The 60948-nt window shown below is 41.8% G+C and overlaps 1 protein-coding gene across 1 annotated transcript; it reads right to left on the bottom strand.

Moving 5' to 3' along the window:
• Window positions 1-1114: 1114 nt before the first annotated feature.
• Window positions 1115-26152, bottom strand: BEND4 (BEN domain containing 4). The gene is made up of 4 exons (XM_067531133.1): window positions 25614-26152; window positions 16826-17389; window positions 6755-6846; window positions 1115-2606 (listed from the first exon to the last, which is right to left on the bottom strand). Exons 1-4 carry the CDS (start codon window positions 26023-26025, stop codon window positions 2181-2183), a joined length of 1494 nt encoding a protein of 497 aa, XP_067387234.1. The 5' UTR covers window positions 26026-26152; the 3' UTR covers window positions 1115-2180.
• Between the last annotated feature and the right edge of the window lie 34796 nt (window positions 26153-60948).

Genomic DNA, 60948 nt, shown 5'->3' with positions numbered 1-60948 from the left:
TCAACCCAGACCTGCATAACGATGCGATCCCACCACTCAGTGCTTTTTTCATGTGCCCAAAACCGTGGTTCACCATGTGCAGATGCTCTGTGAATCCAAACAGTAATCTGGCATTGTTTGTTTGCATGGCACACAGCAGGTCAGGCGCCTCAGATTCCTGTTCCAATTGGGAGTGCATGATATACTGCATGAGCAGCTGCATGTGTTCAGAACACTGATAACAGTGGAGAGCAGTGCAGAATCCATCCTATGAGACAGAAATGGTAGGCACGCAGGAACCTGGGGCTGTTGAAAAATGCTACAAAAGGCAGTTGGAAACCCATGAAATGATGGGACAGTAATCACTGCATCATGGGACGCTGAGCCTGCACCCATGATGCACTGCGATCCTCTCCACCCTTCCACAACTCCTAGTGGCACAAGGTGGCAAGTTGCACAGTGGGATAGCTGCCCACAGTGCGTTGCTCTCACTGTCGACGCTAGAGCACTAACTATGGACGCGCTTCAGCAATACGAGTGCCGTGTGAACGGGCACAAGCACTGTAATTATAGCGCTTTTTGATCATCGCTCTAACTTGCGTCGACAACACTCTCTAGTGTAGACAAGGCCTTAGACACTCATACTACCTTGCTTTTAAATGGGTTGGAGCTAGAGAGGCTTATTTGGATCCCTGGCATTGCAGAATGTTGCACTACCCCCACACTGCCAGGCCAACCCAAGGTGTACTAAGTTATAAATCTCTAAGGAGCAGTTTAACAGGCACAATGGACCCCAGACATTTTGGCCTCCTGTGAAAGATTCTAAATTGCTTAAGGAAATGCCAGTTTTTCTACAGAGCACTACAGGGTACACACATCTAGTGGCTCAAAAATGATAAAGTGGCAGTGGGTGAAGTCTTGCCCATTGGCCGCCTTGGAATTGGAGGGAGTGCAGTGGCAGAAGGGGTGACCTTTGGGTGTACGTCAGATGCCTTTTAAAGCCAATAGGTATAACTGAAGGTGGCACCACCAATGCCTTGTCATCTCCCTGGATCTGGCCCTGCTGAAAATCTGAGCAGCTGAGGGAGCGTATAGTGGTGGTAGGGTTGGTATTACATCTCTGCTCATGTATAAATTACCAATGGAAATTTAAGGCATCTTAGTAAAGCCCGATGCAATTCTGTTCAACTTTTAAGTCCTTTGCTTCCAGGGAACTTGACACCCTGAGTCTAGCTCCAGAGCTCTCTGCAGCAGGCTGCATACACTGAAATGCATTGTCCCCACTTCTTTTAAGCTCTGACAATTCATTTTATGTTGTTCTAACATCTGGTGAGTCTTTGTTTAGCAGAAAACACCATGCCTTATTCTGAATTTATGTAAAAATAATACTTTAAATGTATTACGGGATTACATCAGTATATCACAATTAAAAGTCTGCTCTGTCAGGCCTTATTAATTACTTCTTATCTAAATAGATAGCAGCTCAGTCTCACATGTATCCATTTCCGCTGCTGGTGTTTTCCCTGTATTTTCCTTTTCATTGCTTAGTAAGAACGTCATAGGTTTTGTGTTGTCAATCGCTTCTGTATTTGGCTTTTTGCACATGCGGTGCTATGGAAGCTAGGCTAATTTAAACGAACGAATATACATTATATCTGTGATGTGGAGACACTAAGACTAATGCCAAGGGCTTATTTTTAACCGAGCTGATTAAAATGTTTCATGTGGACCATTATAAAGGCTGACAACCAGCCGTAATAAAATCTGAGAAAATCAAAATAGGAATTGCCACAGCAGATCAGACCAGTGGTCTAGCTTGTTCAGTATGTTCGCAAGAAACCCCTTAGTGAACAATTATGGACTAGCCTGCCACAGGGGAAGTTTCTTCCTAACCCTATCAGTTAATATTGGTTTACATCCTGAAAAATGAGGTTTATATCTCTTATGAAATTTATGCATATATATACTGTGTAAAAATTCAGTCTAATTTACATGTGGATGTTCTCATTATCGATATAAAATGTCCAGTCCTGTTTTGAATGCTACTAAGGTCTTGGCTTAAATGATATATTGAGGCATTGAGTTCCATGGTTAATTATGTATTGTGAATGTGTCCTGTTCTTATAAGAGGATAAATAGGAATATTTGATTTAACTTCGCTATACCTTTTCATGTGGCTTCTTATTTGACTCCTCTCTAAATTAAATAACCCGTCTCCTCAATTTCCCCTCACGTGGAAGTTTTTCCAGGTCTCTAATCACTTTTGTCATCTGTCTTGGTAACCCCCTCCATTTCTGCTGCTTATATTGAATGCTTATATTGAGCCAGAGCCAATGTGGTGAAATGAGATCACATACGGTGGACACTGAGCGAAAGGATGCAGTACCTCTGAGACATGTTACTTTTACTGGATCCAGAGGACGTCTTTCAGGACCTGTCTCTCCTGACTGCACTGACCTTTTCCTTTTTCCAAGGCCGCATGAGTACTTAAGCTCATCAGTTGTGAAAACAAATCTGATGAGATATCGAAGTAGCCGCCTTCCATCTTTCTTTGAAGAATTTACAGCCTCATCCCACTGTTTACTAGTGATGTAGACAGGATAGTTGTTCAGCAACTGCTTGCTTCCCTGGAAAAGTTAAATATTTCTATTATTTATTTTACAAGGCAAATAAGTAAGGATGATGTCAGCTGCAAAGAAAAAACGTTTTTAACTAGCTGAGATGCTGACAATGAAACACCTAGGAAGTGAACAATTGTTCATACTGAGAATGGGGACTTTTAAAATTGCATTTTCATTTTCTGTAAAAAGACCCAGTGAGGTACGATGAATGCCTTTTGAGAGAGTAGCTATTTATATCTTGAACTTTTAACAGGTAGGTTAAAGTGTGATTGGGGATACATTTAAATATAATCTTTCCTTCTTAATCTATTAAAATGTGCAAAAATGTTTTTTGAAGTGTGTGATCAAACAGGTCTCTTTATGGCAGCCGACAACTACTTCAGAAATGACTTTTTACAGTCTATTTTTATAATAAATGTAACACTTTTTGTTGAACACACCTAAGACCTCACAGCACTTTTTTTACTGTGCAAAATATAAAGAAAATAAATAAACTTGAACTGTAAAAAAACTAAAAGATTCATTACTATTAATGAATGCCACATTAACTCAAATTATAGCTTTACACAAATGCCACTATGTCAACTGGAAACAAATCTTACTTTGAGCCTTCATAATTTGTGTGCTTTAAAATTCCAACACTAAATAGGTGCAGTGGGACTCATTATGGGCATTTCTGTAATCCATACAAGATTTATAAGCCAACTTTAGTAAATTGCACCTAAATAAATTTACTTTAGTTCTTGTTGCCTGTAAAATTTACAGTATAGGACAAATTAATTAACCCAAGATCTCGGTTTTAATGCACTTGTTCAAAAGTAATTAAGATATTTTAAAAAATACCAATTTCCTAGAGACTCATTCACTTTTACTACAAACATTTATTGCAACTTATAAATCTAGCACTGTTTTACTGAATTAGGCCAGGTTCATAAAAGCATTGTTACAGTATAAACACTTTCAATGGGAGTTCATTAAGAAAATGTGTTCATGAAATACTATTCTCTTTTGAATTAGTGGAAGCTGGGGCACTCTACTGAAGGAGTCAGTTGTGACCCTTCTTTCCTAATGTAACAGTACTTGTTCACAAATATTTAGCGCACAATGTGTTTTTTTAAATAATAGCATAAAATTCCCTCCCTTCTTCCCAGCATCACCCACATATTTATAAAGCCTATTGGGAAGAGGTTTGGGGTTTGTGTCTCAGATACCCATTACTTTTTATGTTTTGTAAATTTGATAAATCTGTGAAAACTGAGCAAAAGCTCAGGGGTTCTGGTGTATGGCTTATCTGCACAAATTATAGATCAGGGTGAGTGTGCAAGATAGTTGAAAACTAACCTTGGAACTTCATTCATCCTATTTCTACCTGTGATGGTCCTACCACACCTCCTCCCAGAAAGAAGCAGTAAAGACGTCCTCCAGGCTGCCTAGAGTGGCTATGGGGGAAGCAGCCAATCAGGGACCAGCAGGCTAGTATTAAAAAAAGCTGCAGGGCCAGAGTAAGTTCAGTTGTTGCCTGGAGCTCAAGGAGTGCGGATGGTAGTCCTCACTACCTAAAGGAGCTACAGGACCTCAGACAGAGCAGTTGGTACCAGGGACCAGGAGAGCAAGTAGGAGCTTCTGGCTCGCTGCTGGGACTGAGTACAAGACTTCAGCCCTATGAGGTTTATGTTTGATTTCACAGACTGTGTGTGACTCAGTCAGAGGACTGAGTCAATGAAGACCCTACCGCAATCAGAGAAAAGGAGCGCAGGCGCACACATTCGGCACGAGGGTGCTCTTGAGAGGTGGGTGCCACCCTTTGCATTATCTCGTGCTCTGTCCTCTGCAACACGTTGCAGCAGCCTGCATTAACTTATGCCATCTGCAAACTGCTCCGAGGGGCTGATGCCAAGGAGTGCTGTGGTCCAAGGACATCCTGGTCAGACCCTCTGTCCCCAAGCCTGACTCCCCCTTTGCTCTGCTACCAGTAGGGATGGGGAATGGTCTAAGAGCCCCTGTGCTGGCTCTGTGTAACCAGAGAATGATCATTACGCTGAGATGATCCTCCCTGGGCCAGTTCCATCACTATCTCGTCACACTGCACAGAAGTCTCTGATCCAGAGTTTTTAGCAGCAACTTGCTCATAACCCTTCATTTGTAAAGCTAGTTATCCTCCCTTCTAGGCTAGTGGAATTTACTTGCTAAACTATTATGTATATTAAAAAAATCCTAACAAACTGGGAAGAAAATGAACATTGGGTGTTTGTACTAGCACAATATACAAACACCAAGTAAGTATGATCTTTGACCCTGAGCAGTGTCAATTAGGACTGTGGTCTTACCATCTCTCTCAAGCTAAGCAAGATCAGACCTGGTCAGTAATTGGATGGTGTGGGACTCTTGGTCCCACTACCTTCGGTGTGGATTAAGCACTTTGCTGAATCAGGGCCTCACTGGGCAGCAAGTTACCGTAAAAAGTTAGCATGGAATGGAAAGCATTGTGCTGACAGAGGCGCAATCTTTTAAATGTAATGTAAAAAGGCCCTGATTGCATGTGGTCGTCTAAGAGCTCATGACACTACTTGAAACACTGAATTGAACTTGACCTAACTCCAGCTATCCCTACCTATATGAGGTGAAATTTCACTGTGTTGGGGTATTTTTCAAAACCTGTCTAAAGGAGCTGTAGCATTGAGGTACTCTGTTAAACAGTTGCTATATTCTAATCGAGACATAGCTATATTAATTCTTGTGTATTTAAAATACATTGGGGCAAAAGACTCTTGATAAATGTAACATGCATTTTGGTGCACCTGACAGTAGTTAAAACAAAAACCAAACACAAAAAAACAACACTTCAAGAAATATAACAAGCATATGCTGGAGGACAGAGTCAGTGTACAAATGAGTTCAAGCTTATATACGTACATGATTAAACTTCTAAATAAAAGATTAACCTCTTTCTATGTGGGTTTTTTTTTTTTAAATTCAAATCAAAATTCCTCTCCCATCATAAGTTATCTCTAATGGACAGTTACAAAACAGGCAGTTTTTACAATGGCTTCAAAACTTTGGTTAAGCCAAAAAAAAAGGGGGGGGGATATAGAAAGGAAAATGAAAGCTTGGAATTCTTACTGTGAATGATCTCAGATAAACATAGCTTTCAATAAAACCAACCCCTTGGAATAAAATGAGTGAGAAACAAAGTGAGAGAGACTCTCCGGGGCAGTTCCTCAGATGGAGTACACTGACTTCAGTGGAACTACGGCAGTTTGGACCAGCTGAGCATCCATTCCTTGCACTGTATCTTCCATGTGTATGGGAGAAAGCAAAAGTCTGAAATGCAGAAGCTCAGAATAACTACACATCTTCCTTCTGACTCAGTTGCATGAGTGATGTCAGTATACAGAGATGATTGAAAATATTTACAGGAAGAGAGAGCTGTCATCTTCGGATTGGGACATTCTAAACAGGTTTACACACCAAATGCTATCTTCCCCAGATGTGTTTTCTAGATCTGGGTTAAAGCAATGTTGGTGGGGCAATATCCGGATAAACTGCTCTAGAGCTGATACGCAAGTTATACCTATTCTTTGGATAAATGGAGGACAATCTCCAGGGCTTTCCATATAGCACCTTTCACTTCCAAAAACTTACTTTAAAAAAAAAGCCCAAACCCAGTGACAAGTATTTTCTGACAATGTCCGTCCTTTTTTTTTTTTTTTTGAATCTATCAGAAATGCTAGAGAGATTCTGGAGAATGAAGTCTGTAACATGGAATTGTTTGAGATATGAAAAGTCTTATAACCACCTTTCAATTTCAACCCTCTAAAGTCTGACCTTAACGGAGATATCTCTGCCTAAGGAAAGATCAGAGAAAAATGATTCATTACGTTACAGTATAGTGTGTATGTGGGGTAGGCAGGGAGAGAACATCGCTTGATACAGCAATTTTGGATTAAATTAATAGTGGCAATGTCCCATCATTCTCAGTATTATTTAAATCCAATAACTTGTTGCATATGGAATATGAAAGTTTAATGTTAGATTTTATATATTTTACTAGTAAATATATTCTTCCAATACCTACTGATTTATTGACCTATACATTTCTTTTTAATAAAATTTCAAACGTTAAGTATATGTAGCTTATGTTCATCATATACTACCTCTGTTGGATGGTCTGCTGGCTGTGGTATCATAAGTTGGTTGTGATGCTGAAGTACAGTCTTCAAATAATCTAAAACAGTCTGGCAGGGCACTGCATGAAACAAATTGCAATTACTGTGTATTAACTATCTAGCACAAAATAAAACAGCAAGCTTAAGTCCAGCAAGGTTTTTTGAGATCTGTTATGAATGACTAAGATTTATTTACAATGGGAAATGTCCCTCCTTTTGGTTTGTGCAGTCATTTCATTCAACAAATATATAACAGATGATGTATTTTTTATTGAGGTATCTGAGGATTCTTCTTTTTTCTGCCTACTACTTTTCAAAGGTTTTTCCATTTAAAGAATATAATGCTGCAGAGTCTGAATTAGGTCAGCAGCAATGACAATGAAAAAAATCTCTGCACCCCGTAAACAGCCCAAGCCACATAAGGGAGAAAACATTTTTTGGACTTAAATCAGACATTCAGTATTAACAGTAAACATGCTGGAATGTTTCTGAATCTGGAAACTGGTTATAGTGTACACATTTAATAATACATACACATTGTATTTTCTTTCCTACATTTTTCACAAAACCAGGCATTATGGAAATAGTCTGATCTCTCTTTCCTCCCTTCCCTCCCCCACCAAACATTCTCATTCGTTTCAACATTGGTACCACCATCCTATTCTCTTCTCCTGAGGTGATAGGTTAATTAGGTCTGATTCAATTATGGGTCTCTGTTAAACAGATTCTGCCACATCCCTGATTAACTCTGGAGTATTTTTGAGATACAATGCTTTATTCCTGAGCCTGAATCATTGTAGGAAAATTAAACTGATATTAACCCTTGTATTATTCTTGACTTTTGTAACACTAAATAAATAACATTTTGTATACACCAGTTTTGTGTTTTGGAGGGATTGTTCTTATAACAGCAGTAAAATAGCGAAAGCTACTAAGATCTTTAAGTAACAGTCCAGGGCAAGATTTTCAGAAGTTACTAATAATTTTGTATGGCTCTATTTTTGGTTGTCCAACCTGAGACACCTAAAAGAGGCCTGATTTTCAGGCTGTGTGCTCAGCACTTTCTGAAAATCAGGCCCCTTCAAGGTGTCACAAGCCAGACACACCAGAATTGAGGCACTTAGGTCACTGTTTATTCCTGAAAATCTTGGCCTCAGTTTATGATGTCTATATGGGCTCTGACCTTCTGAAGAAAGACAATCTTACTTTGTGTTGAGTTTCTTAGAGCCCCTGGAGCACTTACTCAAACTTCAATTTGTCATACTTTCCCCATATTTTCTTATAAAGTTATGTGAGATAAAAGCTAGCTTCTAGGTGGCCGCTACCATCTCAATTTCTCTAGTGACTACTATTCGCTGTTAGCACACCAGCATAGTACTTTAGAAGGAAGTATGGTGACTACAGAGCAATATTGTTGAAGTAACTGAACAAGAGAGGGTGGATGATTATTTATGAGGAAATTTCTACTTGTCCATTCTTGTTAATTACCAAGATGTTTGTAAGAAAATAGAAAAACTACAGGACACTTAGTTGACGTGCAAACAATTTTACAAAACTCCATCAACTTTTGTAACATCCTGAATGCCTCTACCGTAGTTAGGCTCCAAAGGACCGTTGAGAATATTAATTTAACAAGGGTGCTGAATGTCCTTTTCAGTCTGGCTATTGGAGTGTAGCATATTGATGAAGCTGAGAAAAAATTTTATCATCTTTAAATGCACTTTGTTCAGTTTGAGGTGATTGAGTGGAATATTCGGAAGTCTGATGGTAACTTGGGAGAATTGAGGCATTGGATATCTGGAGGGAAAATTATAATTTATTTTTTATGTTTGGGAAGGTTAATTGGGGGGAAGGGAAAATGATATAGGTTGACATTTTTAAAAAATGTGGTTGGTATGTTTTGAGGGATGAGGTTGTTTATTTCCTTACATAATTTGTTAATTCCTAACACAACCTAGTCTTCGTGGCAAGGGGAAAGGGAGGTTCAGCAACATCACTTTCTGACTGGGTTGAGGCACTGACTCTTTGGGATTGAAGATATATGTGAGCTGGGGACATTGGTGTGGGTTTGATGGGCACTGTAAGGGAAGCCGTCTCTATGGGTGATTTATGGAGCATTTGCACTCTGTCCATGGGGTTCCTACACACCTTTATTGACTGCTGTGAGGTGGGTTGTGTATTGCTGCCATAGATTGTGGATACGAAGGTTGGGTAAAGAAGAAGACTTGTTCTTTAATCCCTGTGGGATGGCTGAAACAGAAGGAAGCCTTTTTAAACAATGGCAAGGTGGATTACATTTATCTATCCTGCTGGCCTTGTTTGGGCCTCATCTTAGAAGGATAGGCTTCAGTTGATGGGGATTTACTCCTTCAGCTCATGCTGTTCCATGCAAGCTTAGTGGCTAATAAAGCCAGCATAATCCATGATGTAATACTGTATGAGACCCAACTTAATTTGAAATCCTGGCTGGACAATGTAGCAAGGCCTGGATGGTTTTTAAAAAAGTGTTCTCCAGATGGACATTTGGTTTAGCATGAGTTGAGAGGATCAGGGAGATGCTGTGTTTTGCTACTTCCATCCAACTGCCAGCAGAAGATGTGCCCCACTCCAAAAATATTTATTTTGTACCTGTTTGTCTCATAAAATTCCCAGGACAGGGTTAAATTGGGAACGGCTGTGCAGAGGCTGCCCTGCTGAGTTCCCAAACAAGATGAACAAATTATCTAGACAGATGCTGAAATCACCAAGCATCACTGTCCTGGGCAACTTTTAATATCCATGAAGATGACCACTCTCTGGCGCTCAGATACTATGGTATTGGGGTCAGTGTAAATATCTAGATAGAACTCTTCACCATTGACTGGAGATCTCATGCGACTTGTCAGTTGAGCCCATGACTCTCCCAGAAGGTGAAAGCAAGCAAGAAGAGGTCAATTATTGCTGATTGCTAGTATTTTCTAAAGGAAAAGGCAGATGCCAGATGAACTCAGATAAATAGTTGTTTGGGCCGCTACTCAAATGACTATCTCTTGCTACTGAAGGTCTTAGTAAATATTGCCCAATATTATTGAGGAGGTGGTGTTGACAAAGCCATTGTGGCATTTGGAAGTCATGGAATTCCTTAATCCTTATCTGTTAAGATTCAGGATTGGGTAGAGAACAGAGACTGCATTTATTTCTCTGTCTTATTCTCTCCTGCTAGCAAAGGACAAGGATCAGGTAGTCCTGTTGAATCTCTTAGAAGCTGTTAGGAGCATTTGATACCATTGGGTGAGTTTATGGAGAACCAGCTCAGTAGATGGACTCTCACTTGAGTTTCCATTTCTATTTATTGGAGGGCAGGAGGGGGGAAGAGAGACAGAGCGTGCATGCAGTACTGGATAATTGCACATCTGCTCTGAGGGATCTCTTCTGAGCTTATTTAGGGTTGTATTAATCCTTCTTGTTTAATATATATCTAAGGCTATGGAGGCAGCCAATGAACCTGTTTGGACTATGGTGTCATGAGTAGGCTGATAACATTCAGCTCTACATTTTTTTAAATCAAACTCAACTGATGCTGTGTTGGTAGTTTCCCATTACCTGCCAGAAATATGAAGGCAAGCTGGCTGAAGCTCATTTTTATAAATAAACATAAATCCTTCATTTTTCATAAAGGTGGAAATACTTTCGGTCCCAAATTGGATGTTAATATTGTTAAAATGGTTGGGGCATATTATCACTACTAAAACAACCATATCTCTTGCTGCTATTGTGGGATGAACAGCGTTTCGCCTTCCCGACTTCTCAGCTACCAAATGGTATTCCCAACGCCCAGGTTCCTTGATTAGTTATGCTGTTTCATAAAACAACACCCTACATGTTAACAAAGTTCTAAAAAGCACAAATAGGGCAACAGAAACACCAAAATTCAAAACTTTAGTTTTGCATCCATGGTTCAATTTTAAGTTATCTGGGTATTCTTTTATGGTATGAATTTAAGAATAAACACTCCCTTTGATGAAAGTGGAACCATTTTCTCTAAACTCTCCACAGCAAGAATTACTTTACTAGTGGCTTGGGGTTTCCAACTGTGGGTGTGAAGAATCACTTAAATCGGTCTAATTAAAAAAAAATTTCTGATCTCTGGACGTTAACGAGGTCTTAACCTAGAGATCTGACCTTCTGCAGGCTTAAGAAACTATCCACTATGAATGATGGATTAGTAGCAGGGATCCCTGCTTATTATAACCAATGGGAGATTGGCTACTATAGAAGCAACAGTTGGTTGCCATGATTTAGCATCTGCAGTAAACTTGTGGGTTGGGATGAATTCCTGTTAAAGGAGCCACTGAGAGTCTGCTAACATCTGCAATGTTGTAATTTGTAATTTTCTTGCCCATTAAGAAGATGGAAGATCAAACATCTTTATTCACTAGCTTGATTTAATGTACAAAGTCAATGATCCGGACAAAGTCCTAAAGGTGGCAAGGCAACTCTGAGAAATAAACTGTCGGGTAAATATCATACTTCTTCCTGACTATGGGCCAGAGCTAGTAAGAAAGGAGAAGAATTTTTGAAGAAACTAAATGTAAATTGAGAGAACTGGGTGATAAATATATTTTAGTATATTCAGCAAAACTCACAGCATGGAGAAGTAGACAAGCTCTGTGGAAACCGGACATGCATAAGGTGATGTTAGAACTTTGTTGTTTATTGATGAAAGTAATAAGACTTTGCAGCTACTCTAAGGAAATAGCTGAATTAATGTTTGCTTTCTTGTGTTGCACAAAATATGTTTGCTTGCTTTGCTTGCTTCGATGGTTTGATTGTGTTGTTTTCACATTTTATGAAGAGTAGTTGGCTGGTGCATTGACCACAGGATGAGGATGACTGGAATAAATCTGATCTAAAAGGACTTTGTGCATATGCACATATAAACCCATCATTGATGCCTATTGATATAGACTTGTTCAGCACTGTAATACTCATTGTAGCTAAAACATTTAATTGGCATTCCTCTTCTCATTCTCCTCTGTCATTCAGCTTCAAATGATATATGGCATATTGTCATTTTATGCCTCACATCAGATGGTACCACCTATCTTTAAATACTGCAGATAAAATATCTACAGTACCTTCATTAGGTCTTATTCCCAAAAGAGATCAAGAGATTTCTCCATTCCATCTTTGGATTTGAATGTATTTTGCAAGTGTCTGGTGTCCTTGTTTGCTGCACCTTGAGAGATTCTTCATGTTAAGACATTTTAAGTTCATTTTAGGGTATGACTGAATTGGTACGTGACTGTCAAAAAGATGTAATGAACAATGTTTATAAAACCCCTGTTTAGAAATATATGGTAGTACAGATTTTTTATCATATAAACTGAGTTGTTTCTCACCTTGATATATTTGGACAAAGACTCTGAGTAACATGGATTGTATTCTTTTTGTCCATAAACTATTTCAGAAACATCTTGCACTCACAAAATAATGTAGATCTTGAAGCTGAGATTCAGAGGGGTCTGGGGTCATCAGGGAAGGACCCGGGAAGCGGAAAGATGGCTGGGGCGGCATGTGTCAGTTTGTGAAGCAAAGTGATGGGGAGCAGCGAGGTGAGGAAGAGGTGATGAGAGGAGCCGGAGGTTAGAGTAGTATAAAGATACAGCTGTATGTCTGCCAGGAATTTGTGGTTTTCATGTTTGTTTTAAAAATCTCCTATCTCTGACAATTTGGGATTTTTTCAATTAGATAGATGAATGAATAAGAAAACAGTACACATTTTACTGAGAACAGCACGTAGAAAGTTAATACAGAGCAGAGGAATCAACATCAACAGGAGAGGAGCATAGAAGATCACATTAGTTGACCTATAGTGGCAGTCAAAAGCTTTACACTACCAGAGACACCAAAATTGGTGGTAATGCATCCCCTAAACTTGGAATGTCCATGTCTTAGTGTTGCTTTCTAGGTGATGCCTGTATCTGAAAACCCCTTCTTGCTTTTATAGTTGTCACTTTTCTCCTCTCTTCTTCCTACTGACTGGTTGTCACCTCCCCTCATCCTTTACATCTCAGTTTAGATTGTAAGCTCTTCAGGACAGGGACCTTCTCTATAAATCCCTTTACACATTTATATTGCTAAGGAATAATAATGAATCTTGAGGTAGAGAGGGGCAGTAGCTACTATAAGTAGCTAGAAGGTAGGAGTGGCCCCACAAAAACTAAATTTGAGGTACAATTCTCTAAAGGGACTTTATTCTACAAAGGCTGGTCCATAACTTTTTACAAATTTTGTTCTGATTTCTATGGCTTGCAACAAAAACTCTCCCACAGCAACTTTCCATAGAATTTACCATGCAAACAACCTGAAGCATGGAAAACATAAGGTTAATAAGGCCCAGAGCAGCAGAAGGCACTGTAGCACATATAGGAATAGGAGTTTATGAAGTAAGAATTTGTGTATTTGGAATAGATTGTTTTGGAAAACTAAACCAGCACCATGATGTTGCAGAGCAAAGCTGAGAGAGCAGCTATACCATGCAAATTCAAAGGATATTCTGGCACACTATTCCTTGCAAAACACTCCTTGATTTAATTCAGTCTTTCAGCTCACACTTTGAAGCTGAAAAGCAGATCAGGAGTGGAGGGATCAGATTAAAACGCCCAACGCATCAAGGGAAACTGAGACAATGGTTCAAAATGAACATCAAGGCTTTATAAAAACCAGCAATGAAAAACTTATTTTTCATATCTTCTGTGGCTGCCCAGTCTACCCAGCTCACCCTCTGACTACCGCACATATCATCTTCTCTTATTAGCTCCCCACCTTTTTTAATTTCTTCGTCCACTTCCCAGAGAAGAAATAACTGGAGTATTTTCTGTGGTTGGGCAAAGGAGATGGCTATCACTATGTTGCCTCCTGAAAATTCTCTTCCCATACATTGCCTAATATTACTCTTTCACACATGTATGTGCATGGGTGCACACTGAATGGTTTGCCCAAGGTCATGCAGCAAGACAAAGCCAGGAAGAGATCCCAGATCTCTGCTTTAACCACTTAGCAATGCTGCCTCTGTTTTGGGCACAGTGAGAATGGAAATAGTACGTAGATTATTATTAAAGCTGTGAGACACTCACATCTGTGAAGCTCTTGGTAAGAACTGAATCTGGGGTACTTATATATTGTGCCCCGGTTCCTGGTCATACATAGATTCCAAGGCCAGAAGGGACCACTGTGATCATCTAGCCTTACTTCCTGCATAACACAGGCTATAGGACTTCCCTGAATTAATTTCTGACTCAGGTCCAGTAGCTGGAATTGGACTAGAGCACATCTTTTAGATAAAACGTCCAATCTTACTCTAAAACTTGCCATTCATGGAGAATCCACCACAATTCTTGGTACCTTGTTCCTATGGTTAATTACTCTCTCTGTTGTGTCTTATTTCCAGTCTGAATTTGCCTAGCTTCAACTTCCACCCAGCGGATCGTGTTATGCCTTTGCTAGATTGAAGAATCCATTATCAAATATTTGTTCCCAGTGCAGGTACTTGGTGCTTCACTAATAAGTTGTCCATTTTGCCATTGTAACTGTCTCAGTTTTGGTAATATATATATTACATGAGTACTCCTTACTTACAGGTACTACCTTGACCCAACTCTGTATGCCCTCAACTCCTTGGTGAATAAATAGCATGTTTCATAGCATCCTTTCTTTTTGGATGGTGGTCTACCTAAGATGGACTCTCTCCTAGGCACACTACAAGCTGAAAGGATGCCACTAGACTGAGGGCCCCTAAAACAGTAGTGTAGGACTTTCTGCCGCCAGCCACTCTTCTCCAAGCCTTAAAGTCTTATTTTTCCATCTGTATCTAAATGGTCCAGGAATAGTTTTTCCTCAGTAAAAATTCTACCAAAGTAACAACTTCATTGCTTTTGTATATCCCCAGAAAACATTTTTTTCTGTTTGTTTTTTTTTGTCATCCGTGCAAATGGTGTTTTGCATAGCTCTAATAAGAAATGTACTGCCACGTTTATTTTTAGAATGCAAACTCTCCTTGTTTTTACATGGCGGTTTGCATACCAAAAAGTAGAAAATGCTCATTATCTGAAAGAAAGGGGGAGAATTGTTCTGAGACAGGGTATAGAAGAGGAGAAGGAACAGACCGTTGCATTTATCTTGCATTTATAATGTTGCCATCGGGAATTTCTTTGGCTCCCACAAAACTCTGCAAAGTCTTGATCAGCAGAAGTGTTTTGGATGGTGAATCAGAGTTGTCTGCTCAGATGCAGAGGAGAGTGTCTCATGCTGTGATTTTGCTAACAAGTCTGTAGATAAGATCACACTGATTCAAACTAGTCAACTTCTGTGCTGGCAGAACCACACTGGAGTGAAGCTAGAGAGTTGGACAACAAATAGACATCCTCTCTATTTGATTTTTAAGCACACTCACTCCTTGGAAATAATTGAGGAGCTTTGGGATACAATATGGACCCATGTCCTCCTTGGTAGCAGAGCAACTGTGACAGTGCCTGGAGTCCTTAGATTTCCCTGACTCTTGTCATTTTGATTTTAGGCCTATGTATGTTATGCAGACAGTGTTGGTTTCATTTGTTGATCTGCTGATTAAATGCTAATGATATATCCATGCAAATTTATTCTAGATTTTTCGGTAGCCTTTGATATATCATTGATAAGGTATTTCTTATATGCCTACCATCCCTGGTAGGGCTATAAAGAATTACATTTGAGTGACTCTACTTACTTCTTAAAATAATAAGAGCAAACAGATGACTCAGGTAACTGTAGGCAAGTTAGCCTGACATCAATCCAGGACAAAATAATGGAAAATGAAATGGAATGTAATCGATTAAGAACTAAGGATAGGAATATAATTAAAGCTAGTCAACATGATCCTTTGATCACTTTTTGTTCAGATTTGTAACTTGGGATCTTTTTGACTCTTCATCTGGATGTTCAACAACAGCTGGGGCCAAAGGTATTTTTTTCCGTTTGTGCTTGGCTAACGGGTTCTGATTATTTTCTCTCAAGTGCAACCCTCTACACTTATCCGGGCCATTGTCACATCTATGGTGGATTACTGTAATATGCTCTATATGGGGCCTACACCATATTTCAAAAGCATCAGCAAAATTTTCAAAACCTTCAGGAAATGCAAAAAGGAGTATGTTACATGTGTCCTTTAGTCTTCACTAGCTTCCACTTTGTTTCTGGTATACTCAAGGTGTTGGTTTTTACCTATATTTAAGGTCTAAAGGGTTTGGATTCAAGATACTTTAGAAATCTCCTTTGTTCTGATGAGAGATCACAGTTCAAACATCTCATCTGATCTCAAGTGCTTATAGCCCCCAGATTTAAAGAAGGGTGGAGAGGGTTTTCAGTGAGAGATTTTCTACTGTGGAACATATATTGCCTCTTTCTTCCTGCTTTGGTCTGACAGAGTTCAAGGTCTGACACTCTAACAGAGCTCTGACACTTTTCCCACGCTCTTCCTGGAGATGGTTGGGAAGAGTTTGTAGGAATGGTTTTGCGTGTGAGTGGATTTTTAGGAGGCTAAAATCCAATTTAAATTTTGTATCCACTTTGTTAAAAAAGATGGACATGTGTGAGCTTTTAAGAAAAGAGGAAATAAATACGTTTACAGATTATATCACCATTTCAACAACAGCAGAGGCAAGCAATATGAAAGCATGTATTTTAAAGTACCATGACAACGTACTTACAATGACTTGAATGCCCCCAAACCAAGCAAATTCAGAGTTACAGCTACATCCTATCCTGAACTCACAATTGTGTCTAGGTCTTGCAGTTCATATGGACATTTATCAGTGGATAATATAGTATATAATGCAACATTAAGTGTAATATCTGGCACAATTGTATGAGTTACAGTTGGAGTCTTAACATTGAGTTCCTCTGTTTTGGCAAAACCTAACAAACCCCCCCACTATATACTTTTAAAACTAGTTTTAATACTATACTCTAGATACAGTCTATTGCATAAAGTAAGTTTGATGTTAAAATAAATAAAATATAAGATAACCTGGGAATGTTTACCTGGAATGCTCTCCAGTTTTCTCCGAAGTTCCTCATTTTCTTGCTGTAGTGAAATTACCTCCTGCTCTAGCTCTTGACATCGGGGACAATATCCTTCCTCCTCCTCCTCCTCCTCCTCTGGAAGTGTAGATGAGGATGGGTGACCGTGGGATTCAGAGGTTGCTGGGGATGTCCATCCACCTACAGTGTGTACTGGAGAAGTTGAAAGTGGATCCACATCTGCCAAATGGCCAAAATCATTTACTGATGAGGTGTTCTGAGATGCAAAGCTCCCAGAAAGCAAATAGTTTTGAAGGGAATCAGTAAAAACCCTCAGAAAGGCTGAGGTTTGTTGTTTCTTTTGCATATACTGCATCTCTATGTCTAAATTGTCTGATGTCTGACTATGAACCATTTTCCCCAGCTGACACTGCTCTTGTCTTTCGCTATAACTTGTGCTTTCCTGCTTTACACAAGAAATCATGGACTGAGAGTGATTGTTGTCCAGTAGTTTTCCGCCACAATTTAAAAGACTAAGAACCCGGCTGCATTGTTGGGCAAAGGCATCCAGAATCATACGACTCTCTGAAACAGAAGAAAAGATGAATCACAGCAACCTAAAGCAAAAGGATGTGTCAGTACTAGCAAGTCTAATACACACACAACTAGTCTAATGATTTAGAGAAGCTTACAGTATATTTTTGAACATATTAAAATTATGTTTTCCACTCTAATACTTTGGTAACATTGAGATTTAAAACAATCCTTACTTTGCTTCTATTTTGAGAGTATCCCTGTGACCTTGCTGTTAATCAGGAGTGAGTGCATTAGGATGATAGTCACTGCTTAGTGCAGTACTCTTTCCGAGGGATTAAGTCAAAAAAATGGGGAAGAAAACACAAATGTGATACAATTTGTTACAGGAGTAGGTCAAATAAATATTTATCTAATAGCAAAACATAAGCTGTTAGATATAGCTACTTGTTTCCAAGGTTTCATGCTATATTTTTGTGCCCCATGCTCCCCTCTTCCCCACCAAAGCTTCCAAGCATGAGTTTTTCTTTGCTGTGCTTGGTCTAGTGCTTAGACCTTGCATCTCCTCCTTCCACTGTGGACTCTGAATATGTCCAGAATCCACTGACTCAAGAGTGAGCAAGTGAATCTAGGGGAAGATATGTTAGCCTCCCTTATATACTGCTATGTGGTTTAATACCTTTAAAGGGGCCTGATTTTCAGAAAGTGATGAACACAGCAGACCCCTTGAAAATCAAGCCCCTTTAAGGTGTTTCAAGCTAGGCACACAAAATCCTTAATTGCTTTTGAAAATCTTGGCCATACTTTTTTTGAAGAAGGTGACAGGACCTGACACCACACAGTTGGCATGAAAAAACAGTAGACTTCCCCTCATGCTTTCACAAGTTGGTGCTTCTCTTGGATCCATAAAGCTGTGTCTATTGGTAGAAAAATCTACTTGCTCCTCGTGAGGTTAATACAGCTTTCCCTGAAAAGCATTTGAAACAACATGGGTTGATATTCTCTCCACCATTCTGGTCCCTTTACTGGAAGAAAAGGGCCAGACCACTATAAAGGGTGTCTAAAATTCCTGGATCCAGCTGGGGGAGAAATCCATCAGCAGAGGAACTTAGAATGACAGCACAACAAACAAACTCCTGTATAGGGCATGTGTCAGAGGCAGAGCTAGACTAAAACATCTAGTAGCTTTCTCCTACTATCCTTGTTTAAAAATGTAGTAAGAACTCCCACCCCCAGCATTATGAACCAACATTATGAAAGTGCTGATACTTCAGAAGAGAGCAAGTATTCCTGTATGTAATGGAAGGTGCCATGCATTTAGCTCTGTGCTCCAGTAGCAACACTATACTGAAGTATGGAGGTATTGTATAATCTCACATTCCGTGTTATTTATTATTTACTCTCTCTACTACAACCTTATTTATGTAAGTACGGCTGTCTTTAACCCTTATACTTATGAACTAGAAACAATATGGCACAGTTCACCAAATACAATGTAAACATAAACATCTATATACATTCCAGAGATGGAGACCTAGTGATATTGGAGCTTTCTAACTGTAACATTCTGATTGACATAAAATCAAACAAATTTAAGCACAAAGTCTCAAGATATGGTATCTTTCCCTCATTTCTTCATTTTCTACATTTCCCTTAAAAAAAAAAATCAAAAGGATAATATTGATTGGAATTTTGCAATCCTAATACACAGCAGTTTTTCATTCATTTTAATCCTATAATCCGATTCCAGACCTGAAGTTGTATTTACTGTTTGCATTTTAATCACCATGGTCCCAATTGACAAAACAGTTACTCGTTCTTAACGAATCCTTGTTGCAAGGGGACAAAATATGAATGAAACAGCTGAAAGAGGATTAAACACTGTACAAATATTGTTTTTTCCCTAAAAGACAGAAAAAATATATATTTTGACATTTCAAATGCAAATGTTGTGGAATATCATACTGCACATTAAAAGACCAAATCATTAGTATACTCAAAACTAATTCAAATATTTTATCAGATTAGAGTGCATTAGCCATACTCAATATGACAATGGCTCAAAATGTAAAGGAAATGATGTATGGAAATAAGAGTATTGGCTTAATCTTGAATTTTTAGTATCAGATCTAGTACAATTTACTAACAGCAAATATTGAAAAATATTTAAAATTTTCATCCACTCAATGATATTATAAAAATGAAAGCATTAACAGAAGAGAGACTTAAAATACTAGAACGAAAATTATTGTTATTACTTATGATGAAAAACAAAGTCCACCCAGTTAGCACATATTGTAGCAATCAGTATTTTAGCTTTTGCAGACTGCAGTTAGAAAAGAAAATACTGTAATGTTTATCATCACTTAGAAATGGGGAAAAGTTTTGTTTTTATATGAACACTATTGAATAATCACTGATCCATGATTCTTAATCAATTTAATGTGAAATATATACGTACTTCCCAAGAAAAGCGTTCTGCTGAAATGACTGATTAGAATTAAAATTGCATAAATTAGTAGTTTATAAAGGTGTTATTCTAGTATTACTTAATCTCCACTGTAAGGTTCGCTAACCATGTAATTCTATTTGGATTCCACAAGTCTTTACTCTTGCAAAGTTCCCTTTGACTTCAATGGGAGTTTTGCCAGATCAGGCCCATAAAATACTAATAGATTACCATCAGACTGTTAAAAGAATGATTGTTCCTCACTGAACTATTTCATTTACGAGTGTAGGCTAATAGTGGATAATGCTATGTCCTGTCTGCTACAATTCCCAGGTGTGCCTCATCTTGTTTTCACTGGACCCAAACTAAGTGGTTTCTCAACTTTCCCAGGGCCTGACCAATATAGGAGCTTCCATAAAAATGTGGTGTCTGAAACTCAATCACGACCAGACAGTAGTTATGCTTATCTGTCACAGGAACTATTCTGGACGAAATGGTGGGTGTAATATCTGCTTCCTCGACACCAGAAGTTCTCAAACTTCACTGGCTCATATACCACCTTAAAAAACTGTTGTGAAATGAGTTGATGGAGTATCACTCATCACATACTACTAGGGATAATATACCACAATTTGGGAACCCCTGGGGTTTTTCTTCAGTGTACAGGCTGGATGCTCTTAGAGCCAAAATACTGGACTGGGATTGAGCAGATCTCAGTTTAGTTCCCAGCTCTGCCACAGACCTCCTTGGGCAAGTGGCTTAGAATAAGATTTTCAAATCCATTTAGGATTTGGATGCCCAATTCCCATTCAGTTCCCATTAATTTTTAATGGGAATTGGGTGCCCAAATCTCTTTTGTGATTTTGCAATTCCTAGCCTTAGTGTGTCTGTTTTCAGTTTTCTCATATTCAAAATGGGGATAATGATAAATACTTTTCTTTATTGGATACTTAGATGGTAAGATCCCTGCTAAAGGGATGGTCTCTTGCAATGTGTTGGTAAAGTGCCTCATACAATAAGAATGTAACGGAGATTGGGGTTTCTAATAAATACTAAGCTATTAGATTCTCAGGGAGCAGCAGTGTGACTTTTTCTACCTATATCTGGCTAGGAGTTCATTGTCTTATCATATAGGGACCTTGCCACAGTTATTGATGTCTGTGACTGATCCAGGGCCTTTGTTACCTCCCAACTGGATTTGTACAAAATGCCCTACAAAGTATCTTTAAAAAACACAGCTAGTAAAGAGTGCAGCAATTTGATTTCATAATGATGGTCCATGTGTAGAATACAGAACACCTATTAATCTGTTTTTAGGTCAGTGTTTCTCAAATATGGCCACCAGCAGATTTTTTTTTGCAGCTGTAACAGCGTGGGTGGAGATTTGGGGGGGGAGAAGGGGGAGGCCGGTGTGCACAGTGCCAGAAGTGGCTTGTCAGTGGAGATGGCTGTGGTGATTGGTTGCTGGGGCATTCCCTTGGGCAGCTACCCCATTCTGGCCTAGCAGAGGCATGGGGAGCCTGGGACTCCATAGGTGGCTGGTGAATTCCTAACCCACCTTCCCCAGGTCAGGCTCTCATTGAAGGTCTATGGGAGGCAGGGAGAGAGAGATGGGTTTGTCAGAGCGGCCACCAGCAAGAGGCACTGTGAGGCCACCAAAAATTAGTTGTGAGAACCCCTGTTAGGTGAAGTTCAAAGTGATGATTTTAATCTATATATCCATACATAGCTTGGGTTCTGATCACCTTATAAACCTCCTCTCTACAGTTGCATCATCCTGGCTTTTGACTAACTGTGATGTTCTAGTTGTTAATCCCAAATTTTGAACACTAGGTTGCCGGTAGTACAGTATTCTCAATGACAGCCCTTGGCTCTACAATTCACTTCCTCTATTGGTCCAACAAAGCCCTTTTACTGAATTTCAGGGCACACTGTAAAGTCTCTCTATTCATTCAGGCCTTTCCTGAGTAAGTGGGATGGCTATTAAGAGAGTCTTGTTAGAGCAAATGTGCCCAAGGATTGTTAAAACGCATTTTTCCAGGTCAGAAGAAAATAATCTTCATAGATTATAATACAAAATTAATACTTTAAATGGGGAAACCGAGGCATTTTCCAGTGCTTTGAGTTCATTCGTGTGTCTTAATCCTGTTCTCACAGGATATGTCTACATTTGAGCTGTACAGTGTGATTCCCAGCTCATTTAGACACCTGCAGAAGCTCTGCTTGAACTGATGCGCTAAAAATAGCTGTGTAGCCAGGGTAGCATGGGCATTGGCTCAAGCTTGAGTATTTACCCACTTGGACCGCCGGCTTGGGTGGCTAGCCTGAGCTGCTGCCTGCGTTACTGTAACTACATGGCTATATTTAAGTCACTTGCGCAAGCAGAGCTAGCACATGTATATTTACGTGAACTGGGACTCTTAGCACCCAGATCAAATGCAGTCATACCCATAGTAGGAGGAGCAGTGATCACTAGTCAGTAATTAAGACAGAATGAGTGTTTTCAATATAACCCCCTACTTCTGGTATTTCATAACTCTGTGAAACTTTCACTTTGCAAGATTTTCCTGGTGTTTCCCCGATAAGTAATTTTTTGTAAAGTTTCAGCAAAACCACTTCGACTATTTCTGAGAAAAATACATGTGCATCATGAACCAATTAATAAAAACTCTTTTTGAACGAGCTGAAAGAGTTGGGGGAAAGAAAGTTGATATATGGTGTGGAAATACTCCTAGTTAAGGGGAAGTGCCTTTGAGAGTTCCAGTACTATTGGCTTGAATTTGACAGAGGTGTGACTAGGATTGGATAAAGGCAATCCAGGGCCCTAGATATACCACAACACAGTCCGCCCCATTCATTGGGGAGGAAGGGATCCTCTACTTCCCAAGAGAGGCAGGAATGCAGCAAGGTCCTCTTCTCTTCCTCTGGGAGCAACAGCAGGGCTTTCCTTCCCCTTGGGGCCAGAGGTGAGAGAGGAGCTCCTCTCCCCTTGGAAGTTGAAGAGGGCCTCCCCTATATTCATCCAGCACCCAGAGTGTATCTACTTCGTGTGTGAGGCAGGTCCACTGAACTCTTCTCCTGATGTACAGGTCAAGTCCACCAGGAAAAAGGAGTGTATTTACATGTCAGCTACCTCATTGTAAAAACACACTTTTTTTTTTTTTTATTTTAGCCACAGATACACACAATCCTCTGCTGGGATGGTGTTGGCAGTTCCCACCCTAAGCAGTAGGTCTTGGAGTTAATACTACATAGAGATGTGTGGACTAGCTTGCACCTCTGAACTATTGTTTCAGGCTGTCTGCAAACTCAGGCAGACATCACTGCATTGGCTATATTCCATACACATTTTCAAGATTTTCTTCACAGCCATAAGAACTAGATTTTTTTTTTTAATTAAAATTGAAATTCTGATGTAATCCTATCACATCAGGAGGCAGGGACCTAGGCATGGGCCTTAATCTGGCCCTGCTTGTGACCCACTCCCCCTTTGCACAGGGTTTTTTTGTTTGTTCATAAAGTGCACAGCTATGGAGGCTGTGTTGTGCATGCCTGTCTGGCTAGCTGAGCTGTATGAAAGGTATGGTGTGAATGTGCACAGGATGAAGTAAGATCTCAATAGTGCTTAACCCTGCAAACAAAGTTCTTAATGTGTGCAGTTGTGGAACGGAAGTCAGTGGCAAACTTAGGAGCAGGCCCTCACTAATTGCATGACTTAGTAATATAGGAGAAAGTCTGAACTTCTCCTTCTCAAAGCATAGGACTTCTGCACAGAAGGTTTTGTTGTAAATAAGGCTTTGTACATTTATTTACCACATAGTTATACAGATCTTCTAAAAGAGTATTCCACTTCTGTAAAGAAATCATAGGTATCATTTGTATTAGAGTTATTTGGTTGAGTTCCATAAGACAGTGAAATAATACTGTTAAATTATTTAAAATCAATAGTTTTGTGGGGGGAAGTATGATTTACTGGCATGGATTATGGAATTTGTCCATCAAAGTAGTTAATTCTCAGATTAATTATATATCGAATACTAAACTTGTTTGGTAATATGCTAAAATTATTTGTAGAGATTTGATGGAAGTAGCAATGTGTTAGATAAACTGGAGAGAAAAAATGTGCATTAAAACATAGCCATATAGTCTATTAACTAGCCTATCATGCTGTTTAGTAAAGAAATTATCACATTTGTTAAAGGCAAACATCAACATACCAAAACAGGATCCAGTTTTTCTAAATAAATAAATCAATGTGTCAAAAATTAACAGATGAGTTAATATACCCCATGTTATCCAAACCAGATGGTGCTTCCTAATATTCATCCTGTTCAGTCAAACCCTGAATATTTTCTGGACCATCAGTATATAAAATAGGATGCTGCTATTTGTGATGGCAAACAAAAGCAATCATGCCTGCCAAGCACATACTATAACAGGCAGCATTTCAGCTCTGCTAGACAGAAAGTAATTAGAATGCTTTTAATGTCCAAAAGAATGATGCTGATAGGCTGCCACAGATGTGTAGATTTATGAATATTTATATGGTGGTTTATAGCTGACACTTTTATCAGTTGAAGAAGATAAAATATCTGCCTGACTCAAAAGCTTGACAGTCAGGTTAATAAAATCTCATTAAAGAGAATGACCTATGCAATTATATAGGATTTATTGTAATTCATTTTTTATTGTACTCTGCTTAAAGATGCAATTTCCCATTTCCTGATGCCAAATTTAGGTTGCATATCAAGATCTACATGGGTTTTAACTCCAAGCCATCACTAGAAGAAAGATATGCATTTAACATCTTGGTATGTTACACCTTTAGAGAGAAATTATTTTGATCTTCTGTTCCTCTCTACATTTTGTGAAGATATTGAAGGAAGCAAGAAATCCATTCTTCTTCCTCCTTAAGAATAAGAAAATCTGTCCATTAACATCTGTTTTCTATGACTAAAAGCCCAAGACCATTCTCCTTCTGTGACTTGCAAATTTCACTGACTCAGGTCATTGATATCCTGGGCACCTGGAGGATTTCTGCCTTCTCTGTACATTATAATAATGTGCAGAAGTAGAAATGAGGTGTGCACTTTCCTGAGATGTCAAGCTTAGCTTTTGAGGAAAGCCCTAACGGAAAAGGCAGCAACAGTCTTTGATGTAGCCATTTCTGAGAGTTTTTCCTTCCAAAAATTAATCCCTTTGAAGGGCCAAAGGTTTGCTTCGATGTCTGAAGTCAACAAGGGGCGAGGGGGAACCGCCCCTGCTTCCTAGCAGAGAGCGAGGACTCTGTCTCCTCTCTGGCCAGGGTTCATATGTGCTACGTACTACGATTCATTCATCAAGGGGTGTAGGTGGGTGGGGGGTGAGAGAGAGAGAGAGAGAGAGCGAGGAACTTTAGCTGTTAAGCGTGAGATAATTATACCTGTAAATCACCGAGGGAGGAGAGAGCCCCTCGCTCCGCGTCCTCCCAGGGCTGGTAGCACGTTCCCGCTGCCTGCTGGGGAGCAGCAGAGCAGCCCTGGGAAGGCGGGGGGGGGGGGGGCAGATGAGCGGCTCTCTCAAAGGGGAGCAGCATCCCCAAGTGTTGGGGGGGGGGTAAAGCCGCCTTTTGCGGGGTCTTCCCCCCACCCCCTTTTTCGGTGCGGTTCCCCACTTGGAAGGGGGCGTCTCCCCCCCACGCGGCAGTGACTGTCTCGCAACCCCCGGTGGGGGAGTCCCCCCACTTCTGCCGCCCCCCCCCCAGCTCAGGCACTCGGCCGGCGCTTGGCAGCCCCCCCCCCCCTCGCTCGGAAAGTGCGGCACGAAGTTGCCGCGAAGAGTTGGTACCTGCGCTCAGCTCCAGGCTGCTGCTGATGCCGCCCTCCGCCCCCGGCTGGCCGTGGCTGTACCGGGCCGAGGAGGACGAGGCTGCCTGGGGCCCCAGCGGCGGGGCGGGCGTCCGGGGGTGGCCCTGCGAGGCGCCGGCCCGGGCGGGCCCGTTGGGGTAGGAGCCGGGCGGCGGGTAGTGGTGCGGCTCGCTGCTGCTGGAGGCGGCGGGCGGCGGCGGCGGGAAGGGCTGCCCCGCCGGCCGGAGCGGGGGGAGCTCCACCATGGTGGGTCTCTCGTAGCGCTTGGGCAGGGCTGGCCTCTTGCCGGGAAAGGTCTTGAGGACGCTGTAGGGGCTCCTCTGCCGGTAGAGCCGGGGGACGCTGGGCCCCTCCTCCGCCGCCTGCATCTCCTCCTCCATCATCATCAGCATCCCGCCGCGGCGGCGGCTCCCCGGCGCCCTTCCCGCCGGGGCTGCGTCTGCCGCCGCCTGTCTCAGTGGCACGGCCGAGCCCGGTGAGCCGGGGTGCCGGGGTGATTGACAGGCGGCCGCGCCAATGCCTGGAGGGAGACGGGAGGCAAAGAGCAAGTGTTTAGGGTAATCGCCGCTAATGCTAATGGGGCAGCGGGGCGGGACTTGGCGCGGCCGCGGAGCCGGCGGCCGCCCCTGCCCCTGCCCCTGCCCCTGCCCCTACCCGGCCAGGGGGCGGGCTGCGCCCGGGCAGGTGAGGCGGGCGGGCGGGCAAGGGCCGCGCTCGGGAGGCGCCTCCGCCGAACCAGCCGCTTCCCAGGCACAGCCCTGCTCGGGGCGGGCCGCCTGCAGCGCCTCTCGCTGTGCGGCGAGCAGGAAGGAGAAGCGCCCTGGGTAGCACCCCCCGGAGGGGAGGCGGGGGTCACCGATTCCGGTGTGCCGCGGGCAGGATGCTGCCGCTCGCCCCGGCTCCCCTGCCGTGTAAACGGAACTTTAAGACAATCGGAGGGGAGGGGGGGCCGCCAGTTTGGCAAAGCTCAGCTGCGATCGTGGCTGCTGCCCGGCTCCACTTCCCCGGCCGAGCTCCGCTCCCTTCCCCTCTGTCGGTGCTGCTGGCGGCGCGCTCAGCTTTGAGCGCACAGGCACCTTGCAGGCTACCTCAGTGTCTAATTGCCATTCAGCCCCATCCCCGGGTGTCTCCCTCCCTCGCGCCGGCTGCGATCGCGGGCGAGTCCTGTGTTCCCGTGTGTTAGAGATGGAAACAAATATCGCCATAAATAAAAGTATTGGGGAGTTCAGGGGCTGTCAGAGCTGATTAGGGCACAGAGGACATATTTTTCTCATTATGCAAAAGCATTTCATGGCGAAATAAAAGCGGTTTCACTGTAACTCAGGCATGTCAGATTTCTAGGAATCCGAGAGATTAATTACATTCAACATTATTGGCAACATCTCTCTGTCTCTGCTTTTTGCAAACTGCTCCAAGGAGCCAGACACGTGGGTCTCCTCTCAGCCCCAAACCGTTAGAGGGACAGTTGAGAAAGAATGAAATGCTGGTGAGAGACAGGAAGAGAATGAGATGCCATCGATAGACGTTTCTGAGAAATGGTGGGGATCTGGCTGAGAGGAGAGACAGCTGAAATTGAATGATATGTTGGAGCAAAACGAACGATAACAAACCGCTCATTCTTTCAGGCGAGGCAATTTCATCTTTTGCATTCACATTTCCCTTCTGCCCACTCCTTTTCCGCTTCCGATGCTATAATTTATTAGGATTACAAAACACCCCTTGGGTCGAGAGAGTAAAATTACAAAACACCTTACTTAGATGTAAGGGAGGGAGCCAGTGCCCTGTCATCACCTGGAGTTTGCGGCTGTTTATTGTGGTCATCAATCTCCCATTTCAGCCTTATTTATTTATTGAAATCGTACTCAGTGAAATGACAAGTGATCCACCTTACCGAAGTCATTAAAACCTAAAATCTTCAGCCAATCTCACCTCTAAAAGTAAAGTAAACTTCTTAAAACTGGACTTTTTGTAGAGATGATGAGGTTTTTGACTCCATTTTTCAGCAGCCAGAAGCTTCTAAATAAGGCCTTACAGCTGTTTTATAGCATCAAAGTCGGTTATATTTTGTTGTTTTCTGATTGGCTCTTTGTGTTTTTTGAGGAAATGTAGTTTTAAAGTTTTCTGTTTCTAATCCACTTTAGTGTAATAGAAATAAAGCAACAGGAATAAAGTTTTGTAAGGATACTGATCTTCCACTTAGAAATGTAAAGTTTTGATATCAAACTTCACCATTTCAGTGCTGAAGCGATGTTGAAAGAGGATCATGATCATTTGATAGGAAATTTATAACCTGCATGGTTCGTGTCCTCTCCTTTGCCTTGTCCCTTCTGACAGGCCTAAAATGCACTTATGATGTACACACAAATGTTGAAAGCTGACAATCTAGTACATTTGGACCCTGATCCAACTGGTTGGAGTTAATGGGCCTTCTATTGACTTTAATGGGAGATGGCTCCTCCAGCCTTTGATCTTCAAGAAGGATGTTGATACCTTGGACAGGGTTCAGAGGAGAGCCATGAGAATGGTTAAAAGATTAGAAAACATGCTTTATAGTGAGAGACTTAGAGCACTCAATCAATTCAGTTTAACAAAGACAAGTTTAAGGGGTAACTTGATTATAGTCTATAAGTATCTACATGGGGAACAAATATTTGATAATGAGCTCTTCAATCTAGCAGAGAAAGGTATAACAGTCCAATGGCTGAAAGTTGAAGCTAGACAAATGCAGCGTGGAAATGAGGTGTAACTTTTTAACAGTGAGGGTCATGGGTGGTAGATATAAGAGGCTTGGGAAGGCTAAGCCTCCCCAAACAGCTGCTAGAAGCTTCAGCTTGCCTCTGTCCTGGAGACCCAGCCCTCACTCCACCTTTTCCTGCCCCTGCTCCATCTCTGCCCCCTCCCACCCTCGCTCCCTACAGGATCAAATGGTGGGCGAGGGGGGATTAGCGAGAGGAGGCAGAGATGGGGTGAAAAGAAGTGGAATGAGAGTGAAAGAGCCTCTTGGAAAGGGGCTGAGTGGGGACAAGGCTTGGGACAGAGCAGCGGTGGGGCCTGGGATGTAGCCCAGGCAGGACCTCGGGTGGGAGGAGGTAGAGCGAGGGCAGGACCTCAGCATGGAGCCAGCCTCTCCAAATTCACTCTGTCTAAGGTGAGGATAGTTAACTATTGAAAAATCAAGATTGGATGTTTTTCTAAAAGATCTGCAGTAGGAACATTTTTGGGGGGAAGTTGTATGGCCTGTGTGACTGTGGTGCTTGGAAAGGGCTACAATGAGAATGCTTACTCAGGGCAAACTTCAAGGAATAGGGCAGACAATCCCCAGAACTGGTGGTTTAGTCTATAACTAGATTCACCAAGCCAGTAACAAAACAGCTTCTGTATTACCACACTGGTTACGAAGAAGCTAAACTACAGTCCCCTTTTAGCAATCCAGCCTTTGGCTCCCATCCAGATAGCCACGTGAGAGATTACTGAAAACCTTAGTAACCATATTTAAAGTTCTACCAATCCCAATGGAGTGGACGCATTGCCCACAAGATCAAGGACTATTTCAGATCTCACCCAAATACACTCTTACAGACAATCCTTATTAACTAAATCTAAGGTTTATTAATAAAAAGAAAGAAGAGAGTTGCTGTGGTTAAAAGATCAATTTACATACAGATATGACTAAAGTTCTTAGGTCAGTTACATAGCAGAGATGGTGAGGCTGATGATTTGTAAATGTCTTTCTGAAATCAATTTAAGAGGTTATGGCCCAATAGGCAGTCCAGGTGCAAAGTTTGTTCAAATTCTTCCATGAGAATTCCAGGGTGAATCCAGTGTAAACTTGACGTATGATAAGATTTAGACTTTCCCTGTCAAAGTTTAAGCAGATCTGAGATAAAAAGGATTAGGGCCCAGGCTTCCTTTATAGCTGAAGCAAGTGGGATGCTGACCATGAGGGCTTTGATGTAAATGAGCTGAGTTTGATCTCTATTCAGTGCATTCTTTTTCAGACAATGCATTAAGCCATTCAAATGACTAAAACAGTTCACAGATAGTTTACTATGTAGAATTACAGATTCCAAAGAGAAATGAGAACAATAATATTATTACACCACAAGTCCCATCTAAATGATAATATTTCCTTTTGATCTCTGAATCAATTGAATACAGTAATGAAGCATTATGAGACAGGAACAGAATGTTAGCATCTACAAGCTAATTAGATCACATTGTTAAACTTCTAACAAGATATAGGTAAACATAGACAAATATACTTAGTATCTACCCTTTGATTCTATAACAACATGGATCTACATATTAAAGTTTCTAGTCTACTTAACATGGCTTTGATAATCATCTACAAAGAATGGCCCTGTTAACCATTTCAATATTTTTCTGATACGATGTTATGGGTCACACACAAGTTGACCAGTCTGTCAGTGTCACAGCCTGTTATTCAGTAGGTCAGATTAGATAATCACTTCTGGCCTTGGACTCTAGAAATCCTGCCAACCTCTCTTCCCCCACCACCCGAAAGGTTTTTGAGCCGCCACATTCTTCCTGGATGCCCAGCCACTGCCTCTTCTCCTTACACAGCTCCCTTTCCATGTCTAGAGCATCTAACATTTAAGGAGTATTTCAGTGTCTAATGGGCATTTTTGTGTTCCATCTTTTCCCCCTCATGGTTTTCCTTCACTGACTTCTGGGTGAAATTACAGGGTCACTGAGGTGATCTGGTGTCTCCCACTGGCACACAGCAGTAACTGACTCTTTTTAATTCACAGTTTCTTTTCCCCCCAGATGCACTTGTTTAGTTTGTGGGATTTTTTATTATTAGCGTGAGACTAACTTTACCAATTGGAATTTTTTCCAGTTAATGTAGTGTAGGTGGAATGTTCTGGACTGTCAGCCTTTGGGAATGACGTGCTTGCTCTCTTTAGCTCAGAACAGTTATAGCACTAGTAACTTCAGTTCAAGTTTCCCCAAATTCATGAGCATGCCTCAGCTCTGATCTGGAGAGAGCACCTCTAGAGGGAAGAATTTTCCACGTTCATTCATTTTCAGTGCCTGTTTGAGTTTCGGCTTCTCTGTTAAAATTGATAAACAGGGGTGACAATTAGTGCCAGTTGTGAGTCTAGTTATTTATCTCATTTTATAGATTAATACTAATTTATACTCATCTAAGGCCATTACAATAGATAAAATATACAATATCATCTGAACTCAATAGCCAGATTCAAATAAATTCAGGCAGCCAACAGGGATGATGGAACAATAGTGTTATGTGCTGTCTTTATCTATCTTTTTATTTTCTATAGTGCCGGTCATGGTAGGATCAAAGTGCTTCTTCTGTACATTAGAAATGCATGCCGAGGTCTGTCATGGTTTTCACAAAGCCTTCTGTTTTTTCTCCCTACTCTCATATAGGATATTCTTCTTGGAATATATGTTAGTATATGTTTTGTTGTTATTTTATCCCTTTCCCTCTGGTTATGGTGGGAAAGCTTTTCAAAGAGGAGGATGGATGTAGGACCTTATGGGTGGTTTACTTAGGCTTAGTAAAACTTACACAGACAACTGAAGCCCCTGGACTGATCTCCAGCTATCATGATCTTTGCTTTGAGCTTTTCAAACTGGTAACTTGGTAGATTATGTAGGAGATGTGGTCACTGATATAGCAGCACTGACCCAACTTTGAAGTTCAGGACCAAACATTTGAATTGACAACAGAAGCAGACTGGGCGTACTGGTGAGATCAGAGTACAGGGATGATGTGCTTGTACCAATCTATTGGGGATGTCTGTTGCTGCGTTCTACACTGGCCAGAGCTGGTGCCTCATCATTGCTCCACCAGCTTCGCTTGGAGTGGTCTCATGAGATAGCACCGTAGACTCACAGACTTTAAGGCCTGAAGGGACCATCATGATCATCTAATCTGACCTCCTGCATGTTGCAGGCCACAAAACCTCACCCACCCACACCTGTAATAAACCCCTAACCTCTGGCTGAGTTACTAAAGTCCTCAAATCATGATTTAAAGACTTCAAATTACAGAAAATCCACCATTTGCACTAGTTTAAACCTGCAAGCGACCCATGCCCCATGCTGCAGAGGAAGGTGAAAAACCCCGAGGGTCACTGCCAGTCTGATCTGGGGGAAAATTCCTACCCAACCCCAAATATGGTGATCAGTTAGATCTTGAACATGTGGGCAAGACTCACCAGCCAGACACCTGGGAAAGAATTCTCTCTAGTAACTCAGAGACCTTCCCATCTAATATCCCATCACCAGCCATTGGAGATATTTGCTACTAGCAGTCATGGATCATGTAGTCTTTGATTTATTGTTATTTAATATTTATATTACATATATATGCATCACAGCCCATTTTCCAAGGCATTGTAGGAATGCCTTTGAAGGTATGGCTCTTGCCCTGATAGTCTTACAATATAAGAAATGATGAGCGCTTTTCAGGAGAAGCAGGACTGACACCACCAGCTCATTTCACATAAGCCTCCAAACATCCTTCATACAATAATGACTTTCTGTCACTGTCATTTAAAGCATACCCAGAAGTGAAAGGTTATGTATTTCATTACCAATTCATTGAAGCATGCTTTCCACTGTTTACTAACTGTGAGGATTTGGAATAGGTAACAAGAGTGGTATTTTCAATCTCCTCTGCGCATGTCTGGAGGCCTTCATTACAACAGCTTCTAATTAAGAAAAAAGAAAAGATGGAATGAAAGAGACTCCAGGAAAAAACAACAACACTTTCCTCCTCGAAAATACTCTGAGGAGGATATTTGTCAGTAGATAGAAAAATACCCACTTTAGACATGGGCTATCAATCATCAAATACTCCTTCTCTAAAGGTGTTTAAAGTCATTGTTCTCAAAGAGCAAGTGTGATTCATCTCCAAATTCTGAAGCAGGGGCTAATGCTTTCTCCTCTTACTCCCAGGAGCCATTCTAATACTAAAGATAATGTTTAAAAAATGGTCAGGTACAGAGTTTAAACAGAAGAGTTCCTGGACATCCAGGCATAATGTACAGATTAAAACAGGTACAGAGTTTGGTTGGGAGTCAGGGGGTACAATACTAAGCAACATTTGGCTCTCAAATGCCAATGCTACTCCATATATTTGGAGCCCCTGAGGAGCACTGAGATTGGCAAATCTCCTTTGTAGTCTAGACTGTAGAGATATGCATGTAGAAGATTAAGATTTAGAGATGCCCCCTAGCATGGGACAGTGTTGTGAATTGGGAGATGTGCACTACATCTCCCAGCTGCACACCTGGGAGTCACTCCCCTCTGTGTTATTAAAATTCAATTCTTTCCTTATTCATTGAATAGTTTATTCTTTAATGAACCCTGAAGATTGTTACATGGTGTTAGAAGTGGTGAATGATTTTGGAAACTACAAGGATTTGGAGGAAAACTCCGTTTGCAACTGAAAGCACAGACAAACAAAGGGGATACCTTAAAGCCAGACAAACAAAGCCTTCAGCTAGTAAGTGAAAGCACAGCTCTAAGAATGGATGTTTTACAACCTCCTTCCAGTCTGCAAATGTCAGGCAATGTTGCAGAGAACTGGATAATGTTTAAGCAGCAATTTCTGTTGTATTTGTCTGCTATTTGGGCACAGGACAAAGATAAAAACCTAAAATCAACTATATTTTTACATGTTGCTGGAGAGGAAGCACTGGATGTTTATAATAACTTTGAATTTGAGAAGATGAAAGCAGGAAGTTAAATGTAATACTGACTAAATTTGAGGAATATTGCTTGCCAAAAAGGAATGTCACTTTTGAGAGGCATAGATTTTTTTACATGCATGCAAAAACTGGATGACACCATAGAGCAATATGTCAAAGAATTAAGGAAACTCAGTAAAACCATACTTCTACAAAAAAACTTTAAAAATAGACTTCAGCGAGAAACTGCAGAGCTGGAACTCATCTGCAAACTTGACACAATCAAACTGGGTCTGAATAGGGACTTGGAATGGTTATCTCATTACAAGAAGTAATTGTCACTGTTCATACATTCTCACCTTCTAATCAATGGTTGTGAATAGGCCTCATCTACTCTAACTGAATGGACTTTGTTTACACCTACCCTCCCCATTGTTGTTCCTTACCCTTGGATGTATATATATACCCCCTATCTGGTTTCTATTTCTTGCATCTGACGAAGTGGGTTGCAGCTCATGAAAGCTGATGCTTGCAGAAATTAAATTTGTTAGTCTTTAAAGTGCTACAGGACTCTCGTTGTTTTTGCTCTATATAGATTAACATGGCTACCCCTCTGGAACTTTTCAGTAAAACCGGTAACTTTGGTAGTTTGACAGAGTTTAAGATCACAGACTGACTCATTTATGACATTACAGACAATGTGTTCAGGGAGAGACTGCAACAAATAAGAGAGGAGACAGAGAAAGATAAATCATTGAGAATCCTTAGATGTAAACAAGGTCTGAGTGTCTGAGTGGCACTCTCCCTGCTCAGCAGCTGAAAGGGGGGCACATTATTTGCATGGGCTTTATATTTGCATGAGTACAATTAAGTATTCAGCATATTGCATAAGCACACTAGGTGTTGAGCATGATGGGAAATGGTCAATGTGTCTGGTATTGTGTTACAGTTCACTTTTGTGTTAACTGCAGGGGTAATGAAATGTTGTCCTTCGATTGTATGAACAAATGGCATCAGATCTGTGTTTAGCCTGGTCTGATAAAAAATTCTCTCTCACCCAAACAGAGCCCCAAAAGGGTGGCAGACAGATGGGATGGGAGAGGAAGGAGTGAGAAATTGCCTGTTGAGATTGTGCCAGTCCTGGCAAAGGGATACCTTCAGGCATGGATTGATGATGTCCTTCCACTGTTAAAGGTAGACTTAATGGTTCCTCTTGGAGTCTTTTGTTTGTTAAAAGCAGAAACATTGCTTCTGGGTAAGCAGAAGGTTTTCCCATGAGTTGAAATTTACTAAGAGAGACTGGGAAACCTTGACTGACAACACCAGAGGGGTACTAGCAGTGGGCAGTATGTGCAGATGGTGGGATGGGTCAGCACCAGTAGATGGTAGGAGCAACAGCAGTCAATGCCAGCAGATGGTGGGATTGGTAGGTGACAGCAGGAGCCAGGAGTGGTCAGCACCTGCAGATGCCAGGATCGGTTAGCGTCTGTAGACAGAGGGGGGCCAGCAGTTGGCAGGAGCCGGGACTCAGTGAGGCCCGGAGGTGGCAGGAGGCAGCAGCGGAGGAGGCCTGGTCAAGCCTGTGTCTGGCAAGAGCTTGCAGAGGGGGACTGGCTGAGCCACAACCGAGAGGTGGATATTGGAACTACGATGGTCAGTACAGGGGAAAGCAAGAAGGGAGAGGCGAAGGACACGCCCTATACTCTGGGATGGGTTTGTCTCTTTGAGTTCATGAATTCTGTTTGCACTGTTTCCCACACCAGTGCTGTGTTACTTCCCTTCTGTTATTAACAGGTTTACTTTCTACACTCAGACTCTATGCTTGTGAGAGGGGAAGTATTGCCCTTTGAGGCGCCCAGGGGATAGTGTGAGATTTCCCAGGTGACTGGGTGGGGGCTTGAGCCAATTTGGTGTGGTATCATTGACAGGGATATAGAATAGAATATAGATATAGAACCCAGCCCTTGCTGCTGCCGACTCTGTCTGGCAGAAGGGTTACATAAAGAAATGATAATAAAAGGGTGGCCTGAAGAAACAAACAGTTGCTGTCTAAGTATAAGAGACTATTGGAACTGCAGACATGAACTGACTGCGATAACTAGGGTGATAAGATTATAATTCTGCTGAGCCTCTGAAGAGAAATGCTACTGAAGATCCACGAAGGTCATTTAGGAATTGAAATGTGCAAAGAACGAGCACAAGACATGCTATATTGGCTGCAGATCAATCATGACATCACTAATATGGTAAGAAACTGCTTTTCATGCTTGAAATACAAGCCATGCCAACAAGCAGAGCCACTGAGACCTCATCCTGTTCCACAAAGGCCTTACGAGATGGTAGGCACTGACTTATTTACCTGGAAATCAAAGAATTACTTAATAGTCACTGATTATTACTCTTTGTATCCAGAAATTTGCACACTGCATGGTACTAATAGTAAGTCAGTGATCACTGGCATGAAAGGAGTTTTTTCCAGACATGGAATTCCAGATGAGGTCTTTAGTGATAAAGGGCCACAATTTTCCAGCACAGAGTTTAGGCAATTTGCCTCAGATTGGGATTTTCATCACAAAACCTCCAGTCCAAATTACCCCCAATCAAATGGACTGATGGAAAGGTCTATACAGATGGTAAAGAACCTGATGAAAAAGACTTGACAGTGGGGGCGATATGTATAACGTGTTGCTGGCCTTCTGAAGTACACTCCTGGAGAATGGCTTTTGTCCAGATCAGCTGTTAATGGGAAGAAGGATCAGATCTAATTTACTTATTATTGATAACTTGTTGTGATCTCAGAACAATGCCGCCTTTTGGAAGATGAAAGAAAATCGGAAGTGGAAGCAGAAATATTATTTTGACAGAAGGGCTCGTGACCTCCTGTCTCTTAATCCAGGAGACAGAGTGTGCCTGAGGAATCACACCTCTAATACTTGGGGCCAAAATGGCACCATTAAAGAACAGCTGCATCTATGGTTTTATGTGGTCCAGACAGATCGGGGGGGACATATTTCAATGTAATTGATGGGATCTACAAATTATCTCAGAGAGTTCCAACACCGTGAAAGTTGAGGTAGACTCCAGCATATCTCCTCTGACTGATCTGGTCCCATGAACACATGGTGAAGAAACTGTCAAGGAATCAGAAAACAACTCAGACTCAAATGAAGGGCTGGTACCAAGAAGATCTGATTGGGTGATCAAACGTCTGGAAAGACTAATAGAGACTTGCTAGTATATGTGAGGAAAGTGGGTGGTAAAGAGTCACTTGAGAGTGATGTGCTAGTAACCTCTCCTCTCTAGGTAGTTGACATGTTGAGTTTATGGAATTGTATTATGCATGTGTTATTAGATAGTTGTTATGTGTTATTAGATGTTAGTGCATGCGTCATTGGATAGTTTTTTATCTAAGGGTTAACTTGTTTTCCTTACGAGGGAAAATGTAGAGATATGCTTGTAGAAGATTGTGATTTAGAGATGCTTCCTAGCATGGGACAGTGTTGTGAATTGGAAGATGTGCCCTACATCAGATCTAACATGGCTGCTCCCAGCTGCACACCTGGGAGTCACATCCGTCTGTGTTATTAAAGTTCTTTTCCTTACTCATTCAATAGTTTATTCTTTAATGAATCCTCAAGATCATTATATAAACCAGTCTGCAAGCAGGCTAGCCATAACATGCTGCCCTAAATATTTAACCTCAGCTAGTTAATTTAAGTTCAGCTCAGTTGCTCATGTTTATGAATAAAGAAACAGCATAGTAAAGATCAAAAGGAAAAAATGATTGTGGAATTCAGTATTTCAGCAGCCGTTGATAGGTAAATGTTACTGAAATGTGGACCTTCAAAACCAAAGGCTTGTGTTTATGATAATGAGCCTAACAAGGAAATGATATTGACACAGCAATTCTCTGTTTTTGTTGTCCCCTGAGGTTAGAGATTATGCAGTGCATGGTTTTGTTTTTAGCCTCTTTGGTGATTCCAACTGTGAGAGACTACACTGTGCATATTTGTCAAGGTTACACTCTGATCAGGTGACTCTGGAACTTTTTGAGGGAGAACATGAACTGCTGTTCTCAGTTAAACCTTGATCCATGTCTGGAGTCAGAGATCCATCCGCCAAACTATGTGTTGTCAGGCCCTGTTTTTTCTGGGTTCCACATGGAAATGTTATGAAGCAATTGAAGTATATAATCCTGGTTATACTTTATTTTGAGACCTATTGGAATGATTCTTAATGACGGATTGGTTTCAAAATATTTTATTTGTTTCTAATTAGTCTAAGATTGCTGAGGGGATATGAAGCATAAATAAATAAATATTTCCATGCTATATCTGTGCCTTAACAAAACTGTAACTAACTGAATACTTGGGTTGAGTAAATAAAAAGTTGGAAGAATAATGAAGAGTGAAGTATCATATATATTAAAAAGAATAATATTGTGTAAAAAGAAAAGTTCAGTGTTCCCTGAGGACTGGAAAATGGATAAATGAATTATTTAAAAATAGTCAACAGAGATACAGGAAAAAAGCATGGCTTTGACACCACATGTGGGGAAAATATTAATATTTGAACTTCAGCAAAGAAAAAGCAATAGAAAACGCAACAGACAAAAAATAGTTAAATCTCTCAAGACCTGAGTTGAGCACTTAGAAGTACAGCACAAAATGAACCAGTCAGGAGAAGTGCTAAAATCTCTAGAACACAACAGAACTGAATAACAACAAATTAAAATAAACCACACAAACTGACTGCACAGAAACCATGAAACCACATGAGAATAGGGCAAGGAGATGACTGTGGTTCCAAATGAGGAACAAACACTCTGTCACCCTGCAAATATTGACATTCTGTGCAAACTGAGCCTATAAACATGGCCATCACAAGCTTCACAAGATTAGAAAAAGTTGTAAAATCTTGTTTGTTCATTGATGAGCACACAGATAATCTTCTTGAAGAACAGTCTGGGCCCTCTGCACAGGGGTGAATTTAACCCAGGGGAAATACTATTAATAATTATATACTATGAAATGTATTAGAATTTTACTCATTCATTAAATATAAAGAATTCATTCATGACACAGAAAAACTGTAATATGTCTTTTTGAATGTCTCATGATTCTAACAATATCATAAACATTCAGTCTTCAGGCCTGGTCTACACTGCAAACTTAGGTTGACGGAAGCCACCTTACATTGACCTAATAATGTATGTGTCTCCCCTACCAGATCCCTTCCGCTGACTTAACTCACCTGTAACCTTGACAAATTACTCCATCTCCATGAGAGGTGTAGCACTTAAATCAATGTTGCTGGGTCCACAGAGAGGCAGTGTAAATGCGTGTTGTATAAGTCAACTGAATTGGCCTCCAAGAGGTGTCCCACAATGCTCTGCTGTGACCACTCTGGAGATTGTTTTCAACTCCACTGCACAACAGCCACGTACACTGGAAACAGCCCCTCCCCTGTTAAAGCCCTGGGAAATTTTAAATTTCCATTTCCTGTTTGATCAGCATGGAGAGCTCGCCAGCCCAGCTGATATTGGCGACTCAATGTCCCAGATATGCTCCATCCTGGAGTACTCAGTAGGAGGTGGATCTTATCAGAGAAAAGTCTGTGCAGCCACAGCTCTGATTCTGCTGAAGAAACATAGACATCTACGACAAGATCGCGTGAGGCATGGGGGAGAAGGGCTACATCAGGGAAACACAGCAGTGCCGCGTTAAAATCAAAGAACTTGGGCAGGCATATCAGAAGACAAGAGCGAGAAAGTTGTTCTGGTTCTGTACCACAGACATGCCACTTCTACAATGAGCTGCATGCGATTCTCAGCGCGACCCCACTACTGCCCCCCACATGCAGCGTGGATACCTCCTGGGAGTCTGAGTCCTGGGCTACCTCAGGCAACAACGAGAAGGACTTTCTGGACAAGGAAGAGGAGGAGAATGGGAGACAGACGAGCAGGGGATCCATTCTCCCTGAGAGCCAGGAGCTATTTTTAATTCCAGAGCAGTCCATCAGGTTGCAGGACAGCATGGTGGCTGAGTGTGATACGGTGAGTATGCAATTCCAATCAAACTGTAGGGGTCACATGCTCTTCTGTTTTATGTGTAATATCAAGAAAAAGTGAAGTGCAGTGGGTATCTGCTTCCCAGTGGCCACTTCAGTTATGCAGTAGGTACCCTCAGGAAAAGACTATTTATGTGCACAGGGATGGCCCGGGAATCCTCCATGGAGCTCTCCAGGAAACTTTCCTGGAGGTACTCTGCAACTCTTTGCAGAAGGTTTCTGGGGAGGGCTGCCTTATTTCTTCCACAACGGCAGGACACTTTCCCATGCCACTCCAGTATTCTCTACTGGCATCATTGTGGTACCCAGCATAGCAGTGTAAGGATCAGGTCTGTACCCAGACACTTGCAGTATCTGCTCCCTTGCCACCTCTGTTACCCTCAGGAGACTAATATAACATAGAGTCACCTAGGGGAGATGGTGGAAGTTTTCATTACAAGTGCTCGTACCACAAACAATAGAGCATGCGATTCCCCTACCCATGATGATTTCTGGATCCCTCAACCACAGTTTCCCTAGCATGCCAGTGGTTTGGTTGTTAGGATCAGCATTGACCTCAAAATCTGCAAGGCCAGGGCGACTTCCTGTGTTTTCTCTTGGCCGCAAACTCCTCCTCCCCCTGGAGCTGCCCTGGACAAAGACTGCAATTTGGGAAGCTTAATGTTGGTCCCTGGTCTCAAAGCAACGTCCATGTTTCTGGAAGGGGGAGCATTGTCCGTCTGCTCACCTGTGCTCCCAATGTGGGTTTCCCACAAGTTGCAGCACAAATCCCATTGTCCATGAAACTGGGACATGTTCACCATGGCTGGAGCAGCAAATGGGTTCATTGAATAGCTAGGGATGCTGATTATGTTCTGGCTTGCACTTGAGTGTAATAAGGGGAGTGTTTTTTAAATAGCAACCTTGCACTAGAGACCCAGGGTATGCACTGACAATGGTTGCCTTGTGCTTTGCATGCCCGACAGTGGAAAGCTTGGCCTTCAGCACATCCTCCACAGCAGCAGAGAGGGTTTCGCAGATTAGAAGGTGGAAAAAGAGAATGCATGATCGCATGTTCACTGAGCTAATGAACACCTCTGGGACAGCTGACATGGAGCTAAGAGCGGAGGCGTAGTCTGACTGATATATTTGGGCTGGCGAGGCACATGCAGATCATGAACGCACTGAAGACGTTTCCCTTGGCTCACGGGCTCTGTCCCCTGCCTGAATTGGTACCTGAATTGCCAGGGCTGGGGGAAGAGGATAGACTGGCATAACAGGGGAGACCCAGCTCCTGCTGCCAAGGGGATGCCGCATGCCGTGCTCCTGCTTCCTTGCTCCCTTGCTCCCATTCCCCTATCTCTTCTCTTCCCCTGGGCCTATACCATCCCCCTTCCTTCCCCACTGGGGTTCCCCAAATTTTCTCTGGGACCAGTCCAACAAGCCCCCACAATACAACACTCCATGGCTAAAGCTCAGAAGTATTGGCATCCATAGGTGTGCGCACAGGGTGTGCCAGGTGTGCCCAGGCACACCCTAATGCAGGGTATCTTAGAAACCTTCTGTATCCCTGCCACGAACCTTTTTATGTTGCCCGCGGCGCCATCTCAGTTTGTTCAATGCTGCCGCCAAAAGTGTGAAGGGTGTGCGGTTTTTCAGTGACTGGTGCTGCACGGTTTTTTGGCAGATGGTGCTGCATGATGTTGCGGCGGCCGGGAAGACGCCGCGATCTGCTGCCGAAATACCCTGTCTCGTGTCATTTCTCGGCGGATCCTAGTATCAACTAATTCAAATGTTGCCCGTCGGTGGAGTTGAGTTTGACACCCCTGATTACCTGGGTGCACAGCCTAATGAAAATGTGCTGCACACGCCTATGCTGGCATCCACTGCAGAAATTCCCCCATTCAGGGGCCTCCCACCCCAGACAGACTGGCCTCCTCAGCGCTCCCCACATACCCTTTGCTAGCAGCTGCAGCCCCCGCCATAAATATCAGCGATCCCCACCAGATCAAACTCAGCTGCCTTACAGATGCAGATACCTGCCTGTTAGAGATCACAGAAGCAGGCTTTACTCACCAGCTTGGAGTTATTTAGCTGCATTGGCTAAGGGGAGGAGAAAAACTGAGAACCACAGAGGTACAGTTGCATGAGGACATACCTGTTGCCTGTCCAAGTGCACACAGTCCTCCACTAGCCATGCACACACAGGGGGTGATGAGATCAACACACCCACCTATGCCCCGTCCACCCCCCCAGAATGGTCTGTAGCTCTGAACAGCTGCCTGGGGCTGCGTGGACAATTCAGTCATCTCTCCCCCATCTAACTGCCCTTCCTCCTTTGCCCTCCCTCCCCGTTGGCATTCACCGGTACAGAAAACAGGACATCCAGCATAGAAGTGGAAGTCAACCAGCACTAGGACCCAGGAGGTGGCATCCAACTGCAGAGGCAGCGAACACCTGGCAGGAGAAGCGGCTCCATTCTGCTCCCCCACTCCTGGCCCAGGCCCGGTTTACAGCAAGAGGGGCAGCCAAGCGAGCCGGAAACATGCCAGGGGCAGGGGAAGGCAAAGTGTGGGAAAGACAGAACCCCCCCCCCCCCCCCTTAAATCTCCCCGGCAGGCCACGCAAAGCAAACCCCGAGCAGCTCACTGCTTACAGAAACGGGGGAGCAGTGGCACATAACCTGATGTACCCCTTCCACACCTTGCCTCTGTTGTGTGGGGCAATACCCCCCTTGTCCTCCTGCAAATTACACCCATGGCTAAGAGCCTGGAGGATTTTATTGTCTGAAAAACTGGACATGGACATGTAGGGTAGGAGAGCATCCCACGAGCATGAGTGTGCCATGCAGGATGAGATGCAGCGGATTATGAAGGACCAATCAGATATGTTGAGGTGTCTGGTTGAGCTTTAAGAAAAGCAGCTTGAGGCTAGACTCCCTCTACAGCCCCAACAGAATGGCCTGCAAGCATTGCCCTGTTCCCAATCTTCTTCCCACAAATGTTCCAGGAGGCAGGGTGGGGGGAGGTGCAGTATCCCTTCCACTCAACACCACGGAAGGGTACTAATAACAAAGGGCAACCATTCAAAGACCTTTGAGGGGCAAGTCTTCTGTGCTTTCACAGGCAAGCTGAATTTGTTTCTCCCTTCTCAATTTTATCATACCATTTGCCCAAGGTTAAATTATTTTCCTATTCTTTCAGTTTCTTTATGTTTGTGCGATAAAAGTCAATGTTTCGCGAATGAAATACTCTTTGTTTATTCCAGTCATGGGGGTTGGGAGGGAAGGGAGGTGAGGTACAGGGAAACTGATGTAGTGGAGGGGATGGTAGGGGAAGGCACAACACAGATAAGCGGTGCACATTACTATGGCTCATTACTGAAATGGGTTTTCAAAACCTCCCAGAGATGCAGAGCTCTTTGTTGGACTCTTTTTATTGCCCTGGTATCTGGCTGCTCAAAATTAGCTGCCAACCTATCCCCCTCCATGCCCCACCTTTGTGGAAACTTCTCTCCCTCTGCCTCACAGATATTATGGAGTACACAGCATGCAGCGATAACAATGGAGATACTACTGTCATTGTAAGCATAGTAAGCAAACTGCTCCAGTGACCTTTGAAACGTCCAAAGGCACTTTCCACCACCATTCTGCACTTGCTCAGCCTATTGTTAAACCATTTCCTTACTGCTGTCCAGGTGGCCGGTGTATGGCTTCATGAGCCATGGGAGCAAGGGGTACGCTGGGTCTCCCAGGATCACTATTGGCATTTTCAATATCATCAATGGTTATTTTGTGATCTGGAAAGAAAGTACCTGATTGCAGCTTTCTGAACAGACCTGTGTTCCTAAAGATGCACATCATGCACCTTTCCTGATCATCCCATGCGGATGTTGGTGAAATGCCCCCTGTTATCCACCAGTGCTTGCAACACCATTGAAAAAGTATCCCTTTTGTTTATGTACTCTTTGGCAAGGTGGTTTGGTGCCAAGACAGGGAGATAGGGATATGCATGCTATCTATCGCCCCACCGCAGTTAGGGAACCTCATCACAGCAAAACCAGTCACTATGTCCTGCACATTGCCCAAAGTCACTACCCTTCTTAGCAGAAGTTGATTAATGGCCCTGCATACTTGGATCACAACAGATCTCATGGTGGATTTACCAACTCTGAATTGATTCCCCACTGATTTGTAGCAGTCTGGCGTTGCAAGCTTCCACAGAGCAATGGCCATTCACTTCTCCACTATCAGAGCAGGTCTAATTTTAATGTTGTCACACTTCAGGCCTAGGGAAAGGCCTGCACAAAGTTCCTGGAAAGTGGCCTTCTGCATTTGAAAGTTCTGCAGCCACTGCTCATCATCCCACAGCTTCATGATGATGTGATCCCACCAGTCAGTGCTTTTTTCCCAGGACCTGAAAAGGCAGTCCACCATGTTCAGCTGCTGCGCGACTGCCAGCAGCAACCGGGGATTGTTTTGTTCTATAGCTTGCAACAGGGCTGCTTGAAGGACATCGCAATGTTCCGCATGGCAGCTCCTTTCTTTGTTCTAGAAATACTGCAGGATAAGGCATGCAGTGTTTGTAAGGCTAACAACAAAATTGCACAGCTGAACGGGGTCTATGCTTCTCAGGCTATGGCATATGCACAGCTAAACTAGGCTTCAAAAAAAGGTGTGAAAAAGTATGGGTTGTTGGCGGTTTATATCAGGGTAGGAAGGGAGGGTGGGAGGAAACTGCATCATGGGAGACCGAAGCAATGTTCCCATTCCCTCTGCAACAATGTTTTAGTCCCATGATGCTTTGCAAGCCCTTCTCAAAACCCCCTGTGGTTAGTTGCACTGTGGGATGGCTACCCATGGTACACTGCTCTGTGCATTGATGCAAGCCCACCTAGTGAGGAAGCACTCGACTAACACAATGAGCATGGTGTGGACATGCCTGACTGACTTAATTACTGCAGCAGCTGGATGTCAACTTAAATTAAGGTGACTTAACTTTGTAGTGCAGACATGACCTCACTCTTGTGTTTCCTATACTATCATTAGAACTTCTCGATGTCTGTGGAATTATCCAGCATTTTAATTACTTTTGTAATATCTTCTGTTTATTTGTCAAATGGCAGTTGGTTTAAGATTTAAAATGGAGGGACAAATCTTTGTTCATTGAAGTCAATGGAGCTATGACAATTTCTTTGCCCCAGAATATCTTTAGTTTTAAAACAGGAAATCATACATTATTTTTCATCTTTAAGATGAGTGAAGAAATCTGCTATCCTTGGTCCAGATTCTGCAACCCTTATTCAGAGTGAAAGGTATCAGTATCTGGCTCACTTATGTTGGTGTAAATCAGGAGTAACATTTAAAGGTGGTCAAAAATTTCTATCAAACCATTTAACAAACAAATGGCTTTTCAAATAAACTGAAATCCCATCCTCCTAAAAAAATTAAATTTTTATAAAAAACTGGGTTCAAGCTGAATTTTCCTTTTTTGAATGAAAACTCCAACAATTCTGCCAAAATCTAAGTTTTAATCAATTTTTTTGTGTGGAATTAAAACAAGTCATTTCTTGATCAGCTCTACTAACAATGATTTCAGTGGAATTACTCCTAATTATACCCATTTAGCAGAGAGCAGAGTTTTTTCTAAGATCTCTAAGATGATGTTGGGTGAGATACGATGAGATATTTCACGACAAATGTTTGAATCTCTTCCCTCTATACAAAGGGCCATACTTTACCCAGTTTCTGATTTTAAACCAGATGCATGTAAGGAAGCAAGCAATGAAGACATAAAAGGAAACATTACATTATTACTAAAATATAACTTTTGCTGGAATAAATATGAGCACAGAAAGATTCTTTTCCCCTTCTCCCCCCCCCCCCCCCCCCCCCCCCCCCCCCCGGGCAGCATCTTGCAGATACAAATGCTTCCTAGAAAACTGGGAAACTAAAAGTCAAAATCTAAAACTTACAATTGTAAGTTTTTACGTTTCTCAAGTTCACTTACAGATCTGAAGGAGGAGGCATCTGATTAAAACATACAGAAGTAAGACTGAACTTTGTCTTCTTTAAGATTCTTGTCTGGGATCTGAACTTTGAGAGTATGCTGTTCTGATTTTCCTGAAAGGGAAAAAAAGAGGTGAAGTTTTTTTAAACTTGGACCAGTGGCTCTCAAACTTATTTGATCATGCCCCCCATCCTTTCTTTGCCTCTGTAGTAGTTTACATGCCCCCTTCTGTTGAGACAAGAGATTTTTCAGCTAGGATCGGTTCTGTGTCAGAAATACAGCATTAAGAACATTGGCCTGCCACCCCTAACTGAAGCAAGGGAAGGATCAAAATTAAATTTATTTAAATTAGTAAAAATCAGAATGGTGACAGTGAATCCTAATGTTAACATGCCGAAGTACATGCAATTGTTTATAATTATAAAGGTTTAAATAACTAACAAAGACAGTTTGAAGCGGTTACAGATAGGGATACTAAGATGGCAGTTACAGGGAATCACAGTCAGAGAAACTAAAATGGCGATCTCAGAGTAATTCAGCCTATAGCAGACAGGCAGGCTGAGATGAGATAAAGGTCACTCCAAAGCATGAAGGAAGGGGTCAGTTGAGCATGGCACAAATCTTCAATCAGGTCTGGCTTTGATTGACTGATGAGTTTAGAGGCTGTGATTGGTACATAAGAACAGACCAATCAGGGAAGGCTTAAAGATAAGGATTGAGGAAGTAACCAATCAGAATAGGCCAAAACCTGTATATATAAGGCAGAGCGCTGACAGTCTTGAGTCAGTCAATATAGGAGTGGGTAGAGAAGAAGAAGAGGAAGATGGAAGACTTCAAGCGTGAAGAAGTATTGAAATCACTGAAGAAGGGAAGTAGAGATGTAAAGCAACAATAGAAGCAGCAGCTCTGTGACAGAACAGAAGGACTATTAGGTACATCAGAGGGAAAGAAGACTGTAGAGAAGTAAGCATAATGACCATAGTATAAGGAATAAATAGGACAAATGAGTGTGAATGTCTGAGATAATAAAGCTGGATGATTGTGCATGTTTGTTTTCTTATGTATATAAGAAAGAACTTGCTGTCAGCATCCTACATGTGAATGATTACCACATGTAGAATGTAACCACTAAAGCTATTTCCAATTGTATGCTATTGCAATATTGGGTACTTTTGATATGCATATCTGTGGTGATAGACTTTGCTGTTCTGTTTTTTTGATATATGCTTTTAAGATTTATTGTATTCGGGGAATGTTGATGTATTAAATAAAGTCATTTTGTTTTTGAAGATTACTGCCTGAGTGTCAATCCTTCAAGTGGAAGGCTGTATCTGTGTCCTTCCAGGGGTCAACAGAGTTAGCCTGCTCTGAAGAGTTTTGCAAAGGTCAGAGGAAAACCCCTGGTAAACCCTGGCAATTCATCTAAGGTAGGCTACCCCCTTTCACCTACCAAAAACAGATAAGCATCCACCCAAGTACATATACTAATTAAAAATGAATAACTCTTACTGAACATTAAAAACAGTAAGGCATTGATTCAAACAGAGTCATTTAAGGCTATAGTAATGTAAAGCTGTGACGCTAGCCTTGAAAAAGCTAAGCAACTTTATACATTGCATAGCCTAAATCTAACCTTTAAAGATATATTATAGAAAAATACAATGGTAGGGAGGGTCATTCCTTATAAGTAGATTAGAGCTTTGATATGCCAGTATGATGTTGGTAGTTATTTGATGTTATTTACATATCTCTTGTTAGGGGTTAGCAATGTAGATAGACAGGAAAGCAGTTTATCACTGTCTCTTTAAGAGTTCAAAAGAAACATCTGAACATTTAGATGGAACTTTGTAACAATACTATTGTTTGTATTTCTCTTTGAAGTTTAAGTAGTAAATGGTTCTAAATGGCCAATTACCTTGTGCTAATATAACTAGTTACAGGTGTGCCCAGGGCATAGGAGATGGTACTTCAGAGTCCCAAGTAATCATCTGTTAATTGTTCAAGGAGATACCTACTGTCGGGAAAATATCAGTCAGCCTGTAAGGATATATAAAAGACTCTAGTGGACTGATCCCTTTTATCTTAAATTTGTCCAACCTTGTCAGGGAATGTTTTTGGATCGCAAGATTGAGATCCCAGCACCAGCCTGGAATCACCCTGCTAATTCTCATGGGAGAATTTGAACAAACTCTGCACATGGACTATTTAGTCTTCATTTCTATGACCAGGATTTCTAACAAAGAAACTCTAAACAAGGACAGATGACCTCCAAACTGTTTGGGTAACTTCAGAGACTTTGCAATTTGAGAACTTTGCAATTTAGTTATCTCTACTTTGAAACTGACCTAAGAGCTTTATTTTCATCTGTCTGTATACTGACCTTTTAACCATTATTCTTTCCTTTTTAAATAAATGTTAGTTTAGTTAATAAGCATTGGCTTTAAGCGTGTATTTGGGTAAAATTTGAACTATTAATTGACCTATTTGGTAATGTGTCTGATCCTTTGGGATTGGAAGAACTTTTTTTACATAATGATGGATAAAGATTTTCAGTAATTCCCATCATTTTTGACTTGGCTGCCTGGATGCTAGCCAAAGGGCTGGATAGTTTTAAGAGAACTGTATTTTGTCTACTGAGTGACCAGTGAGGTCATCAGAACCTGTTTGTTGCTGGCTTGGTATATCTAATGGAAGAAAAACCACCAGTATTTAGGGCTTTGCCTGCCCCATTCTTTGCAGTTTGCCCTGTTTAAGCTATCTCAGCATGGCTTCCCTAGAGGCCAATGTCACAAAAGCTTAAGTGAGATACTGCTTACTTGTTACTTGTGTGATGGGTGTGCCTGCTACTTGGAGCAGAGCAATTCCATCCAGGTTTGCATATGTGAGACAGTTAGTTATCCGGTGATCCCCTTCTCCCTTCAATTAAATGTATGCACTGCATTGTAGCAAATGGATTCATGTATAGATGACGACAACTTTGTATAAGGCTATGCAAGTTTAACAGAAATCCGTCAAAATGTATAGTGCCATCTGAGGTCCTGAGATGTCTGGAGGAATCAGCTTTGCTAGTTGTTCGTTGCTGTGGATAAAATGTGTGCAGTAAATTTTCTTATTTTCCCTTTCCTTAGAGCTTTTTACACCTCCCCAGAATACATTCCATGCTCCCCTAGTTTGAGAACCTCTGACCTAGACACAACAGTAAATGTGTAAGACGTGTGAGTGGCTATGTATAGCCACTATGTGTTATAAACAAAAAGACAGTGTCCCCACCCTAAAAAACCTACAACAAGACAAGAAACAGCTGGTTATAGACAGACAGATGGGGGCTGGAGTACAAAGAATCAATGAGACAATATTGGTCGGCATAACCGGCAGCAGTTTTGGCATGACAGTTAATCTGCTGGTGCCAAGTGTTTTTTTGTAGGGATCATGACAGAGTTTTGAGCATGGTCTTGCAAGAGGATCAGAAGTTGGTTTTTGTGGCTGTTTTTTGGGGAGTTCCTCCCAAGCATGAGAATCAGCATGGGAGAAAATACCAAGATGCTTGTTTGAAAACGTAACAAGTTGTATTTAAAAAAAAAAAAAAAAAAAAGTTTTTTTTACATGCTGGTGTTGCAGCAGAATTCCCAGCATATGCCCACCCCTCGCACCCCCACCCACTTGGTGCCAACAGTAAAACCGTGACCTGACCTTATTAGGCTGCATCTGTTGTTTACAGCATTTAGTTGTTATGCTGCTACCTCCCCTCCCCCATAAGAAAATCGCCTACGCACCCCAGTGCCTATGTTGTTCTCAGATAGCTTTGTTGCCCACCGATAACGGGCTATGTATCCCGTGCCTTACCCAAGGCCACAGGCCTCGTCATAGTCTGGCACGTACTAACGTATATCCCTCCCCCAATCCAGAGCTACCAAACTTGCAACGCATTCTCTAGTATAAAAAGGGGTACGCCCCATGCCCAAATTGAGAAAGCGTTTGCCAGCCTGATCACCTGGACCGCCCCCCTTCTCCCGTTCCCGTACTCTGAACGCGAATCGTGAAAGCCGGCCCGTACCAAATGATATGCTACGACTCCTTCTCTGTTCCTAGTGGTGAGATATGAAAAGTAACTGCTTTGCCTGTTTCTCTGCCTGCTTTATATGATAATCATTTAAGCTACGTATTCAGTATTACAGCGTGTACCCCATATTCCTTAATAAAATTTTGTTGTATTATCCAACTGACTGATTATTGACTCTGGGGGATCCATAACCTGTCGCGACAGCTGGGAGGTCCTGAACGATCAGCCCTTACAACTGACATCATGATATATGGAAAAGTTATTTTAGGTCACTTTTAGAAATAATTTTTCTGCTGCTAGGGCCTTAAAGCTTGAATTTGTAGTAACCAAGGCTGCCTGGAGTTATAAGCAGGCTGCAAAAATCAGTACCAATAAATGTTTCAAGAACTTTTAAAAAACATTTCTCAAACAGCTTCTCTGTAAAATATACAGCATATAGAGAATATACAATGGAGTGATGTGGGGTAAAGGTTTCATTGGAACTCATGGGATGACCTGGGTAACTCATTTGTGCCTTCACAGTAAGGCAGTTTATGCCACAGTAAAACCGTGGTCCTACAGCATAACTTATTCCATATTTATCCTATATGCACATGTAATAGACTATATGATGTTCTGTACAAGAATTGTACTAAGAAAACATTAAATTTAGCTAGCTAAGCTGTGACTGTGGTCACTGGAGGGGTCATACTGAGACTGCTCAATCAGGGCAAATACTAGGGTAGATGATCCTCAAACTAGTAATTATAATTGAGGTAGTAACCAAACAGCTTCTGTAATACCTTACGGGTTACCAAAAAGCTAAAATACAGTTCCCTCTAAACAATCCAGCCTTTGGCTCCCACCCTGACAGACAAGTCTATATAGTGAGGTTAAAATCTTATTCACCATATATAAAGTTCTACCTATCCCAAGAGCTTGGGCACATTACCTACCAGGTCAATGTATATTTCAAATATTATGCAAATACATGCTTACAGCAAATCCTTGTTAACTAATCTAAGATTTTTTTAAAAAAAGAAAAGAATGATTGTTAAAGATCATTATACATTCAGATATGAGTAAAGTTCTTGGATCAGATTCATAGGACAGGCTGGTGATTTGTAAAAGTCCTTCTAGAATTATTTCAATAGGTTATAGTCCAATAGCCAGTCCATGTGCAGAGTTTATTCAAATTCTTCCTTGAAAATTTCAGGGTGGATCCAGGGTAACCTGAAGAACTGTCTTGTGATTTAAGACTTTCCCTGACGAAGTCTAAGTGGAGTTGAGATAAAACAGGATCAGGCCTGAAGCTTCCTTTATAGTTCTCTAGCAGGCTAGGATAGCCTCTTGACAGCAGACATCACAGCAGGCATTCCTTGGATGCACATTTGTTGCTTTGAAGTAAATCCCTACTTCCTAGACACACACCGGTAACTGGCTGCATTCATTAACATAGGGCAATTAACCATTAAAGCAGGTCACTGGTAGTTTTACAAATGTGGAGTCACAAATTTCAAAGTGAAATAAAGACAATGATATTCTTGCGCCACCAGTTTAATCTAAATGTTAATGTTCTCTTTTGATCTCTGAATCAATAGAATATAGTAATGAAACATTACAAACAGGAACCAAAGTTTAGCATCTACAAGCCAATTAGATCAGTGTTAAACTTCTAATAAAATATAGATAAACACAGACAAATACAATTAGTATCTAAGTCTGATTCTCTATCAATACAGGCCTACATTTTAAAGACTCTAATCTATTCTCACAGCTGTGAGAGCTATCTAGAAGGAATGATCCTGTTTACCATTTCAATACTTTGCTAATATGTCCTTAAAAGTTGAGTTTCAGGTCATGCAACCTGCTGGTCCTTTAACCTTTGCTAGCTCAGTGTCTCACAAGCATTTAAAAGTCAGGAAATAGCAAAATGAAGGTTGTACATGCAACATTATCTCTGCCCCCTCATGCATGTGCTTTATGATAAAGCCTATAGTTACATTATTAAATATAATTTCTCAGATTATACAATACAGTAGATAGGGGCCTTTTAAATAGTTTGATAAGATTCATCTTGCAATGCGTGCAATAAATTGGGCACGTCTCAGCAGGATGTATATAACTATATGTGCACAGTATTAGTACAAACAACTGCCATGGACTCTTTGCCCTGCATACCCACTAGGGAAAAATCCTGTAAATAGTAGTCACTATTTTCCACACAATGACTGCACACTACAACAGGAAAACATTTCAAGATTCTTCTCCCTTCCATCCCCCCTCCCCTCCATGCCAGCTAGCCATAAAGAAAGGGAATGTGGTTGTGACCCCCTGGAATCTGTTTGCACCCACCAAATTGGGATCCCATACAGACCACCTTTGCTTAAAAGCATAATATTTATGCACATAAGTAATCCCTATTATACTGAGCTCTTAATAATTTGTAGGACTGTACCCTAAAGCCCCTGAAAATTGCTCCACATAGGGAGATGTCTGGGCCCAGGCAGCGCCCTAGTGCTGGATTAGGGCCTAATTTTATAGACAAAATTTTATGATTGTATTTGTACAAATTGTATTATTTGTGAACCACTATGTGATTAAGTAGTTAAGGATTGTATCAGACAGCATACATGCCAGGGGGAAAAGGCAAGGGTACACATGCAACCTTAATGATGAGGTTTCTGGATTTTTGAGTACATAATAGGACAAAATCAATGTTCTCTTAGGATAGCTTTTGTAGGGAATTTTTCACATAGTGTTTGCACAGTGGGTATAAAATATGGGATGGTGATAAATTACAATCCTAATAAATTTCATTTACCTTGCACATATCATTTTACTGCCTCACCTGCACTCTACCCACTAATTCATTTTAGATGGGATACTTTTATCTCCTACTAATGAGGAGCTTCAAAGACTTGCCACTAAAAATAACTAAACTGTTACAGAAACGGTCTTCCTTTCCCCAAAATCTGGAATATGCCTTCCAAATTACACTGGCCTGGAGTCTAGGAGAGACGGTGATCAGTGCTGTTAGTGGCAGTTTTAAGGTCTGATTATTTCATTATTCACCAGGGCTAGAAATCAGTGTTTCATACTATTAGACTTCAAGAAATCTCCTTCCAATGGCATCAGGATTTGTTGAAAGGCTTGACAGATAGCGAGATAATGGACCCTTATAACTGAGATGTTCTGTATAGAAAAGGTACTGTAGGTAAATTGTAGAGTTTTGTATAAAATATAGTACTGAAGATCTTTATCTGGCTGAGGCCTGTATAGTTAGACTCTTAGTAGTAATGGTGTTTGGCTTTACAGATAACAGGAGACAAAAACAGTACTAATCTTTTATTAAAATAACTTTAGAAACAATTTTCTGTAAATATGTAGCACATGCAGAATATGTGGTGTTTTATTGGCAGTCATTTGGGATGCCCTTCATGACTCTGCTGTGATTTCACCACTCAGGTGAACTGTGGCCAAATCAAACTCATAAAATCTTTATACTGCCATTTATTCTATATGTTTGCACTGTCTATATCAGTTCTATCTACCTGTCTAACATCTAAAGATCACAATTGGCTGAGGTAGCATATTGAAGTCAATTTGTTTTTATCAACCGAGTAATGTCACATTATATTTTCACATTTGGGAAGAAGACCTTCATTCTAGTACCTGGTGTTTGCAACCTCCAAGTTTTATTTGCCCGCATGTGAGGTTACCAGTAATGTTTAATAAAGGAAGAGAAGGGAAAGTGAAAGAAGAAAGACAGCCTTCTGGTTAGGAGACGTGATTGGGAATCAGTAGACCGTGGTTCAATTTTGACACAGATTTCCTGTGTGACATTGGGAAAGTGTAAAACACTAGGTTTCTGATGTGGTGCTGTTTTACCCCCCACTTTACACTAGTGTAAAGGGCTAGACAACGTGCTCCGCATTGGAGAAATAGTCACAGTATGTTTTAGTTCCCCACCAGTAAAATGGGGATAACACTTCCTTTCTCCCACCCTTTGCCTGTCTGGTTTATTTAGATTGTAAGCTCTTTTGGACAGGGATTGTCTTATTATGTGTTCGTACATCATATAGTACAATGAGGCCCTGATCTTGGGTAGGGCCTCTAGGTTCTATTGTGATGATTGGGCCTACAAATTCACTGTAATTGTGAGCTCAAAAGTGGGAAGTATGTGAAAGTTCATAAGTTGTCACAGTAACTTATAATAACAAATAGTGATGGGAAAAGTATGAAAAGGAGACAGGAAGACTAAATTAGTCTAAATAAAAGGCCCTACTGATATGGTTCACGGACTATGTTAAAATCAGGCTTGGTAAACACAGAAGATGTGGAACTGTATTGACTATTCCTTTTGTAGGGCCTTCAAAAAAGAGACTTTGACAGGGGAAGACAGAAGAACAGATAGAGGATACTAAACTAAGCTTTACCATCATGGCTGCCACCATCGGTGTAGTTTGACTGTTATATTTGGGGTGGAGGGGGGGAGAGCATGGCGTGCATACGCATGAGCACACGTGCACACTGAAGGCCGTTATCTTGGCTCACTGGCTCTCTACCTCCGCCTGTATTTGTCCCTGGGTTGCCGGTGGTGGGGAATGGTCTGGCTTAATGGGGGAGCCCCAGCTGGTGCTGGTGGCCGCTCCAGCACTGGCTGCTGAAGGGATGCTGCTTCTCTGGTGCTGCTGCGGCCCAGGGGATGCCACCTGCCAGGCTCCTGCTCCCCTCCCGCCCATTCCTGTATCCCCTTCTCTTCTCTGTCCCCTCCCCCTTCTTCTCCCCACTGTCCCCCACCCCACAGGATCAGCTGACTCCTGATATGGTGCTCTTTCCTTTAGACCATGCTGCCTTCCAATAGCACTGAGACAGTCTCAGCTTTAGTAACAGAAATAGAAAGAGTAGCTGATTATCATCAGCATAGTAATGATACCTCAAGCCACAATGACAAGTAATTGAAACAACAGGGGTCTTATAGATACTTAGAAGCAGTGATCTTAAAATATACAGAAACCTGCACAGACAAATGGAACGTGTGACTAATAAATTTGCAATCCTCTGTAATATAAAATTTGACCCAAGATATAGTCATTCCTGACAGTTCCATAATACCCACCTCCTGCTCTTAACATTGTAGCTCCTCACCCAAGAGGGGGCTTAAATAATAATAATTCATACTTATATGGTGATTTTCACCTGCAAATCCCAACCAGGGCGAAGATGGCCCATTTCAACAGTCAGGATGGACAACAGTCACATCTACTTAAGGACCTAACAGCAGGTAGGACTGAATGCCAATGAGCTGATGCCAATGAAGCATTAACAACCAAATAAATAAATACTATTTATAGCTATTGCTGGCCAGTAATGCATTTTTTTTATACAGGCCTAAAAATACTGGCATAAAAATTAAAAGATTGTTAAATAGTGTGTTCTTCATGGTTATATTAACCTCTCTAGATGTTAAGGAGTCCTTTGTTATAAGCTCTCAGAGGAACATGAAAGCCATCTCCAGCATAATTCATCTGGGCTAACTTCTAGTGTGGCTTGTTTCTCAGTTATCTTTATTATATAAGCTAATATTTTATTTTTTTCAGTAGGCCTTATGACTTATAATGGTACTTTACCGATCAACCATTCTGATTTTCTGCATTACTTTACCTTCACTTTTACTATTTATATTCAAATTCTTTGTACTGCGTGTGTTTTGGGCATATATTTTATAACATCCAGGATATAGAATACTTAATAGAAAGTTTTGCACAATCATAGACTCACACTGTAATGAGATACAGAAAGATTAAGGCCATTTAAGTATTTGGCTACTGGATGGCAGATGAAGGTCACAATGATTAAATGCAAGATAGAACTGTAAGCAAAATGATCAAACCAGACAAGTGTATGAAGTATCCTTCTATCAGGGGTTATTCTCATTTACCATGTAAATATTGCGTGTAGTAGTGTATTTACTGAAACCAGAGTTTGTAATTTTGCACTTAGTACTTCTCCATTTGTACAGCATTTTCATCTCTAGAAGAATCAGAGAATTGTTTTTATGCCTTCCTCTACGTAACTACTTGTTGACCTGATTTTATTATTTATTTGCAGTAACATCCACTATGTTGTAGGTGCTTATATTTCCAGTTATGGAATCTTAGAACAGCATTTCCCAAGTGCGGCCACCAGGGACTTTTATTGTTGCCACAGCCTCTTGGGTGAAGGGGGAAAGGTGGGGGGAAAGCAGCAGCCCTTCCCATGGGGCCACTAGCAGGGGTTGGGCCTTGGACCTTGCCCCTCTTTGGAGCCACAAATGCCAGAGGAGCAGGCAGCCGGTGTGAGTTCCCCACCTTCCCTGGGGTGGTGGGGCTTGGGCTTTGGGCTTCAGCCCAGGGATGGCAGGTGGCAGGCTCCGGTCATGGGTCATAGCCACGAGCTCCAGCCCTGGGCCAACCACCCCCCACATCGCCCCTGACCCCCACTGTCCCATCCATCATCCCCCCCATTGCCACTGGACCATGCTGTCTCCCTACCCACCTCATCTTCCAGGGCTTAATTTGTCCCCCCCGGCTTTCCAGGGCTGAGTAAGTCTGCTGTGAAAAGTGATATTTGTATGTTTAGTAATATCACTTTTCACAGCAGACTTAGTAGTTAGCTGGGGGCCTGTGAAAAGTGATATTAACAAATATACAAATATCACTTTTCACAGCAGTAGACTTACTAGCTAGCAAGTCTAAACAAATAAATAAAAGCAACCAAAAAAGCAAAAGAAATAACAACAAAAGACAAGAATGGGAAAAGCACCCTATTTGTGTTTCTATTCTGTTTAAGTCCCATAAAGAATAGAGACACCTTGTACATTAGTATTGAGTTTGCAAAAAAACAAAACAAAAACCCTACATAAATTACACTGATTTGGACATGTATATGTGCATACTTGTTTGGTTTTTTTCCCTAAATTTAATTAAGTATTTATGAAAAATTGTTAGAGCGGCAACCGGCAAGAGCTGGGGGGTCGCACTCGGAGGCCACCACAAAAAAATGTGGTATGAGAAACCCCTGCCTTAGAATTCACTGCACCAGTGTCCATTGTGAAAGAAACTTTAATATCTGCCCTGAGGATGCCAAGGTGCAGAGAATGGAGAAGTGAACACTCGGGGTGGGTTTACAAGGGAGACTTAGGTGGTCAGAGCACTCACCCAGCATGTGGGACACCCAAGTTCAAATCCCCCCTCTGCCTGAGAGAAGCAGGAACTTTAACCCAGGTCTCCCACCTACCAGGTAAGTGTCCTAACCCTCTGGGATATACAGTATCTTTCTCTGGCCCGTTAGTATTTACACAAAGTGGAATAGCTTCAGCAGGAGCGATTGAGAGATCCCCATGATGGAATACGGCCTAGCCCAGAGTTTAGGTCACTCTTCTAGGAGATGGAAGACCTGAGTTCACATCCTTGCTCCTTCCAGGCAGAGGAGAGATTTGAACTTGTGTCTTCCACATCCCTGCTGACTGCGCTGACCACTGGGCTATTGGATAGACAGAAGAGACTTAGTTTTTCTTGAGAAAGGGCTGAGCTGCTTGGAGACCTAACTCCAGGCATGGGGTCACAGCTGGGAATTGCAAGTTGAGGAAGGTGCCTCCTCTTTTGTAGGGCAGGGCTGAGGCCACACCCCTCTCCAGTATTTCCAACTGGCTAACTTGGGTGACTCCACGTTCAGCATGCTGGCTTCTGTGAATCCCCTTTTTAGGTACCTGTCTCTCTCCAGGTATTGTATAGCGAGCCTGGCCACCTAATCAGGGTTGTGAATTCCACTGGCAACAGCATGCCTAAAGGTTAGGTGCTGCACTGCGGAGCCTAAGTCCCCCTCATAAATCCCCCCCTCAACGTTGTCTGCTTTGATAAATCATTGCCTGCAATGGTGCAGTGGCACCAGTCCTAAGCCACCAGAGGAGATGGAGCTCAGACATGTTTATTTTGTTCAGAGAAGGTTTATGTGATAAGGTGGTAGAGCCAGCTGAGCCCTGTCCACACTAAACATTAGCTGTAACAAGAGTACTAATGTTATTAATGTAGACAGGGCCTAAGAGAGGAAGATAGCAGAGGCCTTAACAGAATAAAACACTTATTTGAAGTGGACTAGATAGAGAAAAGAAGGATAAACGTCAAATCCTGACAACTCACCATGAGTTGCTTGAATAACGCTACAGACCAAGAATCATTTGCAGAAATTATTTGGCCAATGATTTCAGACAATGAATACATTTGAGAAAATTGTGAGCTATTCACAAACACTTTGCAAACAGAAAAAGATAAACTAATTGAATACATTTTCTTATTAACTATTTGCCTAGCATTATTGGATATAGGAATGAGCTGTATCCCATAACTCATTCAAACAGGGAGTTGAGATAATTAGGAGGGAGAAGCATTATCGGCCTAATTCTGTATTCCTTGCACACCTCAAATTCCCAGTGAGTTCTGTGCAGGATTGGATCATTAATAAGAGACAAAAGATTTCATTTTCATAGTTCTCCTGATAGCTGGTCGCTTTACACCCAGCAAGATCCAGGAATTGACTGCCTTTCATAGATTTCTGAGACACATTATGGCTGTATTATATATGTGTAAGGATAATAGAATTATCAATATAGGTCTGATCTTTCCATCTCTGTAACTTGTTCCTATCTTTGCATATTGCTGTATTGCCAATTATATCCTTTCAAATATGAATTTTAAATTCAAAATTAGAGAATGTCTCATACCCCTATTTCCTGAATAGCAAAAAAAAGCAAAATTGTTGCCTGAAATGATTCAAGATATTTCAAAGTTCTGTAGTGCTATCATTATGCGATCAACAAAAATCAGTACTGAAAATGAGGGGAGAGATGAGATATCATTGGAGTGTGGGGGTCCCATTTAAAAAGTTGCCATTTAAATATATGCTCACTGAACTCCAAAAAGGTGTCAGAAGCAGAGATAGTGAGTGAACATATATACAGATGATCTGTGTCCTATGCTTCACTCAATCAGACAATCAAGATAATTAGAGTGTATGGGAAAGAATGATTAATGGCCAAGATAGACATTGAGCTGACCTTTCCTTTATTATTACAGCAGTATATTTAACTAGTTTCCATTTAGTGGTGTTTAAGATAGAGAAGTGAGCTGTTATAGTAAGTGTGTAACTAAGAACGGATAATCTGAGACCCGCCCCCCCCTCCATTCTGGTAGTTGCGATTCCCACATTGTATCTCCACACCATGTTATATATCTTTGAATAGATTGCTTTTTGATAGATAGATTTGCCATTCTCCATCACCAGGGTCAAATAGATTGCCAGAGTTGGGGATTAGAAAGGAAATTCCCTCAGGTCTGATTGGCAGGGAATTTAAGTTATTTTCACCTTCCTCTGAAGAATGGAGCCCCAGCTGGAATCACCTGCACACGTCACCTAATAAAATCCCTGCCATTACATGGGCTTCAGGCACTGGGGACACTTTGGTCTCACCTGTTTACCTATGGGACACACCAGTAGTCCTGAGGACTGAAATGCTTTAGTCTAGCTGAAGTAATTTGATGCAATATAGGGATATCTGGTGAATGCCTGTGATATACAGGAAGACTGACTAGATAAGCTAATGGTCCCTTTGGGCCTTAAACTCTATGAAATCCTCAGGTAGTGTAAATTGGTTTATCTTCACTGACTGACTTCAGTGAAACTACAACAGTTGGGGAGCTAGGCCAGTTATTTTATTTTATTGAATAACTGGCGTGTGCTTTTATTTATGGTGTTAAACTTAGCCCCAGTTCTGCAATTGGCTCTGCATGATCAGATCCCTGTGCCAGTACAGACACCTGTTGAAGTCAATGAGGCTCCATCAGGGTGCAGGGTTCCACTCACATGAAGTAAGTTGCAAGATTGGCATTTTATTGAATTGCAACTGGGAGTAATTCTAGAGTTTCTATGGAATAATTATTGGCCCAGTTCAATTAGAATGTATCTGAAGTGGCAAGGTAGGTGATTCTCTTAGACCCTCAGACACATGGGGCCTGATCCGAAGCCCTGTTGTTTCACTGGCTTCAAAGGGTGCTCAAGCAGTTCCATGAGTATTAGGTTCAAACTCGGTGCTAACCTTTATATGAATCTAGGTCACCGTGAAGGAGTTCACACTCTGCTAGAACACCTTGTGGCCAGGCATGGAATAGCAGCTCTCTCCCCTCCAGCACCCCTACCGATGGTCACTCCAGCAATTTGGTTGCCTTTCTTCCTGTAACTCAGCCCTCCAGGCAGGCCATAATTTAACCCACCCTTTGCAGGGTAACAAAGGCCCCACAGTAAGCAGCCCAATGCCTTTGTAACAAGGCCTTCAGCCTAGCTCTGAGCCCTGCTGTCCTCACACCCTTCTCTCTAGGTTCTCTTTCATCTTTATTCCCTCTTCTGGACTCATGATACTTGCTGCTAGCTAGGAGAGGAACCCAGGTCTTCCCACCAGGGACCCTATAACCAGCAACCAAGGTCTGTTCCTTCAGACTGCTGCTGGTTCCCTGGACTTCTTCCTTTCAGGGCCTTTCTCAGGCTTTCTCCCCCACAACCTCTGTAGGCTCACCCTTCTCTCAGGGCCCTCCCCTGGAGTTCCCGAACAAGAATCTCAAACTCAAGTATAAATTCAAACCAATGTCCAAATCCTGCCCTTTTATCAGAGCTTACCACTGGAACCTGCTCCACTCCCAGTGGTTGCTTCATCGCTCTTGGCTGCTTGCCAGCCTCCTTCGCTCAAGCAAGGATCTCATGGCTAACCCATCCACTAGTCTTCCTCCACACCATCTCCTTATTCCCAGAAAGTGACTACAGACCCTTTCTTTTCCTTTCCTTTCCCTTTTCTTTCAGCAGCCTCAGCATGTGACACTGACTGCTAACTACCAGAGTATTTGCATAATCAAAAGCTCTCACCCTGTCCTGTATCCTTTAAAACAGGCATTATTGCATTTTTTATGCTACGCCACTTTTCCAGTACTCTCACCAATCCTTTTCAGATTCTATTCTTTCACCTTGAGGCATCTCAATTCTTCCCAAAAGATTAAAGTCTAACAATTTCATTCTTAAATGTATAGGCATTTCTCTGGTAGCTACCTTCATCACACACAACAGTGGCATAATACTCTCACCACATGTGATTCACAGAGCTTGGGCTGGGCTGTGCGCCAGATTTTTAAGTGTTGATTTAGAAGTGGAATTGAAGGCTTGGCATCCATAATCTGTAAATGATCTTATTAGCGCTCCATACAGCGTTATCACATGTTCTTCTCTTACCCCAATTATTCCCAGCAATACTTCTGAGCAGTTGCACTCTATCTTTGCCTTTAGTCTTGATATTATCTATATCAGTGTTTCTCAACAACCGGTCCATGGATGGCTGCCGGTCCCTGAGATCTCCCTGACACAGTTTAGGGAGGTAGTAAGCTGGTCCCTGGTATCAAAAAGGTTGAGAAACACTGATCTATATGAAAATTTCCAGAGGGGTAGCCGTGTTAG

The sequence above is a fragment of the Emydura macquarii genome, unplaced genomic scaffold (assembly GCF_026122565.2).
Source record: "Emydura macquarii macquarii isolate MOO-44397 ecotype Brisbane River unplaced genomic scaffold, CSIRO-AGI_Emac_v2 contig_3128, whole genome shotgun sequence".
NCBI lineage: Eukaryota > Metazoa > Chordata > Testudines > Chelidae > Emydura > Emydura macquarii.
This window is presented reverse-complemented; position numbering and strand designations above follow the sequence as displayed.

Bases quoted from the DNA above. Each gene is read 5' to 3' on its own strand.
- BEND4 (XM_067531133.1), bottom strand. From the start codon at position 26,025: ATGCTGATGATGATGGAGGAGGAGATGCAGGCGGCGGAGGAGGGGCCC. The intron at 17,390-25,613 runs GTACCAACTCTT...CTTCTGTTTCAG, and splicing joins CAGCCTGGAGCTGAGCGCAG to AGAGTCGTATGATTCTGGAT. The intron at 6,847-16,825 runs GTAAACATTCCC...TGTTTCATGCAG, and splicing joins AAAACTGGAGAGCATTCCAG to TGCCCTGCCAGACTGTTTTA.